This window comes from Spinacia oleracea, chromosome 5, assembly GCF_020520425.1.
Source record: "Spinacia oleracea cultivar Varoflay chromosome 5, BTI_SOV_V1, whole genome shotgun sequence".
Classification (NCBI taxonomy): domain Eukaryota; kingdom Viridiplantae; phylum Streptophyta; class Magnoliopsida; order Caryophyllales; family Amaranthaceae; genus Spinacia; species Spinacia oleracea.
In genome coordinates this window covers 59167514-59239602 of record NC_079491.1, presented here as the reverse complement: position 1 = coordinate 59239602, position 72089 = coordinate 59167514, and the positions used below count along the sequence as shown (strand labels likewise).

General features: G+C 39.4%; 2 protein-coding genes, 1 long non-coding RNA gene and 1 pseudogene across 4 annotated transcripts; 2 read left to right on the top strand and 2 right to left on the bottom strand.

The window, feature by feature from the left end:
- Positions 1-12704: 12704 nt before the first annotated feature.
- Positions 12705-13691, top strand: LOC110805752 (uncharacterized). Its single transcript, XR_002538101.2, has 3 exons — positions 12705-13239; positions 13334-13370; positions 13455-13691. It is a non-coding gene; the product is annotated as an uncharacterized lncRNA (long non-coding RNA).
- Positions 13692-16090: 2399 nt separating this feature from the next.
- On the bottom strand, positions 16091-18723 carry LOC110805753 (zeatin O-glucosyltransferase-like; annotated as a pseudogene).
- A 7593-nt stretch (positions 18724-26316) lies between these two features.
- LOC110789765 (major pollen allergen Ole e 10-like) lies at positions 26317-27375 on the top strand. 2 transcript variants are annotated; one of them, XM_056828766.1, is made up of 4 exons: positions 26317-26481; positions 26614-26651; positions 26766-27003; positions 27122-27375. In XM_056828766.1, exons 1-4 carry the CDS (start codon positions 26415-26417, stop codon positions 27151-27153), a joined length of 375 nt encoding a protein of 124 aa, XP_056684744.1. In that variant the 5' UTR covers positions 26317-26414; the 3' UTR covers positions 27154-27375. The 2 variants fall into 2 exon arrangements, with proteins under 2 accessions (XP_056684744.1, XP_056684743.1); XM_056828765.1 differs by having other exon boundaries at positions 26328-26481; positions 26763-27003.
- Positions 27376-28469: 1094 nt separating this feature from the next.
- LOC110789771 (uncharacterized) lies at positions 28470-55925 on the bottom strand. Its single transcript, XM_021994475.2, has 2 exons — positions 55466-55925; positions 28470-29141 (listed from the first exon to the last, which is right to left on the bottom strand). The coding sequence occupies exons 1-2, from the start codon at positions 55892-55894 to the stop codon at positions 28998-29000; spliced, it is 573 nt and encodes a 190-aa protein (XP_021850167.2). The 5' UTR covers positions 55895-55925; the 3' UTR covers positions 28470-28997.
- Between the last annotated feature and the right edge of the window lie 16164 nt (positions 55926-72089).

Genomic DNA, 72089 nt, shown 5'->3' with positions numbered 1-72089 from the left:
CGGAAATGGAAATATTGCCAGAATCGGAAATATTGCCGGAAACGGAAATATTGTCAGAATCGGAAATATTATCGGAATCGGAAAATAATTCCGGAAACGGAAATATTAAATATTTGTTCGAAACGGAAATTGATTCCGGAATCGGAAATATTAATTATTGTTCGTATCGGAAATGAATTCCGGAATCGGGAATTTAATCGGAAGCGTATCGTACGAATTAGCATCGAACGAGGCCCGCTAGACGAAGGCCCAGCACGAAGCCAGGCCGTCGCCCAGCGAGCCAACGCACACCAGCGCACGCCAAGCCTCGACCAGGCCCAGCGCAAGGCCAGGCCCAGCCAAGGCCTTGGGCGCGCGCGCGCGGAGCGCAGCAATGGGCCGAGCGCTGTGCGCCTAGCGTGGGCCGCAAGGCTTGCGCGGGTGTACGGTGCTCGTGCATTGCTTGTGCGGGAATCCTGAAGCAATCAGGATTCGAAGTGTGATTAAATCCTAAAACTATTAGATAATGATTATTTAATTAGAGTCCTAGTAGGGTTATAATTAAATAAATTAGTATCCTAATAGGATTCCAAAACCCTTTCCATAACTCTATAAATACGTGCCTAGGGTCACATATTTTAAGAGATTATTCAAGTATTCAAAGTGAGTTTTTGAGAGAAAATTCAGACACATTTCTTATCTAAGAGTGCCGAAAATCTTTAGTACCTTAAGGGCGATTCTAGTTGGTCAATCTTAAGGCGGATCCGGACGTGCTGTGGACTATCTACGGAGGGACGACACTTGGAGTCCTAAAGACTTGTTCTTGTTCGGTTCGAGCGCAGCTAGGGAAGGCACGCAACAAAGAGTATGCATCTAAATTATGCTATATGATTATGTGTAAATAATATGTATTCCTGGCTAAATGGTTTTTCCGCATGATTTATGAATTGTCATATGTATCATAACCTCACAGTGGTATCACGAGCCCCTTATTATTTTCATAATCTAAACTGCATGAACATGGTTAAATATTACAAATTTGCATGAATTAAAAGGGGTGATTAATTTTCGTAATTGTTAATTAATTGCAAATTGCGTTTATTTAATTATACGTACGCAGTTTTTCGGCAGTTTCTTCGTTACTCATCCAAATCGAGTGATTTTTGTGTCAATTCCGCATGTAAAAGGCATTCTAAAATTTTGACAAAAATAGTAATTTTCTGCCGAACCCAGAATTCTCAAATTCGAAGCCTAACTATGACTTTTCGAAGGTTTTAGTTTTTCGAATGCAAAATTTCGTAAATTTAAGATGTTAAATTAAATATTTGCGATTCTTGTTGATAAATCTTGAATTTTTGATTGACCTACTGTATATGTTTAACAAGTTTGAATGCCTAGCCTTGTTAATTATGCAATCTAATTTGTAATTATGATTAATTTGTTGAAAATTAGAATAATTTAGAATTAATTTGATTTTCATAATTAATTATAATTTAATTAGAAACCTATGATTAAAAACCACCATAAAAATTGTAAATTTATGATAAATTTTAAATTTTTATGACCTAGGCTTGAATCCATAATAATCGGAAATCAATTGAATAATAAATTTTCGATTTTTCGCCCTAAAATTATGAAATTAATATTATTTATTAATTTGTCATTAATTTTAAATATAAATTTTAAATTTTTTATGCGATTCGTTCATATAACTTGCACGCACAAAGCAATGGACGCTTCGTGTTACCCTTAAGGGGTGTTGTATAGTGCGGGCATGCGACGACGAGCAAGGGAGCTCGTCGCCCGTGCGGCACGAATGCAATGAGCAGGGACATGGTGCACGAGCACAAGGCAGTAGCCCTGCCTTGTGTCGTGAGCCACGAGCTATGGACGAATGGGCATGGGCGAAGGCAAGGCACGGCAGTCGCGTGTGGGCAGCAAGCGAGCTGCGCCACAACGCGCACTGCCTCGCGCGCAGCGAGCGCAAGCTCGCGTTCCACGAGCGCTGCGCCCAGCGTCGATCGCGCGCAGCGAGCGATGGCTCGCGCACAGCGAGCGATGGCTCGCGTGCATCGAGCGCTGGAGCGCGCGCAGCGAGCGCTGGCGAGCGCGCACAGCGAGCGATGGCTCGCGTGCATCGAGCGCTGGCGCGCGCGCAGCGAGCACCACTTGTGCGATGGCTTGCGATGGAAGATGCAGCAGCTATGCGACGAGCGCATGGGCTGCGCGCACATGGCCAGCGATGGCTGTGTGCGTGTGGCCCATGGGCGTGCGATGCGTAGGGTGTTTGCGTTGCGATTAGATCGTTTTGAATGTTTAATTTGAAATTTTTCAGTTTACGTAATTTTAATTAATTTTAAAATTAATAATTTAAATTATTTTCTTGGATTTTAATTTTGAATATTGTAATTATAATAAATTTTATTTATTCTAATTATTTTACTAAAATTAAAATCATGAATTATTTTAAATACGACTGAAATTAAATTAAACTTTTTGGATTCAATTATATATTCATATGAGCTTTAAATTTTAATTAAATTTGTATGTTTCCGGTTAGACTAGAAATACATTTTTATGTTTAAAATTAGTAAAGCATATAAATTTATTGGTTTAAGTGGGAGCGCTTTTTAGTCATAAACTCTTGATTAGGTCTACGAATCCTTAAGGTTAAAACAACTTGATTAGAATTAATAAGGACTGAATAATTGGTAGATTATTGGTGCCCTTGATTAATTGCTGCAAATGTTTACGTGATGCATAACGTGTTTTAACTAACCAGCTATGTGGGCCATTCATGATAATGAATGGGTGAATGGTATATATTGTATATGTACTGTTTTGCAGGTTATGAAGTGACTAGTATGGCCCAAATAGGATAGAAAATATGGTCTGCGAACCATTAATTTGAATGTAATTGGTCTAAAGTACCAAAGTTGTTTTTCAATTCAAATATGGTCTGCGTACCATCAAATAGTTGTAATTAGTTTTAATTATAGCTTATCCTATTTGAAGAAAATGGTGCCTCCCACGGAGATTTTCAAGACGGACTTTGAAGTCAAAGCTTCAAGATGAAGTCGGGCCATACTAGATCACATTTATCTTATGCATGCTTTAAGTTATTTATTGCTTTAAATATGTCTTAATTATGCATAAGATTGTGGCCTGATTATGTTGCAAGATTAAGGATTTTAGTTCACTTAAAATCTAACCAACATAGTAAGAGCCTTAAGTTCCAAACTTAAAAATTGAGTTAAAAGGTGCCATGCCAAAATATACACTTGCTTGGATATCCTTTACATCAATCTAGTAATAGTTTTCGCTCAGCGAGGTGTTACTTATTGGTCCTAAAGGGGCAAGGTACACAAATAATTGTGAGTACATGTTAGTTTTGGTGAAACTCAACGATATAAGTAAGGAGTCCTTTTATGTCGTGGCAAAATCGATAGGTTTACCTAATAAGTTCTTAGACGTACCTATCAACCAAGAGTAGTTTCTAGACTATTAGCAAAAGGCTTTTGCTTACCTAAAATGTTTTAGAATTGAGTCGACAAACTGTGCTTAATTCTTCAATGGTTTTAGGGTCTTGGAATCATTTTATTCACACCTGCCGGAACAATAAAATCGAATAAAATGCTAATAACTTGTTTGAATTGCATGGTTGCTTTAATTTCAAGTTATTATTCATGATAAATGTTTAGACTTTGCATGCTTCAATGTATGTTTTAATTATTGTTTATAATTAAATATCTTGCACTGCAATAAATCCTTTTAGAAAGGTAACAGTAAATTTCCTCGATTGGTAGTGAATCCAAGAACGATTCACGGAAAAGAGAGAAAGTTAGCAATTTAAAATGTACGTTTCTTATATCGACTTTTATGGTTGTTTTCGAATATCAAAATCGAATGGCAAACCAATTGGTGCTTGTGAATTCAAAATACACTGTAGTTTTGAGATCATAAAGCATTGAGCTTAAACGCTCAGCTTTACCAATGGTTAACAACCTAATATCTTTGTCCATTTAATTCTCGAATGAGTCTAGTCCCTAGACATTCGAATAGATCGATGCTTAGAGAAATTTAGAAGCTTCTGGTAAGATCATCTAGTTGAAACTTAATATTCAACATAAATTAAATGTTAAGAACCTTGTTGGGGTGACATTGGACATGTCTAACAAAGTATAAAAGTCAACACTAAAGAATTCAATTCTTAAGACTATAAGAAAGGGTACAAGAAATAGGAAAACGAGAACAAATGAAAGGAATTTACGATTCCGTTTCTACCTATAAGTTTATGTTTAAAGAGAAATGACCTAGCAATCAAACTTCCTTGGTATCATATACCGCTTGAGGTTCTTACTTCGGTAATAACTCAAACAATGGAAGCTAGGATACACTAATGACCTACAAGTGGGAAATGAAGCATGGCAATGCTACATTAGTTGTAGGGTCATCTAGTTTGTTTTAAGTCCTTTCAAAGGCTGGAACTTAATGGCTATTTTGTTCCATAATCAACATACCTAAATTTCTGTTTTCAAACACAGAAAGACTCACATTCAAGAAAAACAAAAACAATGTTTGTTTGTTTATTTGAATGAAATGGTCAATTACAGGTTGACTCAATATGCTTGATTAAAACAAACAACTCTTTAAAGAACTTTACTAGGTTCAAATCAACCCCTTGATTTGAGTTCCACTAATCTTTGGCATTGTTGCTTAGACCATATCAACAAGTTAACATTCAAAAGCTCTATTTTGATGGACTTTTGAAAGTTGATTGATTTCTAGATCATTTTAAGACAACTAGTCTTACTTGTTGAAAGTAACAAAAGATATGAACTATTGTTAGAACGCCTAGACAATAGAGTTCAAAGCTAAAGAAAGATTTTATGACTTTATTATTTCACACAGATTTGAGTGAATATAGGTTTATTTACTCAATGTGATATAAGTTTGAATCTTTTTGGCTAGTTCAAAGATTCAGAAGTATAAATCCACTTGGCAAGAAATCATAAAGATCTAGGTTAGATCATGTTGATGATTACTTGAGACCAAATATGATCATCAATGATTGTGTGGTGTAATTTCACAATCTAGGTCCATAAGATATGGCATATCTTAGTTGGAATAATCGAAGTCAATTAGTACTTGATTCGATTAATGATGAATCATAAAGACTTTTCCTATAATTTCTAAAACAAAATTCTCAACTACCACCAAACTAAACCAAATTCGTCAAAGCTATTGAAAAGTAATTTCAGAATAACTTTTCATAAAATATATCTAGAGAGTTGCAAAACTCAGTGGGAGCTTAGTGTTTGTCATTCGACAAACTAAGGCCCAAGTATAGATATATGTTTCATTGTGATTTATTCAAATGAGACACAAGGGTATTGTTTCTACCACGAATTTTTGAGAACATAATGTTTGTTTGCTCGAAATAATGTCCTTTTGGAGATTCGTTTCCAAAATGACAAGTGGGAGAAAATAGACCTCGAAAGTCTTCGAGGCGAACAACAAACATAAACGGACATTCCGGAGGCTTTTCGAAGTGCTTCAGAAAATACGAACTTATTCTTTAAGGACTTTAGAAGTGGCTTTAAAGAATAGACATCTCTTAGAAGACTTTACAAGTGCTTCAAGGAGAACAAAATATTCAAAGGACTTTCAAGTGGCTATTGATATTCCATTGTTTGATGTTCTATACCCTAGTAGGCATAGAGTTCAAGTCACTGGAACTATGAGATTCTTCTATTAGATAGTGAAGAAACATGGAGTTCAGGTCATTGAAGCTATGCGATCCTTCCATTAGATAGTGAAGAAACCTACAACTTGCAGTCAAACTATTATCATGTAGATTAATGAGTTTGTGACTTATAAGAAAGCTATGACGAAACCCAGATTCCCTAAAATGGTTAGAGGCCATATATAGACTCAAATGTTTTAAATGGTTAGAGGCCATAAAACATACTCAATGTTTTGATGACAAAATTGAAATTTTGTTGATTTGCAAGAATAGTTTCACACCTATTGGTTGCAAATTTGTTTTAAGGATAAAAACCATCAAACAAGAATTGTGTTCACACACAAAGCTAGATTAGTTGCTAAAGGTTACAAGCAAATTCATGGCATGGATTGTGTTGAAACCTCATGCATAATCATAATGCTCAAGTCTATAATTCAAGCAATGATTGCATATTGGTACATATGACAATTGGATGACAAAACGTATTCCTCAATCAAATGATGGAAGAAACTATGTACATGGAATTTCATAGGATTTGTGGATCCAAATAAATGCTTGAAAAGAAAGCTAGCTTACGAAATCTAAGTACAGATTTAAGCAAGCAATTGGGAGTTGGAACTGTATTTTAGTGAAGCTAATAAGTATTTTAGTTTCATAAAATGTACATGATTCTTATAGATATATAAGAAGTTTAGTGGGAGTACGTAAAACTTAATTGGTCCTATGTGTATCACACACATATCTCTCTATTGTGAAATAACATTTAAATGCTAAATACTTAGATTTGAGATTATTCATCAATGAAGGACCAAGGCGAAACTTAGTACATACTGGGTATTAAGATCTATTTACAAAGATCTTATGATATTGTTTTGGATTAAGTAAATGGCATTTACTAAATCAAACACGAAAGTCTCCATTGGAGATATTCGACCCATGTGAATAAATCTAAGTAAAGGATGTTTGAACTATGTATAAGCATTTACTAAGTTAAACATCAAAGGATCTAAATAAGATTCTTAACCTATATTATATGTCAAAGAATTTAGCTGGATTTAGTATCTACTGAAACTAGATAAGCTAAAGTTACATGAATAGAATTCAATTGGGAATTATTCTGCAAAAGAATTTATCATGTATGATATAATATGAGGATCTCCAAAAACGTATCGTATGACTTTAGGCATGACGAACATATACCAATCTCTATTGATCTAAGTGAAGATCAACTAGATTGAGATCAAGAATACTTATGGTACTTGAAAAGGTACATAGGAATAGTTCTTGATTCAAGAAAATAAAGATATGCTAAATATTGATGCTACACGCATAAACACTGGCAAAGGATCAAGCAAGACCCTTTGGAGTTAACCATTGATAAGGACGAGCTATAGAGCATCGTGTTTTGAAATGGCAACATGGGTTGGAGACCATGAGTTGTTGCGTGGGAAATTAAAATATTAATTTCTATGTTCTAAGATACAGCTGGAAAGTCTTCCACATGTCTGTGAACTGCTTGGATAAGTAAATCCAAACAAAGCATCACTAGCAACCTAAACAGTTGAAGTAAAAGTACTTATTGCCTAAGAAGCAACAAAACAGAGTTGTTTATACTAATGAGTTCTTCATTAAACTTTGGTGGATCACATGTCTACTAACTTGATGGCTCTTCATTGCAAAATGCGTAGAACCACTATCGAAGTAAGAAAGACTAGATCACATAATAAATAAACTCAAAAGATCTTATCATCCTATCTCGAATATCATTCGATGAAAAAGATATTAAGATTGGCAAAGCATGATAACTAAACCTATGCAACAAGTGAGAAAGCAACACTCACATTGTAGCACTGGAAATCAAGCATAGCTTTGAATTCCATGAAATGTTTTAAAGATGGGTTTGAGGCCCATGGTTGTAAAACATTGGGGTTGAACATTTATCATATATGAAATGAATTTTCATATTCCATTTAATCTTGGTTTAGTATTAAATGATGAGTCCCTTCAATTTGACGATATATTCAAGATAGACTGTCAGGACCAGTCCTGTGACTAAGAAATGTCTATCAAGTGAACTTGAATGTCAAAGGTTGAAAATGGTCCCTAGTCGGAGTTTTCTATAAAATTGGACGCATAGAAAACGTTAGACGATTAGAATGCAAGATGACTAGTAGTTCTGTTTCTTGAACTATGTGGACATGGCAATGTCATAATCATTTGCATAGATACTTACTTTGGGAAGACTAGTATCGGACAAGACCTATGAAACTTTACTGTAAGAGATGAAAATCTGTCATAAGTAAATTTCATTAAAATTATTAGACACTAAATCCTCAATACCTGAGTGATTTGAGATTACTTGTTTGAGAACTGGTTGCTTTGACGTTGACCAACCGTCGCACCGTAAAAGGAGGCTATAAAGGCAACGCTCAGGTAATCACCTATCAAACGAAGTCTAATCTCAAGATCGCAAGATTGGGATTGTCCTCCCATAAATCGGGATGAGATGCTTAAAAGTTGTACAAGGCCACTCGGAGAGCTAGAAACTGTGAAATGCATGGCCGTGCTCGGATGAATCATAGGCTATGATTATCTGTCTATTTGATCAGTTGAACTCTGAAACCGAGAAACACCTCTGGACATAATAAGGATGACAACTCTTACCTTATGTTCAAGAGCAAGCATCGAGCGACAAAGGAATTAGGAAATGCACACTTGTCCCTAAGGACAAGTGGGAGACTGAAGGAAATAATGCCCTTGGTCCAAGTATGCATTCTATGTTTAAGTCTAATAAATGCGGTTCAGTATTAATTAACAAGTTAATAATTCAGTGAGATCAAGTGAGCTGAATGCCTAGCTAGAGGCCGCTTCAGTTCAAGTGGAATTAATGATATTAATCCACAGCTTACTCTTGACTGAACCCGTAGGGTCACACAAATAGTACGTAAACGGATCAAGTATTTAATGGCATTAGATACTCCATCTATGGATATTCGGAATCGACGGATCTTGGTTTCAGTGGGAGCTGAGATCGTCACAGGCAAGAAATGAATACTCCGGAAACGATGATATTGTCGGAAACGGAAATATGGATCGTATCGGAAATATAAATATTATCCAAGTCGTAGATGTTGCCGGAAACGGAAACATGGTACGTATCGGAAAATATTATCGGAAATGGAAATATTGCCAGAATCGGAAATATTGCCGGAAACGGAAATATTGTCAGAATCGGAAATATTATCGGAATCGGAAAATAATTCCGGAAACGGAAATATTAAATATTTGTTCGAAACGGAAATTGATTCCGGAATCGGAAATATTAATTATTGTTCGTATCGGAAATGAATTCCGGAATCGGGAATTTAATCGGAAGCGTATCGTACGAATTAGCATCGGACGAGGCCCGCTAGACGAAGGCCCAGCACGAAGCCAGGCCGTCGCCCAGCGAGCCAACGCACACCAGCGCACGCCAAGCCTCGACCAGGCCCAGCGCAAGGCCAGGCCCAGCCAAGGCCTTGGGCGCGCGCGCGCGGAGCGCAGCAATGGTCCGAGCGTTGTGCGCCTAGCGTGGGCCGCAAGGCTTGCGCGGGTGTACGGTGCTCGTGCATTGCTTGTGCGGGAATCCTGAAGCAATCAGGATTCGAAGTGTGATTAAATCCTAAAACTATTAGATAATGATTATTTAATTAGAGTCCTAGTAGGGTTATAATTAAATAAATTAGTATCCTAATAGGATTCCAAAACCCTTTCCATAACTCTATAAATACGTGCCTAGGGTCACATATTTTAAGAGATTATTCAAGTATTCAAAGTGAGTTTTTGGGAGAAAATTCAGACACATTTCTTATCTAAGAGTGCCGAAAATCTTTAGTACCTTAAGGGCGATTCTAGTTGGTCAATCTTAAGGCGGATCCGGACGTGCTGTGGACTATCTACGGAGGGACGACACTTGGAGTCCTAAAGACTTGTTCTTGTTCGGTTCGGGCGCAGCTAGGGAAGGCACGCAACAAAGAGTATGCATCTAAACTATGGTATATGATTATGTGTAAATAATATGTATTCCTGGCTAAATGGTTTTTCCGCATGATTTATGAATTGTCATATGTATCATAACCTCACAGAATTTCCTTAGGGCCGATAGGTGACCTTGCCGGTCCTTGGATTTGACTATCATGTCGTCTACGTAGACTTCTATTTCTTTATGCATCATGTCGTGGAGTAACGTGCGTGGTGGATGTCCGTTGATAGGTGGCCCCTGCATTTTTAGTCTGAACGGCATAACGGTGTAACAGTATGTGCCCCAAGGGGTGATGAAGGTGGTTTTTTCCATGTCCTCTTCGGCTATGAGGATTTGATTGTAGCCAGCGTACCCGTCCATAAAGGAGAGAAGCGCATGTTCTGCTGTATTATCTACCAGTATATCGATGTGTGGTAGCGGGAAGTCGTCCTTAGGACTGGCCTTGTTAAGATCGCGGAAGTCTACACACATTTGCAATCTTCCGTATTTTTTGGACACTGGGACTACATTAGCCACCCACTCTGGATAGTTGGATATACTTTAATGAATCCTGCGTCTAACTGTTTTGTGACTTATTCCTTGATTTTTAGAGATATTTCGGGTTTGAGCTTTCGTAGTTTTTGCTTTACCGATGTCATTTTAGGATCCAGTGGTATTTTGTGTTCGGCAATTTCTCGATCTATCCCGAGCATATCTTTGTAGGACCATGCAAAGACGCCTATAAGTTCTTTAAGGGTGGAGATTAGGTTGGCCTTTTCAGTGGGAGTTAAAGTCAAACCAATCTTTATTATCTTAGGATCTTCCACAGTTCCAATGTTTATTGATCAGTGTCCTAACTTATTGGAGTCTCATATTCTTGCTCATTTGCGTAGCTGATTATTTCATTATATTCGTTTTCAGTTTCATTACTTAGTTTGTTCAGACTTTCAGGGGGCGTACACTCGCGAGTTGTACTCATTTTTGTTAAAATCGTTAACCATTACATTGAAGAGATCTTCCGGGGTGGACGTTTTAGGATCTATGCTAGATTTAAGGGCATTCATGGATTCATCGTTGTCGGACTCAGATTCAGACTCGTCGAACATTTGGCCTTCTCCGGCGGACACTTTATATTTTATTCCTTTGGCGTTGGTCCATTTGAAGGTCTTGCGCCAGCCCCAGTTAAGTTGCGCGGTCAGATTTGGAGAGGGTGTAATCAGCTTGGTGGGATCAAATTCCTCATCTTGCAGTGCCAGAGTCATTATTTCGGCTTTTCCCTTAGTGGGGCTTCTTTCGAGTCCGAATAGTTGCCCGAAGGCGTGCTGAGACATTCATCATTTTGAGTGTCACAGGCAGGTATATTGGATCCTAGTCCTGAGTTTGGGTGCATTTTCGGAGGCGATTGGCCTTGTGAAGTTGTGGCTTGGGGCCATCATTAGGAATCGATCCTCCGTCGGGGTGGTTAGTGATCATGGGGGCGACGGAGTATTTCTGCAAGGGATGTGTTGTTTTAGCGCCAAGTAGCAGAATTAGCCCTGTGTTACAAGACAACTATTTAGGAAGATCCGGATCGTGGCGTGTGTTTAGATCGTAAGATCCAGATTGAGAGTTTAACAACCATGAATATTGTTCATCGCAGTAAAAATTAACCCAAAATGCTTATAAATTACCCTGATATAATATAAAAGTTATATACTTTTAGTGATAAAAAATTTCACAAATATTATAATACAAAAACTAAATGTAACAATTCACCCTTTTAAATGTTTATCCATCAATTTTTTTTTTAATATTATAAAAGTTAAAAGTTACAAAAAAACAGGATAAAACTTAGTCTAATTTACAATAAATTTATTATACATCTTATATGTGTAACATATTAAATTGAATACAAAAGACATTGCACACACGAGGTGTACAATAAATTTATTTACAATACGATAACTTTTACCCAACTTTTTATAACTTTTAATATGTTTTAATTAACTTTATATTTATTAAAAAAAATTGATAGATAAACATTTTAAAAAGTTAAGTGATAAATTTTATACATCCCGAGACCAATTTAACAAGATCTTACATGTAAAATTTTGATGTATGTAATAGTGAGAATTTACGGTCAAAGTTTTATACATTGGACACATTTTCCAAAGCGTAAAGAACTTTCTTAAACGGAGGTACTCCCTCCATTTCTTTTTGATGTATCCATTTGGAATCTGGTGTGGTTTTTAAGAAAATTGGAATATTGGTTTGTATGGGTATAAGTGTAATGATTGGGTGTAAGAGAAATTATTCACTAGTAGAAAAAACCCCTGTTGCAACCCCCTTGTTGCAGCGTACATGTAATAATACGCTTCAACAACCAGTAGGTCAACGCGGGTCAAACTTTATAAAGGGTTGTTGCAGCGTACAAATTAATTGCCCGCAGCAAGAGAGTTTTTTGCAGCGTACAAAGTAAAAGCCCCCTGCAATAGCCCATTTATTTTGCAGCGTACAGATAAAAGCCCCCTGCAATAAAAAATTTTAACATTTCATCTCAAACCTAAGGACCATTTCCACGCTCAGTACTCCCTCTTCTTCCCTCAGCTTTCCCTGCGTACTCTCTCACCTCCTCATTCTTCTTCTTCTTCATCTGCTCTCTTTCTCTCTCTAATTCGTGGTTTTTTTGGGTTTTTTGCAAGTAATTGTTGAAATTGGGTGACAATTCGTCTTGGTTTTTGTGAAAATTTGCTCGACTCCTTCTCTCCAAGCATCTGGCCTTCGACCTCAGCCTTCGAACTCAGCCGCCGTCGAACTCAGCCGTCGAACTCAGCAACTCAGGCGTTGCTCGGCCCTGCGTCGCTGTCTTCGCCGATGGGTCTGTGTTCTCGCCTCATCTCCCCCTAATTTCGTATTTTTAGGGTTTTCTTTTAGTCAATTCTTGATTTTTCCCCTAATTTCGTATTTTTAGGGTTTGATTATATAAATTATTCTTATTTTTTGTGTTAATTGATACATTTTTTCCGATTTTGATTGTTAGGGTTTTATTTTTTTCCGATTTTTTTTCCGATTTTGAATGTCAACCCTAAAGTGGATAATATTTGGTACCCTATGAATTACTATATCACTTTGATGATTTTCTATTTAGTATATGCTTTTACTATGGTTCTGCTTTATTTGTGTTTTGTTTATGTATCTGTTTCTATTCTTACTGGCACGATATATAGCTGGTTAGTTTCCTGTTAGTGTGTAAGAATTAATTGAGTTATTAGACCGTCTTGAGTTCGAACTGTTTGGATAGGAACTGAGACACCGGCCAATAGTGTGCTCTAAGTAGTGAAATATCTGTTAGATGTTGGTGTGTATTTTTCTAGTGAATTTTGTTGACTTTGATTTTCTTGATTTGGTAAATACTATCAGTCAAGTGCTAGGACGGTGAGGAAAGATAAGCCACGTGGGCGTCATCATGGTCTCACTCAACAGAAGAGGCAAGAGATAAAGGAAGCTTTTGAACTGTTTGACACTGATGGCTCAGGTTTTGAATCTGTTTAGTGTTTCGAATTTTATATGTCAAACCATTTAGTTTGTTCTCGCAATCTCTCCTGTTTGATTCAAATTGTTATTTTCAGGAACTATTGATGCTAAGGAGTTGAATGTTGCTATGAGGTATTATTCTTTGTAAATCCTAAGGTTTTGATATACCACTACACACTTAACACAGTTACCTGACCTAAAACTGCATCGTTGCAGGGCTCTGGGTTTTGAGATGACCGAAGAGGTATAAAATCTGTCATTTTGTTGGTTTTTTGTTGATTACGATTGAAATATTTCTTCTCTGAATACTTGCAAAAAGATAACCTATGTTCCTTCCACTATTCTTTTTCTTCTCTGGGTTCTAAGACACTCAGACAAGGGTGTGGCCTCCTTAACTGACACTTCAATATTTACCCAGAGTCTCATAATACCTCAACGGCTCAACCATCTCGAACCACATATTCATAGAGAAAATTAGAAAAATAAAACAGATGCAGAATGCAGAGTCAATTAGATTTTAGTGGAATAGCCATTGTTGAACGTAGACTGGTGGCGATGTGGAATCACTAGTAGAATTTAGAAGTCAATTACTCAGTAGTTGTTTAGCCTTGAATCTAGTAACTTAGCCATAGTTGAATTTGGTCTAGGAATAAGTTAAAGCACCTACTAGTGATTTAGCTATATATATATATATATTGAATACATATGTTTGTTTAACATAAGTTCCCTAAGGTATTGCTACTCTTGGGACGAGGATGATGATAACTGAGTGTCCAGAGCTCAGGCAAGTGAAATGGTGTGTCTAAAATTTTGGGATTAGGATATGATTACTGAGTATTCTCGGAGAAACATCTGGATGATGAATCTGTCTCTGCTCCCTCGCTTACGCCTTTTCTCCCATTTCCAGTCTGGAATACACTCCCCCAACATTCTCAAGTACCATCTTGCCACGTTACTGCTTCAAAACCAATATATATGAGCTTTTAATTTCATATTTTGAATATTTGGTGATTTGGAAAACTGGGATGAAGAGACGATTGGAATAAGATGACAGCTAATAATATGATTAAGGATCTCGTTTCTGGCTCAATCCTTAGTACTTGGTGATCTGAATTCATTTTCCTAGTAACTGCGCTAGATAAATTGATCAGCAATGTGATATTTCCAGCTTCGCTTATTGTCCAATCATTGTCCGTTGCCTTATCTGAGGTGATTTTACAATTCAGCTGCATCTTTGCTTTTGTATTCTCTCAGTTTAATTGAGATAGTCTTTCTTTTTTCCTCGTCACATTCATTTAAAATTCGATGCGGCCCTCTGTGTGCATACAAACTTTGGGATTGTGCAAGGTTCCTTCTGGCGTGGCTTTGACTTGATTATTACTCCCTCCATCAGGAAATAGTAGTCATATCACTGATATGTATTGCAAGGGGTCTTTGATTAAAAGAGTTTAGAGCAATGTGACAACATTTCTGGACAGAAGAAGTTCTAGTACGGAGTACAAAATATGATTCTGCAACACTCTAGCATTTATTTTGGTGACGCCTGTCCTCTGCTTCTTTTTACTTGTTCACTACAGTAGCACCAGTGCAAGAATTTGACTGCTTTACCTTTCCTTTGATTCTGATGGCGGAATCGCATGAAATCTTTATCTGTTTAGTAACATAAAACATTAAGAAACTAAATCCTCCTTGTTGAAAAACATGTGTCCAGAAGAAGAAACAAAGGGTTTTCTGGAAAAATCTTGATCCTTCTGTTAATATTCTTTGTATAACAGGGCGAATTATTGACCTGAACTTATATGGTGTGATTACTATCTTTTCTTTCCCCTCCCGACGGGATTGTAAAGTTAGATGGCTTGATCTCTATCTTGTGTATGACATTTGGTCAACAATGTAGTGAACTTTCTAGGACGTGGCAATCACTTACCATTATTTCCTTTCAAAATTGGCAGGGTGGAAATAATTCTGATTCTGATGATGATGAGAAACGCCGTCAGAGGAACCACCACCACCAATGCAGGCACCATGATGAGGAATAAGATGATTACTTTTCAGTTTTTAAGTTGAGCTCCCCCATCTTTATCCTTGGCTGTTAAAATAAGGGGTTGAGAATGTTTGGCGTATAACCATACCTGCTGCTTTATGTTTTCTTGTATGATGGCTCAATGAGTTGATGGGCCTATGTTATTCTATTATGTACTACTAAACAAAACTCCTGTGTGTTTTCCTATTGAATGGAGTTTTTGTTGTTGTTTTGTTTCTATTTTCTTTATCTCTTTCTCAAGTAACAAAACGGTGATCTACTTTGCTCGTGTTTGAAAAAATATCTTTTAGTAAACCAGGCATTTAGTTGCTTGTGTATCTTTGGTTTCTGTTGATAGAAGTGGAGCATAGAACAAATCTCGCGTTCTGTTTATGGGAGTACTTCTTAGCTGGGCTGTAAGTAACTCTGCAAGAGTTTTCTGTTTTGATATCAGGAGGATAGCTGCAATCTAGAGTTTTGTGATGACACGGCAAAATTCTTGTGTTTGGACTTTGGATGACAGAGAGATAGGCTCCTTGGTTTGGTGCACTGGTCCGTACAGGTGACATGAATATGACATCGGCACTGGATTTGGTAGGTTTCTGGGATTTTAGACTACGGAATGGCACAACCGCACAGGTACATCTATTGAATACTTGGTATGTTTTATGCTAAAAAGTATCTGTATCTGCATTGATTTCAGATCTTAGAAATATGGCATTGTAGTAATTTTTGCTTGCAAAAGAAAATGTAAGAAAAGAAGCACACATAATTAATCATAGTATTAAAAACATATTGCAACATATGAAGTAAGTTTCCAGATGAATAATTAGAAAAACAAAATTGAAATCCTGACTATCCACGGTTTCTTTTGCTGAAGCATGTCTAATTCAGAATGGATTTCAGAGTGAGCATTACCACCTTTAGCAAGGGATCCTTGATTAGCATCACCAAGTTCAGTAGCTCTTCTCCTCATAATCTGTAGTCATCAATGTGTTGACTGCATGCTCTATAAGTCTATAGTGGTTGATGTTACCCAACTGATCACGGTGTGCCCAATCTCTCATCAGTGTACCGATTTTTAGAACATCCGTTACCAATAGGGTGTTACGTTGCTTGGCTGCTCAGAATGCATAGGCCATGCTTATACTCTCAAGTCTCAACGCAACAATGACTCATAAACCCACCTGTCAGAGGGATGAGCTAGAATTTCTACTTGTTTTGCCCAGTCTGTTACCACAATTCCTCTGTTTTTCACTCTCTCTTCATACCCTTGTGGTAGTTGATGACTTCTCTCTTCACCTTGTTCAAAAACATCAACTGTATCGGAGTTTCTAAGCACCCATACAAACTTTTGTCTGCTTCTTTCCAATCCTATTGCCAATTCCTTGATCCGCTCGTAACTCAGCGATGTTGGTGATACATATATCACAGATCCTTCCTCTTGTTTATCTACCCATTTCTAGGCATTCATGTCTCTGTCTTCCACTTCCGCTTTTCAATTCCACAAGATTAAAAGGTCCAAGTACTTTTAAGTGTTTTGTCTCAGCATTTGTTGACCGCTTCTGCAACATTTCGACATATCTGCCTTCTACCAGTGTGGATGTGTTGTAGAGCCTTCCAGACTCCGGCACCCATCATTTGGAGGAAAGACATTTTAACATAATAAATGTTCATCTTCAAACATACTCCGTATAATAAAACACAAAGTAAAGAAATCGATTAACCCAGAAAGTGTAAAGGCTATTTTAAAACGGAGGTGGTAGTAATAAGTATTAGCAAGGTGACTTGGACGGATTACGTAATTAAATATTTATTTTACCGATCAATATTCTTCTCCCCCCTCACAACGTTACCGACTAAATATTTAAGGACTGAGATAGTGATAAGATAGTAAGGTTCCATAGAGATTCCGTGTGAATTCTTCCTAGACAACATCTAGACCAGGTCCACAAGTAATTTTAATTTTAATATTGAAGTGTCAGTTAAGGAGGCCAACTATGAACTAAAGAACCTAAGGACTCATTTTAAACCTACTAAATGTTTTATATTCTAGTTTTAACTTTCTAGGACTCATTCCAATCCATTTATGCCCATTTAAGGCTCATTGTGTCGTTTTAGGTCATATTTAGGCTAAAATAACATTTTCGCTCCCAACTTTGAACTTAAGAACCTAAGGACTCATTTTAAAATTATTATATGATTAATAAGCTTAGTTTTGAGTTTCTAGGACTTATTCTAATCTACTTATACCCATTTAATGCTTGTTTGATCGTTATAGGTCATATCTAGGCTAAAATAAGGCATTTTCGCTCCCAACTTTAAAATAAAGAACCTAAGGACTCATTTAAAACTTATTACATGTTTAATATGCATAATTTTAACGATCTAAGACTCGTTCCAATCTATTTATGCACCTATAGGCTCATTGGGTCATTATAGGTCATATTTAGGCTAAAATGACATTTTCGCTCCTAACTTTGAACTAAAGAACCTAAGGACTCATTTTAGACTATTAGGACATTGTCATTAGTTTCTTGAATGTTAAAATGTGATATTTAATTTGTATTTAATCTAATGTTTAATTTAAATTTCTGTTTTTGTAAAGGTCTACACTCCGAGGATTGCGCCTTATGCGAGGAATTTGATGTGGTTCGTGAGAAATGGGCCAAGTTTTTTACAAGCAAGTATTTATTATTGGCTTTAGCGCGCTTGATCGAGTTGGTTTAGTTGTTATAGAATAAATTTTATATTAAAATGTATGTTTATGTTGAAATTGGAACATATATTTAAATGTAATATGCGCACTTAATTTGGTTTTGGGATATATAGTATACAAAACTCCAGTTGTTGTTTTTATATTTGTTATACAGGTTGCGTTATTCTATTATTGTTTTGACAGGTTTCTATATTTGGTGCAAGGCACTCTAGGTATCCCTAAACAAAATTAGAATTTTCCCGCCAAAAGTGCTTTGTTGCAGCGTACATATATATTGTACGCTGCAACAAGGGAAAAAAATTTCGCAAAAATTCAGACTTGTTGCAGCGTACAAATAAATGTACGCTGCAAAAAGTTGAGTCTTTTGTAGCGTACATATATATGTACGCTGCAACAAGTCCAAATTTTTGCCAATTTTTTGGCACTTGTTGCAGCGTACATCTAAAAGCCCGCTGCAACAAATCACTTTTTGCAGCGAACTTGTACGCTGCAACAAGTTCAGACTTGTTGCAGGCCCCCCAGTTGCAGCATACGATGTACGCTGCAACAGGGGTCTAAAAGCCCGCTGCAATAAGGGTTTTTTCTACTAGTGATTGGTTGTAAGAGATTATAATAAATAAAGGAGTGAGAAAACAATAATCTCTATTATATAAGCCAGCTCCTAAGGTTATTTTAGTAACTTAACTTTTCGTGTCCACCATAAAAAAGACTAAAATACCCCCTCTTATTGCTCCCAACCCCATCGCGTAAAACTTATTATCACCCTCTTCGTTGTTTCCTTCTTCGCTGCGACATTCGAAACCTCTTCGTTGCCTCTCTCAACTTCATCATCCTCTCGCTCTCTCAACTTCTGCTCTCCTCCCTCCCGTCTTCACCTCTCTCTTCCCTCCCGTTTTCTCTCTCCTCCCTCACATCCTCTTCTTTGATTTGCTTCCTGTTCGAAAAATTCCATAAAATCGAAAAAAAAATCGAGATCTAATTGAAAAATTCGAGACCTAATTTTTGTTCATCCCAAATCTCTAGGGCACCAATAATTTTTTAAAATATAAATTTCTTGGGCACCAATAATGGATGCGAAGATCGGAAATTTCTTTGAATCCACCGGAGATTTCTTCGGCTCCGGCTACAGTAGTGTACCTGCGAAGATCGGTAAGTTTCTTTGGAACCGGAAATTCTTTGATTAATCCCAATATCTGGGTTTTCTTCGTATTATTAACACTTTTATTGATAATCTTTTCTATGTAGTTGATTAATCTGGGTTTTCTTCGTATTATCAATTGCTTAATTCTCTATCCGACTTATATGATTTATTGTTAAAATTAGGTTAATTTTTACTGAAATTTTGTGTTTTTGTGATGATTTGAATGAAAAACTATTTGATTTGGATAAATATATTCCCAATAGATCAGCTATGAATTTTGATTTTGGTTTATTTCGTGAGTTTAGTTTGATTCAAAATCAGAAGGTAGCAGCCAGTAGCTATGGATTGAGGATTCTTCCAAGGTTGAAAAAAAGGTCAGTTTTTTTTTTCATTTTGGAATTTCTGAAATCTGAAAAAGGTTAAAAATATTGCACATTTGAATTTTTTGAATCTTCAATTTGTTCAACAACGAAATATGTTATGAATTCGACATTTCCCTGTTGTTGATTTGATCTGTTTGCATTCTTGAATCGTATAGATGCATTTTGATTTGATAATTTTGTGTTTGCTATTATTCTTTTGTTAGGGTTAATTTCTAAAATCTGCAATTACTCTTGAGCAAGTGGCCTAAATTAGGTGTTGGATGTTTTAGCTAAAATCTACAATTATTCTTTAAGGTTTTTTATTCTTCGATTTGTTCAAGAACGAAATTTGTTATGAATTCAACAATTCGCTTTTGTTGCTTTGATATTTTTGTATGCTTGAAAAGAATAGATGCATTTATTTGATAATTTTGTGTTTGCTATTATTCTTTTGTTATGGTTAATTTCTAAAAAACTGCAATTACTCTTGAGCAAGTGGCCTAAATTAGGTTTTAGGATGTTTTAACTAATATTTGCAGATAAAGAAAGAGACAGTATTGTTAGTTGTACGGATTTACTCGGACTAGATTGTTTAGCATAAATAACCTATGGTTAAACTATGATTTGGTATACCTTGATTGAAATCAGAAGTAGATGGTAGTGATTGGATTTTGTTTGGATTTTTGCAAGGAACTGTTGGGTTGATCTTTACCAAGGGTGATTTGAAGGAAGTTGGGGAGGAGATTGCCAAATACAAGGTATCAATTGATCCCTTTTAAAATTTAGATCTAAGAATTCTTCAGTTTCACAGCCACCGACAATGTTCTTTCCATAGGGTCCACCAGAATGTTGCAAGACGTAATCACTGATTCGTTGGTTGGCATATTGTTGAGCATAAGCCGCAACTTGATCATCCCACTGAATGTTTCCAACACCCATTGCATCCCTAGCAAAAAAAAACTTGATCATCCCACTGAAAGTTAATTTTCTAAAGCAGACCAAAAAAACTTTCTTTTTGTTGTTTAAATGCATTGTGTTTTAATTTTGATTACATTTTTGTGTTAATTCTTTGAATTTGGTTGTTTAATGCCATAGTGTTTGATTTTTTATTGCATTTTTAATTCTTTTGAATTTGGTTGTTTAATGCCATTGTATTTGAATTTTGATTGCATTTGTGTGTTGATGCTTTGAATTTGGTTGTTTGAATTGACAGGTTGCTGCCACTGGAGTTATGATGATTGGTGATATCCATTTATGGTTTTGTGCCGCTCAGCTCTTATCATTTGCAATTTGCAATTTTGCATTATTACAATTCCTTTGTTGCTGAGTTTATCGGATTGGTGTTGATTCAGTAGTTAATGGACTCTTCTGGATTGGGCTGTCAATCTGATGGCTATAGTTGCACAAGTTTGAACATATGAACAAGATGAATGCGCGCAATGTTTCTATGGTGTTTGCTCGAAACATGACTCATGTGAGTTAAAAAAAAAAGGTGTAATATCCATTGCAGATACATATGATTATAATTCTTGGTGTGATAAATCTGATAATGTAATACACATGATATACTCTCTTGATTTTAATCGGTTCATATTGTGTTTAATAGTAAAAAGAAATTTGATTACGTTTATGTAGCTTAATGAACGTAATTGTGTCATGGAAATGTATTTTCAGCATTCGGAAACAAAGGTGTGATAACACATTTTTTTAAGTTTTTATGTAATCTCGCACGCATCGCGTGCATATAAGACTAGTAAAGAAATAAGGTAAGAGAGAGGAGTGATAATGATGGGTGATAAAGGAGGTGAGAGAGTGGGTATATGGGGAATGTAAAAGAATTAAATATTACGGATTTTTCATGAAATACCCCTCAATTTTCACGAAATTCACCAAATGCCCCTCAACTTTCAGAAATTCACCAAATGCCCCTCACCTTTAATATAATACCCAAACTACCCTTACTAATGACACGACGTTAGTCCGCCGTTAGCCTACTTTTCTAATTCACCAAATGCCCCTACAATGTAACTTATTTCACCAAATACCCCTATTTTAAAATATAATTCACCAAATGCCCAAATGTAAAAATTACATTTTTAAAGCCCAACGGCTAGTCTTTGGGCATGTGTATGTCGGCCGAAAAGAAGGAACAGTCCTTGTCGGCTGGTGTTATGGGGGAGGAAATTGATGAAGCAGGTTCTCCGTGCTAATTTATTGGTGGCGTTTCTGTGATTTCTCCGGCTAACAATTGTCCATTGGTTGGGGTTGGGGTTTGGTTGGGGTTGGGTTCTCTCTCTCCATTTTTTTAAAGACAAGTGAGAGTCTTTTTATTATTAGATGCGAATACAACATTAGTTTGCACCATAACTGAGCTTAATCATAGTTTGGGGAAGTTGATGTCAAAAATCCGTAGCTCTAGCGACAACCACATGTCCATAATAGGACTAGACATCGAAAGACACTACTGTCAAGATGACACCAAACACCAACTTGCTGAAAAAGTTGCCATAGTGAAGCTGTTTTTCTTCGACAATTGCTTGATTATCCAGTTGTTGCGGATTAATAAACCTATTTGTTCACTGGCTTAGTTCTTCCAAAGACAAGAGCTTACCTTTGTTGCTGTTAAAATGAACAACTGTCTTAAAGCGTTGAACAGAGATTATGGGATTCAATGCAGGAATGCTTTTAATTTGCGTGAATTGGTTGTAACTGTTAAACAGGATAAAAAACAGACCAATGAAAAGTTCAAAATATTTGGATTGCAATATTTGACGAATCTATTTACACCGGGTAAAGAATTGTTTTTGTACGTGCTTAAAGGTCCTGCAGCACCTCTAGGAAGTTGGGGTGCTACTATGTTGTCTTTACAACTAATTGAAGCAGCTACTCGTGATGCTTACTTGTGTTGCCTTGTTGCGTATTTCTCTTGTTAATTACTCCATATTTGGGAACTAAACTACTTCCTCATGAAATTGTAATCAATCTAGCATTTCTATTGCTAATATTTTTAGATGTGTCAGAAATAAAGTGTACTAAAAATATCAGCAACAGATTAAGCATATTCAACACACAAAAAAACATCATTTATCAAACTAGATTAAGCATATTCACCATTCAAAAACATCATAATGATCATATTCACCATTCAAAAATAACTTCATATAGTGACAGATATACTGAAACAATATGTAGTATTGATAAAAAAACATCATATTTAAGCATATTCGCCATTGTTGCTTGGATCACACTTGTAGTATACCCTTTGTGGAATGAGTGTTGTATCGGAGCTACGAATGACAAATTTCCTCCCACGATAACAGATTTTATTTGGGACTCTAACATATGTGGACTCATTATGTGTGGATGATGATTTTGAATGATAACTCATGACACAAAATGAGATGAAACTACAACAAAACAATTTGGTGACTAAATAAACACTCAGAACAGGGTTATTTATACTAAAACAATAAGCTACGGCTATTTTTCAATCCCATAAAACTAGCCGATGGGCTTTAAAAAGGTAATTTTTACATTTGGGCATTTGGTGAATTATATTTTAAAATAGGGGTATTTGGTGAAATAAGTTACAGTGTAGGGGCATTTGGTGAATTAGAAAAGTAGGCTAACGGCAGACTAACGGCGGACTAACGGCGCGTCATTAGTAAGGGTAGTTTGGGTATTATATTAAATGTGAGGGGCATTTGGTGAATTTCTGAAAGTTGAGGGGCATTTGGTGAATTTCGTGAAAATTGAGGGGTATTTCATGAAAAATCCGTAAATATTATGGTGGGGAAAATTAGGTGGAAATATGGGTAGAATCTTTAGGTATTTTGGTAATTAGATAGAAATGTAAGGGTATTTTTTTTTTTGAGAGAAAATGTAAGGGTATTTTAGGATAAAATGTATGTCCAAAAATAGAATAGATTCTAAATGGATACAACAATATGAAACGCTTAAAATGGAAACGGATACAACAAAAAGAAACGGAGGGAGTAGTATATAACTTATATATATATAAGGATAATTTTTAATCTCTTAAACTTAACTTTTAATCCGTTGTACAATATTTATTCTACAACACATGTAAATAAGAATTTGTGTTACATGTTTTTAAATATTAATTAATTAAGGGAAAAATTCTCAATGGTGACCCTATATAATTGCACTTTTTCAATGGTAGCCAAAAAATATTCTTATTATCATTAGTAGCCTTGTATTTGTTTGTATTATGATTAGTAGCCTTGTATTTGTATTTATTATCAACAATGACACTAAATCTAACCATGGTTAACTAAAAAATGATTAAATTACAATAAGACCAATAAATTTTTACTTGATCCCATCCAAAGATAAAAATAAAAACAAAAAAGCCCAAAATTTGGGTCCTTCTTCGTCCCTCTTAGGGCCTCTCCTTCTCTTCCTCCCTCTTCTTCTCTAAATCTACCATCTTTGTTGAACCTTTTAGACTAATTACACCATGAAGTTACCTACAAAGATCAACATTATTCCTTTATCAAACCTCGTATATTACAGCTATGGAGTATATAAAAAGATAGTTAATCACCCAACAATTATACTCCGCATAAAACACGAGATGTGACTCTGTGAGTCATAATGGGGCTTCACTCCATAAAGTTGATGTGTCGTTTTGGTTAACATAAGCCAAAAGCCTAATAGCTATAGGTTGGTATCTAATTATCTATAAGCAACTCATGGATGAAATAGAAAGAGGGTAACTGCAGATAATATAGCATACTGAAAGGTAAACTACTGCCCACTATGGAGGGTTCATGATAGTTCAGTAGGAACACTTGACAAGAGGGGGGGTGAATTGTTTCTTGGGAACTTGAGTAAGTTTCTTGCGGAATTTAAACAATAAAGAGACTGAGAACAATGAGCGAAGAAAGATATAAAACGGAGGAACCTTCTTGACCCTAATCAAGAAAAACCTCACTACTCTTTTGTATTAATGCAATAACTCTATTACAAATACACTCTTTAACTCGAGTTCCTCTCGAACACGAGTTCCCCACAGCAATCCCCTTCGATTACTGTGCTACTCTTTCTCTCTCTGACTTAACTCTAAGTCGCTCCTTTTCTCTTTGACTTAACTCTAAGTCACTGTTTCTCTCTTTGACTAAACTCTTAGTCGCTCTTTCTCTCTTTGACTTAACTCTAAGTCACTCAAGGATCACTCAATCCTTAAACCCAAAATACAATATGATAGATAGATTCTAGTACGTAATAAAGCTTATAATAATAAGGAACTCAAGGAACACTCTATTTTGCCAACTGATTCTTTTAAAACGTTTAAGCTCTTTAAGATAGATTTTGTAGAAATCAGTTGTGTTTTGAAAAGCTAAAACTCTTCTCCTTTTATAGGAGAGTTTTACTTAGGGTTGGGTACCCATGTTCTCCTCAACTACCCACTAACAGTTACTGCTCAGTAACATGGGCATAGTTGGAGAGAAACAGGGAGACCAAATCAAAACACTAAATGCACGTTTAAACAGAAATACGTGGGAGAGTTTTAAGGATCATGGAAAATCTTTTGCTTGAGAAACAAGGAGAATGAAAACAGAATCCTATGTTTACATTTATTAATTAAATTCATTTTATTTATTAACAAAGATTTTCCAACTTAAAACTCTTTTATAATTACAGTTAATATATTTCAATTTAAAACATACCAAAATACTTAGGTTCCTTTCGTTCCAAATTACGTGTAAACAATATTAAATACTTACATAAATCCTAAACATAAACTCATATGTTGTAGTCTTCATGTTGCACCTTTAGAAGCTTCACTCGAAGTCTTCCCAATTTGTTCCTTCTCTGGAACATCGAGGATCCACATAATATATGAGGATCTCGCCTTAGGAACTCGCCTAAGGATCTCGCCTTTGTAAACTTGCTTAATGATTATATCTTCAATGTAGTATTTGACATGGATCAATTACTTGCTTATATTCCACGTTGCTTAGTTTATCCAACTCAGGATCTCCTTAACTTAGCATTATCCCTCTAAGGATCTCGGAACCTATTATGCAACATAACTTAACCAATTGTCAGGAGTTTGCTTTGTCATCATCAAAACTTTAGGGTCAACAGTTCAGCTTTGTCTTCCCCATTGACCCAATAATATTATAGCATCGGGTGTTTGCTGAACCACAAGATCGACATTAGAGCACCTCACCACAACTGTTTCCGATAGAATTTGAAGAAAATATGGGAAAAAAATACGAGGAATGTTAAAGATCGGTAATAATGATAAAAATATTGCCCTTTAATTGACGATAATTATTTTTTAATGCAGTACTAAGTACATATATGGCTTAAATGGGCAGCAATAAGAAAAAAGTTACCCATTAGTTAACCATGGTTAGATTTAATGTCGTTATTGATAATAAATATAAACTCAAGGCTACCAATGATAATAAGATATTTTTTTGGCTACCATTAAGAAAGTGCAATTGTATAAGGCTACCATTGAGAATTTCCCATTAATTAATTAATGTTGATTTCAACTTCATCTTACGAAACGGTTCAGAAAGAATATGAAATGGTTGACCGAAAAGGAAATTGATTTTCCAAAAAAATTAAAATTACCAAAAATAAAAAAAAGGGGCTGGTACAATTAATTCCTTTATTTGTGTTTCGTTCAAGGCTTTTAGTCTTTTACCCTTTCAACTTACCTTTCTGAATTCTGATTCACTTTGTATGCCTCTTTGCTTTCTCATATTATTTGAAGTATAGTTATTTATAATTAATTAATAAATAATAAAAATATACTTGGTATTAAAAAAAAAGTAATCATCTCCCTCTATATAAAGCCCTAGTCTTTTAGTCTTTTGTTGTACTCTTATCAGTTATCACAAGAAGCACATCCTATTACACTAATCAGTAAAAATAGTTGATTTTCAAAGCAATGGCAAATTTCACCTTGTTGCTTTCACTTCTCTGCTTCATTTCCCTAATCTCTTCCTTTAACCTTGGTAAATATCCCTAATTCAACACGGAAATGATGTGTTTTGTTATTTACTCTTTATATTTAAAATTAATAGTGACGTTTGTTTTAATAATTTAATTGAAGCTAATACTAGTATTCCTTTATTCGAGTTATATAGGTGGAATTATGGGTCAGGATGTACCAACCTTTTCACAGGTTTTGATCTATCTTCCCCAAACATAAAACATAAAACATAAAACATTTACATGTAATTGTGTTTGTGTTTGTGTTTGTTTAATAAATTTACTTGGTAAATTGTGATTGTAGAAGACATGGTGTGTTGCGAAGGCTTCGGCGAATGAGGTTGAATTAGGAAACAACATTGAATATGCATGTAACCAAATAGGAGTTGATTGCAGCATAATTCAAGAGGGTGGTCCGTGTTACTATCCCACCAATCTAATCAACCATGCTTCTGTTGTCATGAACCTTTACTATCAGAAAGCCGGCCGCGCCGCCTTCAACTGTGATTTCTCCAACTCTGCTGTCGTTGTTGTAACTGATCCAAGTAAGGTTACTCCAACATATATTGAATTGATTGGATGTAAAACATTTTTTTTTACGATTTTTAGGCGTTCTTTTATGCTTACATTGTGTACGTACTTATATTGAATTGATTTTTGCAGGCTATGGATCATGCCTCTATGCCTTTATATAGCGGCTAGCTGGACGTAACATTAATTAATATTACTACAGACTTGTAGTACTATAATTCTATACTGTTGATTTGGAGAATAAATTTGTGTTATACCTTGCTATATTATTACACACAACATTGTAATAGTTGCTAGCAATATATATATTGTTTCAAATCAATGTAATTATTGTTACATTGGAGGAATTAAAGGCTGGGGTAATTAAGTGCTTTTTATTCTCATAATTTCACTCTCCTTTTGATAAACAAGTCTTTACTTGTGCATATTTTATCTTTTTGTACGCCATATTATCTTTACGAGGGCATACTTAATTTTAAATACGAAAGTAGTAAGGATTTCTTCCTACAAAGTAACTAGTGTGGTTCGTTGTTGTTTATGTGACTTGCCAAATTTAACAACATTTCTTAATAATGTTCTCATGAGATCAGATGATGCTGGAGAAATGTGTAAACCTTTTATGGAAATGGAAAGTGACCCTTTGCCATTTAAACCATCATAAATGAGAAAAATAATTCAAAAATAAAAACTCACCTGCTATAGTAGGAAGTACTTCCATGGTAGTTAACTTTAGCCTTAATGGACAAGTAAGGACATATATATAATATTATAATTTATAATGGGGCTAAAAGCCTAAAACCAAATAAATATTACTAGCCTGCTACATTGCAGGAAGACATTTGATACATGGACAAGGTACATCACGGCCTGTATACAGTATACCATCGCAAGTCGTGAGTCGTAATCCAACACGATCTTGTGATGGGTTCAACACCGCCCAGCACGGCCGCACCAGTGGGTGCTTAGTGTTGCTATTCTATATTGTCATCACCAAACTGTTCAAGGATCACTCGATGTTGCTCGATCATTTGCAAAATGTCTCGTTCGTTATGTATCATGCCCTTAATTAAAAAAAACACTGATTATTGTTATCCCATTTTTTTACTAATGACGTAACTCTTTTGTCGTATGATCATGTCGTGTTGCCAGGTATTGTCGTGTTTACAACTCAGGATGTGTCGCCTGAAATGGTCGTGAGTAGAAGCAAGCGACCGGCGACAACGAGTAAACGACCAGGAACTAGGTCAAGATTGTGGGCCAAGATCCAAGCCTCGGTGCCGCCTGTAGGGTTGTTCAAGTCAAGGAAGCAACCAACGACTAAATAAACCGTTATGGACGGGCGAAAGACGTAGAGAGGTTGGCCACCCAACCAACTCCTATTTTCGGGATTCTCCTAACTAACGTAGCCGTTCCTCTTTTACTATAAAGAGATGAAGCAAAGCACAACAAAGGACACGCTCACTCAAGCATTCTAGCAATTATGAAGTAATAACTGTATTTCAATTACCGCAAGTATTATTTCTTTACTTAGATTATTCTTAGGTATTATAGTGGATTGGTACGTGCCTCATATATTGTTACCTGCGGGTTTTTTCCCTATTCCGATCGAGATGCAGGCCACCTATGTCAAGGCCCAAGCGGAGTTGGCTTGTCAAAAGGCAGAAAACTACCAGGACACCAGCACCACTACCAGAAGGGGGCAACAACGACAGAAGATCATACACCCCAAGGAACAACAGTTGGCGACACCAGCCATACAATCGCCAAAAACAACGTACAAAATGTAAATAAAAACAAAATCCTAAAACAAACTATTTTAGGGCCAAACAAACTAGTTTCAGGTACTTAAGACATTAAAGAGCTAAGCGAAATAACCATCTTATACATCAGTTTCAGCACTTTACCAGTTTCAAGTGCTACCTTATCAGGTTCAGCTAACTTTTCAGTTTCAGTTAAATTTTAGCTAGTGTTGTCAAACAGAGCTCAAGTCACGTTCATAAATTGAGACTTATAGCTTGGAAGTGTGCTTAAGTGCGATGTTAGAAGTATAAGATTTGCCTTTGTGCTCTTCTTTATTTTCTCCATTTATTTCTCTGTTGCCTTCGTCTCCGCTTTCTTTAGCTCTTGCCTCTTTCTCGGCATCATCTACCATCTGTCAACTCATTCCAACTTTGTTAATGACATAATTGAGATCATTGTAATTCTCATGCATGGTTTCACCATACAACATATGTACATGCAAACCCAATATAGCAAGTATAACACCCACAATGGACAGATAGTTAGTACTTCGTTATTTCCTAACTTGGAAAGAAAACAGAATGTTTGTCATTCATCAAAGTGGGAAAATAATAAAGTGCTCATTCTCAATTATTCTTGTAAATAGAATTTTGCTTGTCGAGAGATAATTTTTTTTTTTTTTTTTGAGGGAAAACGGCCTCGGCCACTAACTTTCATTAACGTTTAAGCAAAAATCTGAAGCTATTACATCTTCAACTATGCTTGGGAAACTCCCTACCCACACTCTCGTAGAATACTCAAGTGGGCTAAGGTGAGCCATAGCATGAGCCGCTAAATTAGCCTCCCTATAAACATGACAAAATGAAATAACATCAAATGAACTAGAGATAGCGTTAATTTCTCGGCTAAGCATGCCAAGATAAGAGCCATCAAACTTCCTACTGTTAATTAACTCAACTACTTGTAGACAATCATATTCAACTACTACCTTGCTAGCATTGCATTAAAGCGCAATTTTCAACCCAAGAATGATTGACTTTGCCTCTTGCATCCCAACTTTGTCTTACATGTTGGCAAGCCGCACGAACTATGTTGCCTCCATTGTCCCTTATTATAACTCCCATCCCCACTCCACCCTCTTTATAAGTTGCACCATCAACATTGATTTTTAGTACATTATCATCAGGTGGTCTCCACTTTGCCTCCTCCCTTACTCTACATATTTCACCCCTCCTTACCTTACACTCCTATCTAGCTTGTGTGAATTCTACCAACAACGAGCTCGCTGCTGCTACAACTTCAGCAGGTAGACGAGCGTCACTGCCATGGATCACTCCGTTCCTCTCATCCCATACACTCCAAGCCACCATTGCTACTCGCGCTCTATCCTCTTCTTGTAAATGATGCAGCCACCAATCCACCCAGTCAACTACAAAACTTACTCGCGGACACTCCATCATCTTCTCCACCCCACACTCCTCCCATACACTTTTAACAACATTGCATTCCCACATTGCGTGCAAGGATGACTCAACACCATTAGAACATCTTTCACAGATAGGAGACACACTCTCCACCCTCCTATGCAAAACCCTTCGTTCGTAGGAAGAGCACCACTACGGATTCTCCATATAAAAACACATACCTTTGGTGGGACAGCCAATCTCCATATTTTCTTCCAAATTACCGGCTCACTGGACGACCCAATTGCACCTTCAAGATTATTTCTGTAAAAATTAATGAACTGGTAACCGGATTTTACCGTGTAATTTCCGTATTTCTCATAATTCCACACAAATTCATCCTCAAATAAGCCTGAAGAAATGGGCATATTGAGTATATATGTCCTCTGCTTCGAACATAAGAAAGTTTTCTCGTACTAAGCTTTCTTTCCAACCACCTACTACCAAATCTATCAAATCAGCCACAAGTTCACATGTACTGTCACTTTTTTTTTTATGATATGACTCGAAAAGTTGGGGCCTTACACAACCAAGGATCCCTCCAAATATTTATGGACCTTCCATCACCAACAATCCACTTGCAACCTTGCTGCAAAACCCATCTACTACTTTGTATACTCCTCCATACATAGCTTGGTCTACTACCCATAGGAGCACTCTAGAAGTCAGTATTAGGAAAATACTTTGCCTTTAAAATCCTTGAAGAAAGTAGGTACGGGAACTGCATAATACGCCAACCCTGCTTCGCTAGTAATGCCTCATTAAAGTCATTCAAGCGTCGGAAACCCAAGCCTCCATCCAACTTCTTCCTACTAACCTTGTCCCATGCGACCCAAAAAAATTTCCTTTCGTCTTCCTTGCATCCCCACCAAAATCTAGCCATCATTTTCTAAATATCATGACACAAACCAATAGGTAGTTTAAACAAACTCATTATATAGGTAGGTACCACTTGGACGACCGCCTTTAAGAGGACTTCCCTACCTGTGAACGATAAGAGTTGTTGTTTCCACCCTTTAAGTTTCTTCCACACCCTCTCTTTTAGAAAATTAAATGCTTGTGATTTTTCCCTACCTATAAAAGTAGGCATGCCAAGATATCTCCCATGAGACTCCACCAACTTTACTTCTAGTCCTGCCGCTAATTCCACCCTTCTGTCATAATGATCATTTGAGCTAAAAATCGCCTCAGATTTATTAAAGTTGATTTCTTGCCCCGATGCATCACTATAATATTGTAAGATTCTCAATATTGCTTGAACATTTCTGTCGTCCGCCCTACAAAAAATGATACTATCATCCGCAAATAATAAATGTGAGACTTCTGGAGCACCTCTACAAACACTAATGCCTTTCAATGAGTACCTACCCACTTCCATTTGAATAAGGTGAGAAAATATTTTGGCGCACAAAATAAATAAATACGGAGAAATTGGGTCCCCTTGCCTAAGACCTCTTCCGGGCTTGAAAACATCCGACGGTTCTCCATTAATTATTACAGAGTGTGACACAGTCGACACACACTTCATTATCAACCTCACCCATCTATCATCGAATCCCAATCTCTCCATAACCTTTTTCAGAAAAACCCACTCCACTCGATCATATTCTTTGCTCATATCAAGCTTTACTGCCATATACCCTTTCTTTCCAGAACATACACTATTCATGTAATGAAATGTTTCATATGCAACAAGAGTATTATCAGTTATAAGCCTTCTTGGGGTAAAAGCGCTCTGGTTTTTTTTTTTTTTTGACAGAAGGACTACAAATGAACAAGCAAAGAAGAAAGAAAACAATAAAAAGAAAACTAAAACCGATGCATAAGGAGCTGACGCCTCCGAGCTGAACCTGCCAGGGCATGAGCAGGCTGGATCATGGAACGAGGCACTTTGAACACAAAGAACCGAATGAACTTAGAAATGAGCAATCGAAGATCACAAACCAACCACATAACATCCACTGGAGCTATAACTTTAGACGAAAGAAGGCGGACAAGAAAATCGGAATCTGAATAGACAAGAACCCGCAAATAACCCCGCCTACAAGCCATACGAACCACATAATAACAAGCAACCAACTCGGCTTGAAGCGTAGAACCAAGCACGCAAGCCTGTGCACCTCCACCAATTGTGGATAAAGAACCAGGATCCCGAAGAATCCAACCTACCCCAGCCTGGTTTGAATCAGGCATCCATGCCCCATCTGAAATAACGCAAATATCAATTCGCCCAGAATCAAATCCACCTAAGGATTGCGGGAGAGAACTGAGCGGTCGGTCCTGAAAATCACACGAGAGACGAAGGCGGAGTTCGTGAACATCAGAGCAACGAAGCATCCAGTCTTGAGCAATGAACTGAAGGGCACCTGGATCCCAAGGAGCAGACCGGAAACGCATATTATTCCTAACAATCCAAATTTCCCAGAGGGAAGAAATAAACACGTCAAGCAGGTGCAGAGAAGAAGACGACCTTGACAAATTCCTCACAAAACAGGCACACCAATTGGCAAAAAACCAGAATCAGACGCAGGCCAAAACGATGCGACCAAGCTAGAATCCCATAAGCTAGAAACCATGGGAAAATCCCTAAACAAATGAGAAGGCACCTCCTCCTCCATATGACACAAAGAACACAACGGATCGACATCCATACCTCGCATTCTAAGCTTAGCACCCAACGGAAGGCCATCATGCAACATTTTCCATAATAAAATTTTAAACCTAGGATGAATTGAAAGACTCCAAAAATGCTTCCACCATATATCAGGAGGATCAGACTGAGTAGGGGCGGTAGTGATAACAGAACGGAGAATAATTGCATATGCCGACTTAACCGAGAATAAACCATCCGGGGATAACTTCCAGAATAGCAAATCCCCCTCCTCAGCAGCCAAAGGCCGCTCTAGAGCCATGATGCTATTGGCAGTGGGCTCCGAAAACAAATGACGGACCACCGCGGCATCCCACGCATAAGAACGCGGATTAATAAGTAAAGAAACATGAGTTAGACAATCCAACCCAACCAGAGAATCCTTGAAAGAAATCAACTTATCTGAGACCCAGACGTCTTGAGTAATACGAATTGACGAAGTAGCACCTGGTTTCCAAGTAACCCCATCATTAAGCACTTGGAAACCCTGAGATATGCTCCTGAAACCCCACGAAGGCCACAAAACCTGAGGATAAACATTGCGAATAGACAACGAGGAATATCGTGCCTTGAACAGGCGGGAAACCAGGAGTTGAGGATGTTGAATCATACGCCAAGCAGCTTTGGCGAGCAGGGCCTGATTAAACGGATCGATACTTCGGATACCCAAACCACACATACCCTTCGGAAGATGAAGAACCGAAGACTGAACTAAAGCCATACCCCGCGTGTCAGCAGAAGACCTCCACCAGAAACCAAGACACAATCTATCAATCCTGTCACAAATAGACTAAGGGATCTTGAAAACAGAAAGGACATGCGTAATAGAGGCAACCAAGACAGAATTAATGATTACTAGTTTTGCTGCTGCCGAAAGACAGGAAGAAGATAAATTGGCAAGGTGACGTGCAATGTTGTCCACAAGACCATAGAAGGCCGAACACTTTGATCTGCGCAAATCAACTGGCACCCCAAGATAAGGCCCCAAGGACTGACGTTGACCTAGGCGCAACGAAGAGGCAAGGTAGTCCCGATAATCCTCCGGAGTATTAGGGCTGAACTTGACAAAGGACTTTTGATCATTTATGATCTGTCCCGAAATACTACTGAACTTGGAAAGGATCTCTAGCATTTGATCACAGACCGCAGGAGAAACTTTGAAGAACAGAAGGGAATCATCAGCGAAAAACAAATGAGAGATAGACGGGGCACCCCTTGAAATAGAAATCCCTTCAATCCGATGACTTTCTTCAGCCTGACGAAGGAGGGCTGAAAGAATCTCCATACATAGGACAAACAGATACGGCGATAACGAATCCCCTTGCCGAAGACCGCAACTAGGACTAAACGAGGCAGTGGGCTCCCCATTAACCAGAACCTGATAAGAAAATGTGGTAACACATTGTCGAATAATGTGAATCCAGTAGGGGGAAACCCAAAAGCTTCAAGGGCAGCAAACAAAAAGTCCCACCTGACTCTATCATAGGCTTTGTTCATATCCAACTTCACAGCTGCGTAAAATTTCCTCCGAGCCTTAGCAGCATTGATAAAACACATAATCTCATGAGCAATAAGACATTCATAGGACATAAGTCTGCCAGGTACAAAGGCATTTTGAGAATCAGAGATCAAGGATGGCAAGATAGACCTCAAACGATGAGTAATACATTTAGCTATGCATTTATAGATGACATTACAAAGACCAATAGGATGAAATTGGGACACCAAGTCAGGGTGTTCCACCTTTGGCAGAAGGATAATGAATGTCCTATTACAAACCTTGAGCATAAAGCCATGCGCAAAGAAATACCGCACAGCAGAGACCACACCGTCCCCCACCGTATTACAATGTTGCTTAAAGAAAGCAGCAGAGAACCCATCTAGGCCCGGAGATTTGGAATCACAAATGTTGAACATAGCACTACGTATATCAAAATGCGAGAAAGGAATCATAAGAAATTCCTTGTATGACGAAGAAAGAACCGGGAGCTGAAGCATTTCCCAATCAAAGGAAATGAGATCTAGCTTTGGGAAATTGACCTGATACAGATCCCAATAGAACTCAGAGATGAGCTTCCGGAGATCATGAGGAGAAGACACAAGTCCTCCCTCTGAATTCTAAGCCAAGAATTCTATTCCGACGCTTTTGCGCCTGGACAGAAGCAAAAAGCAACTTAGAATGACAATCCTCTAAAACATCCCATTTAACTTTAGAACGTTGCTTCCAATACATAAACGTGGCATGGGATTTGGCCACAGACTCATCCCGAGAATTAATGAACAAGGCTGCTGCAGGACCTGGAGAAATGACATTAGCTAACACAACAACCTCTGACGTCAAATCCCTCCAGTTAATACCCCATAAACGACAATTCTGCACGCACCAAGCTAACAAAAAGCGCCGAATCACTGAGAGTTTAGACGAAAGGACAAACATAGGGGATCCAAGAAACGATTGTCCCCAATTAGAAGCCAGAAACTCCACTACAGGCTTTGCTTGTAAACACCAGTTCTCAATCCGATAAGGCCGTTTACACGGCATTTCAGCCTCCGAGCATAAAATAATTGCTGCATGGTTAGAAAGAAGAATGGGCTAATTTTGAATAACTGCTTCCGGATTGTTTTTGTACCACATATCTGTAGCATATCCCTAATCAAGATGTTCAAAAACTACAGAGTTATCATGATGACCATTAGTCAGTGTGTATGGTGACCCTGAAAAATGAATATCGATAAGGCCATTCCCAAGACGCCAATTCATAAATTCATGCCTACCCTGAATACAAGTTGAACCCCCAAGTTTATCATCCATAAACTCAACTTGATTAAAATCCCCAATAAGAACCGTATTAGGATAGCTAGCAAGTATACTAGATATTTCCAACCAAACCAAATGGCAATCTGAAACATGCGGAGCACTGTACACAAACAGCATATGGCTTATTTCATTACTTACATTCAGAAATTTACAAAGTACAAGGTGGCTTGAAACAGACAACGGAACCAAATTAACATTAGAAGACCACAAAAGAGCTAAACCACCACTCAAACCTTCCGCGTCAACCCCGCAAAAACCTGAAAAAAGGAGGGAAGACAACTTTTGACACGCACTATCTACAGGAAGCATAGTTTCCATAACAAACACTATATCTACACCAAAAGAACGGACTAAAGATAACAAGTACGGAATTTTAGGGGAGTCCGACGATCCTAAACCCCTACAATTCCAGGAGCATATTTTCACTTATCAGCTGGTGACCCATTCTGGGCGGCCACATTACCATCATCAGGGCCGACTGAAGGTGAACCATTCATAGAACCAGACTCATGAGACTTGCGACGCTTCTTCACAGGAAGCAAAAACGAACAACATGGCACATTTCCTTGAAAAGCAGCCTTGTTGGGCGAACCAACCCGGGCTTTCCTCTTCATGGGGCAAGCATTCTTCACCCATTTCCAGACTCTATCCCCTTTGCGAGTCAACTGCAGTTTCAAAGGCTTTTGGACGTTCATCCGAAGGGGACGAGACAGGGGAAAGCGGCCCATACCTGTGTATGTCACTGGAAACAGGCTGAGGATGTGGAGAACGATGTCGGGCCGACCCATCACACAAACCCTTCCCTTTATAATCAGCAGCTTGGTTTGGAATAGTCAACGAAGGGGGCTCATGCAACGTGTCTCCTTCAAAGTGCAAACCCTCATCAGGTAAAGATTGACCCAAAATTTCCTTTATCACTGAAACACGCCGCTTAACAATTTTACAGCTTTTGGACGTGTCATCCGAAGGGGACGAGACAGGGGCTGCACGTGTCGTCGATTGACGGAGTTGAGATTGTTGACCAAGGAGCACGAATTCCTGCCTGACCGTGATGACGCCACCCATATTATGTCGGTGTACCTGATTTGATGATCCCCGGAAACCAGTTGGAGATGTTGCCGAAAAATAACCCGGAGCTGGATGATCAGGCGGTGAAGGAGGAGATGGTGGTTGGCCGAAATCCGAATCCTTGATACCATTATCATCATTATTACCCTCAAGGTACAACGATGTCGTCCATATTGATGGAGTTGGAAATATACCACGCACAGCATTCGAATAAAGAGGAAAATAAGTTGGGCCATAAAGAACACGAAAACCACGTTCTTCAAATTTACGAAAGCGGCGTTTCAACAACGCCCTTCCCGCGCGTGGAGGCATACGGCACGTGGCTGGACCATGTCCGACAAAACCACACTCTTTACAAAATCTGAATATTCCCTCGTACTTGAATTGTATCCATGTGACACCATTATCAAAAGTAGGGAAAAAACACCCTGGGACAAGAGGCAGCAGGAGATTAACAAAAAAAATTTCCCTAGGGCAAGGAACAAATACCATACCAGGAGGAGCCTCGTCCACCAGAGTGACATCACCGGCGAGGCTAAGAACAGATGCAGCTGCTTCGTGTGTCAAAGATTGCAAGGGCAGTCCATCCACCCTAACCCACACCTCCACCAGATGCAAGTTGAGATCCTTCAACACCGCATAACCTTTTGCTCTTTGAAGAACCATTAAAGCTCATTTGAAATGGACCCATCCACGAACGTCCAAGAACACAACGTCATCAATATTACGACACTGAAAGATGAAATCTCTAGAGAGAGAAAATTTTAGTGCGAGATTATTGATGACGATGTGTTCTTGGACGTTCGTGGATGGGTCCATTTCAAAGAAGCTTTAATGGTTCTTCAAAGAGCAAAAGGTTCTGCGGTGTTGAAGGATCTCAACTTGCATCTGGTGGAGGTGTGGGTTAGGGTGGATGGACTGCCCTTCCAATCTTCGACACACGAAGCAACTGCATCTGTTCTTAGCCTCGCCGGTGATGTCACTCTGGTGGACGAGGCTCCTCCTGGTATGGTATTTGTTCCATGCCCTAGGGCAAAAATTTTAGTTAATCTCCTGCTGCCTCTTGTCCCAGGGTGTTTTTTTCCTTACTTTTGATAATGGTTTCACATGGATACAATTCAAGTACGAGGGAATATTCAGATTTTGTAAAGAGTGTGGTTTTGTCGGACATGGTCCAGCCACGTGCCGTATGCCTCCACGCGCGGGAAGGGCGTTGTTGGAACGCCGCTTTCGTAAATTTGAAGAACGTGGTTTTCGTGCTCTTTATGGCCCAACTGATTTTCCTCTTTATTCGAATGTTGTGCGTGGTATATTTCTAACTCCATCAATATGGACGACATCGTTGTACCTTGAGGGTAATAATGATGATAATGGTATCGAGGATTCGGATTTCAGCCAACCACCATCTCCTCCTTCACCGCCTGATCATCCAGCTCTGGGTTATTTTCCGGCAACATCTCCAACTGGTTTCTGGGGATCATCAAATCAGGTACACCGGCGTAATATGGGTGGTATCAGCACGGTCAGGCAGGAATTCGTGCTTCTTGGTCAACAATCTCAACTCCGTCAATTGACGACACGTGCAGCCCCTGTCTCGTCCCCTTCGGATGACACGTCCAAAAGCTGTAAAATTGTCAAGCGGCGTGTTTCAGTGATAAAGGAAATTTTGGGTCAATCTTTACCTGATGAGGGTATGCACTTTGAAGGAGACACGTTGCATGAGCCCCCTTCGTTGAATATTCCAAACCAAGCTGCTGATTATAAAAGTAAGGGTTTGTGTGATGGGCCGGCCCAACATCGTTCTCCACATCCTCAGCCTGTTTCCAGTGACATACACAGGTATGGGCCGCTTTTCCCTTCTTTGGTTCCTCCCATTCTGTTGGCTTTGCCAGTTTAGTCTTTGGGCCGGCCCACTTTTCATGATTCATTTTCAAGCCAGAATGGCCCTTCATCTTATTTGGATCCGGGTTATGTGTTTGGTCCATCTGGAGTACTATCTCACGGTCCGACTTTCCCGGATCCGTATGATCCTTTCTGACCTGGGCCAAGTCACTGGCAGGAGGAGGAGGGCGGGCTGACACCTTGGAACTCGCCGGTAATTAATCAGCACCCTCGCTCGTCGTCTCCTTCTTTCAGGTTCTCGTTTCCGGCAGGCAATGTTGATTCTCATGGTTATCTTGCGGATTCGTCAGCCGACTTTCAGTTCTATCACTCGGATTCAATCGGCGACAGTAAATCAGAGTCGGAGGTGGTGCAGAGCCGCCGGGAAGGGTTGGAAGAAAATGAGGGGCCGTCGTCTATGGATTATTCGCCGGTAACATCTCCAGAATAAAAAAATCAAGAGTCGGTCTTCTCTTATGAATCTCCGGGCTCAGTTGTTGTTGGGTCACCGGTGCCAAGTTCAGTAAAGGGGAAGGAGCCTTTGAAACTGCAGTTGACTCGCAAAGGGGATAGAGTCTGGAAATGGGTGAAGTATGCTTGCCCCATGATGAGAAAAGCCCAGGTTGGTTGCCCAACAAAGCTGCTTCGCAAGGAAATGTGCCATGTTGTTCGTTTTGCTTCCTGTGAAGAAGCGTCGCAAGTCTCCTGAGTCTGGTTCTATGAATGGTTCACCTTCAGTGGGCCCTGATGATGGTAATGTGGCCGCCCAGAATGGGTCACCAGTTGATAAGTGAAAATATGCTCCTGGAATTGTAGGGGTTTAGGATCGTCGGACTCCCCTAAAATTCCGTACTTGTTATCTTTAGTCTATTCTTTTGGTGTAGATATAGTGTTTGTTATGGAAACTATGCTTCCTGTAGATAGTGCGTGTCAAAAGTTGTCTTCCCTCCTTTTTTCAGGTTTTTGCGGGGTTGACGCGGAAGGCTTGAGTGGTGGTTTAGCTCTTTTGTGGTTTTCTAATGTTAATTTGGTTCCGTTGTCTGTTTCAAGCCACCTTGTACTTTGTAAATTTCTGAATGTAAGTAATGAAATAAGCTATATGTTGTTTGTGTACGGTGCTCTGCATGTTTCAGATCGCCATTTGGTTTGGTTGAAAATATCTAGTATACTTGCTAGCTATCCTAATACGGTTCTTATTGGGGATTTTAATCAAGTTGAGTTTATGGATGATAAACTTGGGGGTTCAACTTGTGTTCAGGGTAGGCATGAATTTATGAATTGGCGTCTTGGGAATGGCTTTATCAATATTCCTTTTTCAGGGTCACCATACACATGGACTAATGGTCATCATGATAACTCTGTAGTTTTTGAACATCTTGATAAGGGATATGCTACAGATATGTGGTACAAAAATAATCCGGAAGCAATTATTCAAAATCAGCCCATTCTTCTTTCTGACCATGTAACAATTATTTTATGCTCGGAGGCTGAAATGTCGTGTAAACGACCTTATCGGATTGAGAACTGGTGTTTACAAGCAAAGCCTGTAGTGGAGTTTCTGGCTTCAAATTGGGGACGATCGTTTCTTGGATCCCCTATGTTTGTCCTTTCGTCTAAACTCTAAGTGATCCGACGCTTTTTGTTAGCTTGGTGCGTGCAGAATCGTCGTTTATGGGGTATTAACTGGAGAGATTTGACGGTAGAGGATGCTGTGTTAGCTAATGTCATTTCTCCAGGTCCTGCAGCAGCCTTTTTCATTAATTCTCGGGATGAGTGTGTGGCCATATCCCAGTCCACATTTAGGTATTGGAAGCAACGTTCTAAAGTTAAATGGGATGTTTTAGAGGATTGTCATTCTAAGTTGCTTTTTGCTTCTGTCCAGGCGCAAAAGCGTCAGAATAGAATTCTTGGCTTAGAATTCAGAGGGAGGACTTGTGTCTTCTCCTCATGATCTCCGGAAGCTCATCTCTGAGTTCTATTGGGATCTGTATCAGGTCAATTTCCCAAAGCTAGATCTCATTTCCTTTGATTGGGAAATGCTTCAGCTCCCGGTTCTTTCTTCGTCAGACAAGGAATTTCTTATGATTCCTTTCTCGCACTTTGATATACGTAGTGCTATGTTCAACATTTGTGATTCCAAATCTCCGGGCCCAGATGGGTTCTCTGCTGCTTTCTTTAAGCAACATTGGAATACGGTGGGGGACGATGTGGTCTCTGCTGTGCGGCATTTCTTTGCGCATGGGTTTATGCTCAAGGATTGGAATAGGACGTTCATTATCCTTCTGCCAAAGGTGGAACACCCTGACTTGGTGTCCCAATTTCGTCTTATTGGTCTCTGTAATGTCATCTATAAATGCATAGCTAAATGTATTACTCATCGTTTGAGGTCTATCTTGCCATCCTTGATCTCTGATTCTCAAAATGCCTTTGTACCTGGCAGACCTATGTCCGATGAATGTCTTATTGCTCATGAGATTATGTGTTTTATCAATGCTGCTAAGGCTCGGAGGAAATTTTACGCAGCTGTGAAATTGGATATGAACAAAGCCTATGATAGAGTCAGGTAGGACTTTTTGTTTGCTTCCCTCGAAGCTTTTGGGTTTCCCCCCTACTGGATTCACATTATTCGACAATGTGTTACCAAATTTTCTTATCAGGTTCTGGTTAATGGGGAGCCCACTGCCTCGTTTCGTCCTAGTTGCGGTCTTCGGCAAGGGGATCTGTTATCGTCGTATCTGTTTTTCCTATGTATGGAGATTTTGTTAGCCCTCCTTCGTCAAGCTGAAGAAAGTCATCGGATTGAAGGGATTTCTATTTCAAGGGGTGCCCCGTCTATCTCTCATTTGTTTTTCGCTGATGATTCCCTTCTGTTCTTCAAAGTTTCGCCTGCGGTCTGTGATCAGACGCTAGAGATCCTTTCCAAGTTCAATAGTATTTCGGGACAGATCATTATCAAAAGTCCTTTGTCAAGTTCAGCCCTAATACTCCGGAGGATTATCGGGACTACCTTGCCTCTTCGTTGCGCCTAGGTCAACGCCAGTCCTTGGGGCCTTTTCTTGGGGTGCCAGTTGATTTGGCCAGATCAAAGTGTTCGGCCTTCTATGGTCTTGTGGACAACATTGCACGTCGCCTTACCAATTTATCTTCTTCTTGTCTTTCGGCAGCAGCAAAACTGGTGGTCATTAATTCTGTCTTGGTTGCCTCTATTACGCATGTCTTTTTTGTTTTCAAGATCCCTTAGTTTATTTGTGACAGGATTGATAGATTGTGTCTTGGTTTCTGGTGGAGGTCTTCTGCTGACACGCGGGGTATGGCTTTAGTTCAGTCTTCGGTTCTCCATCTTCCGAAGGGTATGAGGGGTTTGGGTATCCGAAGTATCGCTCCGTTTAATCAGGCCCTACTTGCCAAAGCTGCTTGGCGTATGATTCAGCATCCTCAACTCCTGGTTTCCCGCCTGTTCAAGGCACGGTATTCCTCGTTGTCTATTCGCAATGGTTCTCCTCGGGTTTTGCGGCCTTCATGGGGTTTCAAGAGCATATCTCAGGGTTTCCAAGTGCTTAATGATGGGGTTGCTTGGAAACCGGGTGCTACTTCGTCAATTCGTATTACTCAAGACGTCTGGGTCTCAGATAAGTTTATTTCTTTCAAAGATTCTCTGGTTCGGTTGGATTGTCCAACTCATGTTTCTTCACTTATTAATCCGCGTTCTTACGCGTGGGATGTTGCGGTGGTCCGTCATTTGTTTTCGGAGCCCACTGCCAATAGCATCATGGCTCTAGAGCGGCCTTTGGCTGCTGAGGAGGGGGATTTGCTATTTTGGAAGTTATCCCCGGATGGTTTATTCCCGGTTAGGTCGGCATATGCAATGATTCTCCGCTCTGGTATCACTACCGCCCCTACTCAGTCTGATCCTCCTAATATATGGTGGAAGCATTTTTGGGGTCTTTCCATTCTTCCTAGGTTTAAAATTTTATTATGGAAAATGTTGCATGATGGCCTTCCATTGGGTGCTAAGCTTAGAATGCGAGGTATGGATGTCGATCCGTTGTGTTCTTTGTCTCATATGGAGTTGGAGGTGCCTTCTCATTTGTTTAGGGATTGTCCCATGGTTGCTAGCTTTTGGGATTCTAGCTTGGTCGCACCGTTTTGGCCTGCGTCTGATTCTGGTTCTTTTGCCAATTGGTGTGCCTGTTTTGTGAGGAATTTGTCAAGGTCGTCTTCTTCTCTGCACTTGCTTGACGTGTTTGTTTCTTCCCTCTGGACAATTTGGATTGTTAGGAATAATATGCGTTTCCGGTCTGCTCCTTGGGATCCAGGTGCCCTTCAGGTCATTGCTCAAGACTGGATGCTTTGTTACTCTGTTGTTCACGAACTCCGTCTTCGTCTCTCGTGTGGTTTTCAGGACCGCCAGCCCAGTTCTCTCCCGCAATCCTTAGGTGGATTTGATTCTGGGCCAATTGATATTTGTGTTATTTCAGATGGGGCATGGATGCCTGATTCAAACCAGGCTGGGGTAGGTTGGATTCTTCGGGATCCTGGTTCTTTATCCACAAATGGTGGAGGTGCACAGGCTTGCGTGCTTGGTTCTGCGCTTCAGGCCGAGTTGGTTGCTTGTTATTATGCGGTTCGTATGGCTTCTAGGCGGGGTTATTTGCGGGTTCTTGTCTATTCAGATTCCGCTATTCTTGTCCGCCTTCTTTCGTCTAAAGTTATAGCTCCAGTGGTTGTTATGTGGTTGGTTCGTGATCTTCGATTGCTCCTTTCTAAGTTCATTCGGTTCTCTGTGTTGAAAGTGCATCGTTCCATGATCTAGCCTACTCATGCCCTGGCAGGTTCAGCTCGGAGGCGTCAGCTCCTTATGCATCGGTTTTAGATTTCTTTTTGTTGTTTTCTTTCTTCTTTGCTTGTTCATTTGTAGTCCTTTTGTCAAAATAAAATAAAATTAAGAGAACTAACCAAAACAATTTCATCCTATTAGCAAGCATTTTTGAGATAATCTTATAGATCACATTGCATAAACTTGTCGAGAGATAAATTTGTAGTTAGCTAATATGATGATAGACGCAAAAAGGTTGATAGGCCGAACCCATTATGATGAAGGAAATAATGCCCTTGGTCCAAGTATGCATTCTATGTTAAGTCTAATAAATGCGGTTCAGTATTAATTAACAAGTTAATAATTCAGTGAGATCAAGTGAGCTGAATGCCTAGCTAGAGGCCGCTTCAGTTCAAGTGGAATTAATGATATTAATCCACAGCTTACTCTTGACTGAACCCGTAGGGTCACACAAATAGTACGTAAACGGATCAAGTATTTAATAGCATTAAATACTCCATCTATGAATATTCGGAACCGACGGATCTTGGTTTCAGTGGGAGCTAAGATCGTCACAGGCAAGGAATGAATACTCCGGAAACGATGATATTGCCGGAAACGGAAATATGGATCGTATCGGAAATATAAATATTATCCAAGTCGTAGATGTTGCCGGAAACGGAAACATGGTACGTGTCGGAAAATATTATCGGAAATGGAAATATTGCCAGAATCGGAAATATTGCCGGAAACGGAAATATTGTCAGAATCGGAAATATTACCGGAATCGGAAAATAATTCCGGAAACGGAAATATTAAATATTTGTTCGAAACGGAAATTAATTCCGGAATCGGAAATATTAAATATTGTTCGTATCGGAAATGAATTCCGGAATCGGAAAATTTAATCGGAAGCGCATCGTACGAATAAGCATCGGACGAGGCCTGCCGGACGAGGCCCAGCACGAAGCCAGGCCATCGCCCAGCAAGCCAAGCGCGCCGCACAAACAGCCACGCCAGGCCCAGCGCAAGGCCAGGCCCAGCAGGCTGCGCGCAGCGCGCAGCGCGCACAGCGCGCACAGCACGCGCAGCGCACAGCGCGCACAGCACGCGCAGCGCGCAGCGCACGCGGGCGCTGAGTGGGCTGCTGCTCGCGCGCACGCATGGGGCCCATCATGGCTGCCGTGCGTGTGTGTGCAAGTGTTTGTGTTCGTGCACGTTTCCTAAAACATGCAGAGTTCGGTTAATGATTAAATTCCTAATTCTATTTGATAAATTAATTAAATTAGAGTTCTTGTAGGATTCTAGGTTTAATTAATTTGTATCTGAATAGGATTTCGATTCCCTTTCCATACCGCTATAAATATGAGGCTAGGGCTCACAATTTATAACACAAGTTTCAAAGTATTCAAAGTGAGTTTTTGAGAGAAAAATTCAGTCACACATTTGTCTATAAAGTGCCGAAAATAATAGTACCTTAAGGGCGATTCTAGTTGGTCAATCTTAAGGCGGATCCGGACGTGCTGTGGACTATCTACGGAGGGACGACACTTGGAGTCCTAAAGACTTGTTCTTGTTCGGTTCGGGCGCAGCTAGGGAAGGCACGCAACAAAGAGTATGCATCTAATCTATGCTAAATGATTATGTGTAAATAATATGTTTTCCTGGGTTTATGGTTTTTCCGCATGATTTATGAATTGTCATATGTATCATAACCTAACAGTGGTATCACGAGCCCCTTATTATTTTCATAATCTAAATTGCATGAACATGGTTAAATATTACAAATTTGCAAGAATTAAAAGGGGTGATTAATTTTCGTAATTGTTAATTAATTGCAAATTGCGTTTATTTAATTATACGTACGCAGTTTTTCGGCAGTTTTTCGGCAGTTTCTTCGTTACTCATCCGAATTGAATGATTTTTGTGTCAATTCCGCATGTAAAAGGCATTCTAAAATTTTGACAAAAACAGTATTTTTCTGCCGAACCCAGAATTCTCAAATTCGAAGCCTAACTATGACTTTTCGAAGGTTTTAGTTTTTCGAATGCAAAATTTCGTAAATTTAAGATGTTAAATTAAATATTTGCGATTCTTGTTGATAAATCTTGAATTTTTGATTGACCTACTGCATATGTTTAACAAGTTTGAATGCCTAGTCTTGTTAATTATGCAATCTAATTTGTAATTATGATTAATTTGTTGAAAATTAGAATAATTTAGAATTAATTTGATTTTCATAATTAATTGTAATTTAATTAGAAACCTATGATTAAAAACCACCATAAAAATTGTAAATTTACGATAAATTTTAAATTTTTATGACCTAGACTTGAATCCATAACAATCGGAAATCAATTGGATAATAAATTTTCGATTTTTTCGCCCTAAAATTATGAAATTAATATTATTTATTAATTTGTCATTAATTGTAAATATAAATTTTAAATTTTTATGCGATTCGTTCATATAACTTGCACGCACGAAGCAATGGACGCTTCGTGTTACCCTTAAGGGGTGTTGTATAATGCGGGCATGCGACGACGAGCAAGGGAGCTCGTCGCCCGTGCGGCACGAATGCAATGAGCAAGGGCGTAGTGCACGAGCACAAGGCAGCAGCCCTGCCTTGTGTCGTGTGCCACGACCAATGGACGAATGGGCATGGGCGTAGGGCGAGCCAAGGCAGTCGCGTGTGGGCAGCAAGCGAGCTGCGCCACAACGCGCGCTGCCTCGCACAAGAGCGCGCAGCCTCGCGCGCAGCGTGCGCAAGCTCGCGTGCCACGAGCGCTGCGCCTAGCATTGCTCGCGCGCACAGCGATCGATGGCTCGCGCGACCAGCGAGCGATGTCGCGCGCCCAGCGAGCGATGGCTCGCGCGCCCAGCGAGCGATGTCACGCGCCCAGCGAGCGATGGCTCGCGCGCCCAGCGAGCGATGTCGCGCGCCCAGCGAGCGATGTCGCGCGCCCAGCGAGCGATGTCGCGCGCCCAGCGAGCGATGGCTCGCGCGCCCAGCGAGCGATGTCGCGCGCCCAGCGAGCGATGTCGCGCGCCCAGCGAGCGATGTCGCGCGCGCACTGCGAGCGATAACCCGCGTGCGATGAGCGCTGGCGCGCGCAGCGAGCACCAATGCGTGCGGAGGCTTGCGATAGGGATGCAGCAGCTATGCGACGAGCGCATGGGCTGCGCGCGCATGGCCAGCGATGGCTGTGTGCGTGCGGCCCATGGGCGTGCTACGCGTAGGGTGTTTGCGTTACGATTAGATCGTTTTGAATGTTTAATTTGAAAATTTCAGTTCACGTAATTTTAATTAATTTTAAAATTAATAATTTAAATTATTTTCTTGGATTTTAATTTTGAATATTATAATTATAATAAATGTTATTTATTCTAATTATTTTACTAAAATTAAAATCATGAATTAATTTAAATGCGACTGAAATTAAATTAAACTTTTTGGATTCAATTATAAATTTATATGAGCTTTAAATTTTAATTAAATTTGTATGTTTCCGGTTAGACTAGAAATACATTTTTATGTTTAAAATTGGTAAAGCATATGAATTTATTGGTTTAAGTGGGAGCGCTTTTTAGTCATAAACTCTTGATTAGGTCTACAAATCCTTAAGGTTAAAACAACTTGATTAGAATTAATAAGGACTGAATAATTGGTAGATTATTGGTGCCCTTGATTAATTGCTGCAAATGTTTACGTGATGCATAATGTGTTTTACTAACCAGCTATGTGGGCCATTCATGATAATGAATGGGTGAATGGTATATATTGTATATGTACTGTTTTGCAGGTTATGAAGTGACTAGTATGGCCAAATAGGATAGAAAATATGGTCTGCGTACCATTAATTTGAATGTAATTGGTCTAAAGTACCAAAGTTATTTTTTTCAAATATGGTCTGCGAACCATCAAATAGTTGTAATTAGTTATAGCTTATCCTATTTGAAGAAAATGGTGCCTCCCACGGAGATTTTCAAGACGGACTTTGAAGTCAAAGCTTCAAGATGAAGTCGGGCCATACTAGATCACAAATATCTTATGCATGTTTTAAGTTATTTATTGTTTTAAATATGTCTTAAAATGCATGAGATCAAAAGCTTGATTATGTTGCATGATTAAGGATTTTAGTTCACTTAAAATCTAACCAACATAGTAAGAGCCTTAAGTTCCAAACTTAAAAATTGAGTTAAAAGGTGCCATGCCAAAATATACACTTGCTTGGATATCCTTTACATCAATCTAGTAATAGTTTTCGCTCAGCGAGGTGTTACTTATTGGTCCTAAAGGGGCAAGGTACACAAATAATTGTGAGTACATGTTAGTTTTGGTGAAACTCAACGATATAAGTAAGGAGTCCTTTTATGTCGTGGCAAATTCGATAGGTTTACCTAATAAGTTCTTAGACGTACCTATCAACCAAGAATAGTTTCTAGACTATTAGCAAAAGGCTTTTGCTTACCTAAGATGTTCTAGGATTAAGTCGACAAACTGTGCTTAGTTCTTCAATGATTTTAGGATCTTGGAATCATTTTATTCACACCTGCCGGAACACATAATTTGAATAAAATGCTTAATAAACATTGAATTATGCATGTATGCTAGAATTTAAAGTTTATTAAGAGAAACTGTGAATGGTTATTTATTTGTTTATTCTTTTCAATTGTAGTTTTTAATATGGCAAACAACAATTCATTCAACATTCGATCAATTCTCGAAAAGGAGAAGTTGAACGGGAAAAACTTCCTTGACTGGCAAAGGAACTTGCAAATAGTTCTTATGCAGGAAGAAAAGGAGTATGTCCTAGATGAGGCGATGCCCGAAGCTGCAGGCGACGGGGTCACTCAGGCAGCCCTCAATCGTTGGATTGATGCCAACAAGGATGTGAAATGTCTAATGCTCGCCACCATGAGTGCGGATCTGCAGAAAACGTTCATCAACTCAGATGCTTTCACAATCATTAGTGAGTTGAAGAACATGTTCCAAGATCTGGCTCGAGTCGAAAGATTCGAGACTCATAGGCAAATTCTTGAGACCAAGCTTAAGAAAGGCGAGCCCGTAAGTCCACATGTTCTCAAAATGATTGGACTCATTGAGAATATGAGTCGGCTGGATCAGCAATTTTCTCAGGAAATGGCTATAGACACCATCCTCCATTCTCTTCATAGCGGGTATGATCAGTTCAAACTGAACTACAGTATGAATAGTCTGGACAAAACGCTCACTGAGCTTCACGGTATGCTGAAGACCGCTGAAAAGACGCTCAAAAGTGATAAGCAGGATGTGCTTATGATGCGTGGGGGCAAGTTCAAGAAATCTGGAAAGAAGAGGAATGCTAAGAAAGGTGGCAACAAGGCCAGCCCAACTAAGCAAACTGGCGCCAAATCTGCAAAGAGAAAGGTCAGTCAACCCACTTCTGAATCCGAATGCTTCTACTGCAAGAAGAAGGGGCATTGGAAGAGAGATTGCTTGAAGCTAAAGGAAGATCAGAAGAACGGAACAGTCGTTCCATCTTCAGGTATTTTCGTTATAGACTGTATACTTGCTAATTCAACTTCTTGGGTATTAGATACAGGTTGTGGCTCACACTTATGTTCCAATCCACAGGGACTAAGAAGAAGTAGAAAGTTAAGCAAGGGTGAAGTCGACCTACGAGTGGGAAATGGAGCACGGATTGCTGCATTAGCTGTAGGAACTTACTATTTGTCGTTGCCCTCCGGGCTAGTTTTGGAACTGGAAGAATGTTTCCATGTTCCAAGTCTTACTAAAAACATCATTTCAGTTTCTTGCTTAGATGCTAAGGGATTTTCCTTTATAATAAAAGACAATAGTTGTTCGTTTTATTTTAAAGAGATATTTTATGGATCTGCTAGATTAGTCAATGGACTTTATTTATTAGATCACGACAAACAAGTATATAACATAAATACCAAAAAGGCCAAAAAGGATGATTCAGATCTCACCTATCTGTGGCATTGTCGATTAGGCCATATAAACTTGAAACGCTTAGAAAGACTTCAAAGGGAAGGAATTCTAGAACCATTTGACTTAGAGGATTATGGTAAATGCGAATCATGTTTACTTGGCAAAATGACAAAGCAACCTTTCTCTAAAGTTGGAGAAAGAGCAAATGAACTATTGGGTTTAATCCATACAGATGTATGTGGACCAATGAGTACAAATGCTAGAGGTGGTTTCAGCTACTTTATCACTTTCACTGATGACTTCAGTAGGTATGGTTATGTCTACCTAATGAAGCATAAGTCTGAATCATTTGACAAATTCAAGGAATTTCAGAGTGAAGTAGAGAATCAATTAGGCAAGAAGATTAAGGCACTGCGGTCTGATAGAGGCGGTGAATATCTGAGCTATGAATTTGATGACCATCTGAAAGAATGTGGAATTCTATCAGAATTGACTCCTCCTGGAACACCACAATGGAACGGTGTGTCAGAACGGAGGAACAGAACCTTGCTAGACATGGTCAGGTCAATGATGGGTCAGGCCGAACTTCCATTAGAATTTTGGGGACATGCACTAAATACAGCTGCACTCACTATAAATAGAGCTCCGTCTAAAGCTGTCGAAAAGACTCCATACGAATTATGGTTTGGAAAGCCTCCAAATGTGTCTTTTCTTAAGATTTGGGGATGTGAAGTATACGTCAAACGATTAATTTCAGACAAACTTCATCCAAAATCTGACAAATGTATCCTTGTGGGCTATCCAAAGGAAACAAAGGGGTATTACTTCTACAATACATCTGAGAACAAAGTGTTTGTTGCTCGAGATGGTGTCTTTTTGGAGAAGGATCACATTTCCAAAATGACAAGTGGGAGAAAAGTAGACCTCGAAGAAATTCGAGTCGAACAACAAACTCTAGAGAATGCTCAAGATGACATTCAGGATGAAACTCATAGATCTTTAGAAGAATCTGGTGAGAATCATGGTCAATCTAGAAATGTTACCCCGCGTAGATCGCAAAGATATAGATCTCAACCGGAAAGGTACTTAGGTATTTTGACGAACGAGAGCTATGACGTTCTATTACTTGAAAGTGATGAACCTGCGACTTACAAGCAAGCTATGACGAGCCCTAGCTCCAAGCAATGGCAAGAAGCCATGCAATCTGAATTAGACTCCATGTCTGAAAACCAAGTATGGGATTTGGTCGATTTGCCAGATGGCTACCAAGCCATTGGAAGCAAATGGGTTTTCAAACTGAAAAGGACAAGGATGGGAAACTTGAAGTTTTCAAAGCTAGATTGGTTGCAAAAGGTTACAGGCAAGTCCACGGTGTGGATTACGATGAAACCTTTTCACCAGTTGCAATGCTAAAGTCTATTCGAATAATGTTAGCAATCGCTGCATATTACGATTACGAAATATGGCAGATGGATGTCAAAACTGCTTTCTTAAACGGCGTTTTAACAGAAACTGTGTTTATGACACAGCCTGAAGGTTTTGAGGATCCAAAGAATGCTAAAAAGGTATGCAAGCTAAAGAAGTCAATCTACGGATTGAAGCAGGCATCCATGAGCTGGAATATACGTTTTGATGAAGCAGTCAGTGACTTTGGTTTCATCAAGAACACGGACGAATCTTGTGTATACAAGAAGGTCAGTGGGAGCAAAATTGCTTTCCTAGTATTATATGTCGACGACATATTGCTTATCGGAAATGACATTCCTATGTTGAACTCTGTCAAGATTTGGCTTGGGAAATGTTTTTCGATGAAGGATCTAGGAGAAGCACAGTACATATTGGGCATCAAGATTTACAGAGATAGATCTAAAAAGATGATTGGACTTAGTCAAAGCACTTATATCAATAAGGTTCTTGATAGGTTCAAGATGGCGGACTCCAAGCGAGGCTACCTACCCATGTCTCATGGAATGACTCTAAGCAAGACTCAGTGCCCAAAAACACTTGATGAGCGTAGACGAATGAATGGGATTCCATATGCATCATTGATTGGTTCAATAATGTATGCTATGATATGTACACGCCCGGATGTTGCGTACGCACTCAGTGCTACGAGCAGATACCAGTCAGACCCAGGAGAGGCGCATTGTACTGCTGCCAAGAATATTCTGAAGTACCTGAAAAGGCGCAAAGATGACTTCCTGGTCTATGGTGGAGATGATGAATTAATTGTTAAAGGCTATACGGACGCAAGTTTCCAAACCGACAAAGATGATTTCAGATCACAGTCTGGGTTTGTCTTCTGCCTCAACGGAGGAGCAGTAAGCTGGAAAAGTGCTAAGCAAAGCACCATTGCGGATTCTACAACTGAAGCGGAGTACATTGCTGCACATGAAGCAGCAAAGGAAGCTATATGGCTAAGGAAGTTCATAGGAGAACTTGGTGTAGTCCCCTCCATTAAAGGACCAATAGCCCTGTATTGTGATAATAACGGAGCTATTGCACAGGCAAAAGAGCCTAGACACCACCAGAGAGTCAAGCATGTACTTCGTAGATTTCACCTTCTACGAGAGTTCGTTGAAAGAAAAGAAGTCGAGATAAGCAAAATTGGAACTGATGACAACATATCAGATCCATTAACTAAACCTCTGCCGCAGGCGAAGCACAACTCGCACACTGCAGCTATGGGAATCAAGCATATTGGAGAATGGCTTTGATGTCTCTGTTTAATGTTTTAAAGTTTTAGAGTTTAAATCTTTGTAAAACATTATTGGTTAATCATTCACAATAAATGAAAAGAATTCATTTTTCCATTTAATTTGTGGTTTATTAAATGATGAGTCCCTTCAATTTGACGATATATTCAAGATAGACTGTCAGGACCAGTCCTGTGACTAAGAAATGTCTATCAAGTGAACTTGAATGTCAAAGGTTGAAAATGATCCCTAATCGGAGTTTTCTATAAAATTGGACGCATAGAAAACGTTAGACGATTAGAATGCAAGATGACTAGTAGTTCTGTTTCTTGAACTATGTGGACATGGCAATGTCATAATCATTTGCATAGATACTTACTTTGGGAAGACTAGTATCGGACGAGACCTATGAAACTTTAATGTAAGAGATGAAAGTCTGTCATAAGTAAATTTCATTAAATTATTAGACACTAAATCCTCAATACCTGAGTGATTTGAAGATTACTTGTTTGAGAACTGGTTGCTTTGACGTTGACCAACCGTCGCACCGTAAAAGGAGGCTATAAAGGCAACGCTCAGGTAATCACCTATCAAACGAAGTCTAATCTCAAGATCGCAAGATTGGGATTGTCCTCCCATAAATCGGGATGAGATGCTTAAAAGTTGTACAAGGCCACTCGGAGAGCTAGAAACTGTGAAATGCATGGCCGTGCTCGGATGAATCATAGGCTATGATTATCTGTTTATTTGATCAGTTGAACTCTGAAACCGAGGAACACCTCTGGACATAATAAGGATGACAACTCTTACCTTATGTTCAAGAGCAAGCATCGAGCGACAAAGGAATTAGGAAATGCACACTTGTCCCTAAGGACAAGTGGGAGACTGAAGGAAATAATGCCCTTGGTCCAAGTATGCATTCTATGTTAAGTCTAATAAATGCGGTTCAGTATTAATTAACAAGTTAATAATTCAGTGAGATCAAGTGAGCTGAATGCCTAGCTAGAGGCCGCTTCAGTTCAAGTGGAATTAATGATATTAATCCACAGCTTACTCTTGACTGAACCCGTAGGGTCACACAAATAGTACGTAAACGGATCAAGTATTTAATAGCATTAAATACTCCATCTATGAATATTCGGAACCGACGGATCTTGGTTTCAGTGGGAGCTAAGATCGTCACAGGCAAGGAATGAATACTCCGGAAACGATGATATTGCCGGAAACGGAAATATGGATCGTATCGGAAATATAAATATTATCCAAGTCGTAGATGTTGCCGGAAACGGAAACATGGTACGTGTCGAAAAATATTATCGGAAATGGAAATATTGCCAGAATCGGAAATATTGCCGGAAACGGAAATATTGTCAGAATCGGAAATATTACCGGAATCGGAAAATAATTCCGGAAACGGAAATATTAAATATTTGTTCGAAACGGAAATTAATTCCGGAATCGGAAATATTAAATATTGTTCGTATCGGGAATGAATTCCGGAATCGGAAAATTTAATCGGAAGCGCATCGTACGAATAAGCATCGGACGAGGCCTGCCGGACGAGGCCCAGCACGAAGCCAGGCCATCGCCCAGCAAGCCAAGCGCGCCGCACAAACAGCCACGCCAGGCCCAGCGCAAGGCCAGGCCCAGCAGGCTGCGCGCAGCGCGCAGCGCGCACAGCGCGCACAGCACGCGCAGCGCACAGCGCGCACAGCACGCGCAGCGCGCAGCGCACGCGGGCGCTGAGTGGGCTGCTGCTCGCGCGCACGCATGGGGCCCATCATGGCTGCCGTGCGTGTGTGTGCAAGTGTTTGTGTTCGTGCACGTTTCCTAAAACATGCAGAGTTCGGTTAATGATTAAATTCCTAATTCTATTTGATAAATTAATTAAATTAGAGTTCTTGTAGGATTCTAGGTTTAATTAATTTGTATCTGAATAGGATTTCGATTCCCTTTCCATACCGCTATAAATATGAGGCTAGGGCTCACAATTTATAACACAAGTTTCAAAGTATTCAAAGTGAGTTTTTGAGAGAAAAATTCAGTCACACATTTGCCTATAAAGTGCCGAAAATAATAGTACCTTAAGGGCGATTCTAGTTGGTCAATCTTAAGGCGGATCCGGACGTGCTGTGGACTATCTACGGAGGGACGACACTTGGAGTCCTAAAGACTTGTTCTTGTTCGGTTCGGGCGCAGCTAGGGAAGGCACGCAACAAAGAGTATGCATCTAATCTATGCTAAATGATTATGTGTAAATAATATGTTTTCCTGGGTTTATGGTTTTTCCGCATGATTTATGAATTGTCATATGTATCATAACCTAACATATGAAACTCAGAAAACTAACTGACCAGTTAAGGCCCATCCCGTTGTCAAATTGACCCGTTAAAGCCCGACTCACATACAAAATATAAATTAATGAACCTGACCCATGTTAAACCAAACAGGTCATTGGTTTTAATGGGGGCTCATCCCATTGAACATGTCTAGTGATGTTAATGTGACATAAGAAGGGGGTTTGAAAAGATGTATTTACCCTGGCCTTAATGAGAAAATTATTAAGAGTTTACTGATATTGCAATATATCAGTCATAGTCACAACTCAATACTTGACTTCAAAAGGAAAAACATCTTTATTCGATGAATTATCACACTCATTAATTCTTTATCATTGTCTTTCGTTAGCATCTCTATTTTTCCTATCTCTAGTACCAAACTTCCTAATTAAGTTGTCATCTTGTTATATTGGTTAATATTAGCAATACAACTAGATGAGGTTGGATACTTTTTTAATAGATTTTTTACTGAAATATTTATCCCCATAAAACCAACGTATAATTAATAAATCTATTATATACTAGCTCATGTAATTCTCGAATAGACAACTTCCGTCTTATTATACGTACTCCGTATTATATATTTATTTATATGATTAATATGATAATTTGATCAAAATATTCTATATATTTATTATGTTAATTAGACCAAAATATTGAGTAAATATAATTCCAATTAATGATATGACAATTTGATTAAAATATTACAAAAATAATCTAATATTATCATATTCTATAATCTAATATTTTCTTTCGTGCATAAACATCTTATATAAAAAGAGGGAAAAAAAAAGGAGAAAAATAATAGAGTATTTTAATTGTTTAGGAGAGAGGTTTTTGAAAGGAAAATTTTGTATCATGAAATTAAATGTGTCAATCCTATGTATATTCTAGTATAGAATTAATTATAAAGGAGTTTAACATTAAAACGACGAAATTATTGGTATCAAATCACTAAGCTTAAGCATAACACACATCAAGATCACCACTTACGAGAGCCACGACCAAAAAATTATATCATGTTATTATAAAAACAAATAGCTTAGATAATGGAGTAATTAGCAAATTACCTTAGAAGTGAGAGAAGGAGACAAAGATGGGATAATATCAGCAAGATGAGACTTAATCTTCTGAATCGCCTCCTTAGTAAGACCTTGCGCCGCCACCGTAACATCTTTAATCACCGATTCAAACAAGTGTCTAGTGTTTTCTAAAGCATCAGACGGCACAGAAGCAGCCGCTAGCTTTTCCATCAACCGTTCCTTTACTATACTCATCTTATTCTTTATATCATTTGCTACACCTCTCCCTATCATATTATTCCCCTCCAACTCTTCTCGGTGATAATAATTATTTTGTTGATTATTTTTATTTGTCTTAATGTTGATTGCATGATTAGGAGAGTATAATTCTCCTTGCCCTATTTCTTCTTTCGTATTATCCACAGTTTTTGATGATTTCATGTCTTTTTTCTTCTTGTTTGATGTTGAGCCACTCATTTTTTTTTCAACTTCTTGTTGTTATGATCGATTTCTTGTTCATTTTCTGGCTATGATTTTTTCTTAAATAAATACGGGCGGAAAAAATAAGTATCTCAAATAAATACAGAGGTATTATTGTACACTAAGTTCACACAACAATAATAAAGACAAGGAAAATTTATATTTATTAATCCAACCTTTATCCGGTTTTCTTTAATTAAGCCTACTTATGCGATATTTTTAAATAATCCAACCTTTATGACCCAGCTACTATTATTAAGGACCGGTTACCTGCTACAAAGTCAAGGAAAATTTGTAATTATTAATCCAATCTTTGCCCGATTTTCTTTAATTAAGCCTAGCTATGCGATATTTCTAAATAATCCAACCTTTATGACCCAACTACTATTATTAAGCCTGGATGACCGGTTACCTGCTACAAAGTCAACGTTAAAAACGTTGACAATCTAAAGTTGGTTTCCCTCCTAAAATATTGGACACGTCATCATCACTTGCCACCTAAACAAGGATTTCATTTTTTTTCAAAAAACCCTTAACTCTTCTCTTCTCTGTACCGTGTTTCAATTCCTCTCTCCTTCGTTACTGCTGCTTCAACCACAATTGTACTGGTTCATGACATCATCAGCAATTTTTTTGTGGAAATAGGTGACTTCATCCACGTGCATTCAAATTTCGTCTTCAAAATCGTACAATTGAAGGTGAACTTACGAACTTTAGCGTTTTTGTTCCTTTTTTGGTAGATTTTGAATTTTGGGCTTCCTTGATGGTCAGTTCGTAAAAACCCGAGCTGTTGCAATAATATAGTTTTTTTTTTTATGTTGTGATGTTGGTTATTTTGGTCTTGTTGGAAAATTAGAAAGAAAAAAAACCCTTGAATTTGAAGAAGATCCAGATCCAACAGGCAATTGTTTACCCCAGCCATAGCAATTGCCGATTATTTTTGATGAACTTCGAATGGAGAGGTATGAGGGATCGACAATGGTGGAGAAGAGGTAGAAGAGAAATAATGGAGAGGAGTGCAGAGATGAAGCAGAAAATCGCAGAGGAGAGAGGAACGAAAATTAAAATAGCAATTAAAGAAAATAAGGGGGAAAATAAAATACAAAAAAATTTATAATTGTTATATGCCACGTAAGGGTGAATACCGCCTATAGCAGGTTAGTAACTTGTTAGGCTTAATAATAGTAGTTGGATCATAAAAGTTGGATTATTTAGAAATATCGCATAGTTAGGCTTAATTAAAGAAAATCGGGCCAAAATTGAATTAATAATTACAAATTTTCCTAAAAAAAAGGGTGAAACTTAAAGATCATTGATTTGACTATTTATAATTTTTTATTGCCCTTGTAAATATTTGCAAAAAAGAAAAAAAAAAAAAAACTGACGCAACAAATGTAGATATGATTCAAAACCGCTTGAGTCATACGAAGTATTGTAATGTGCCAGACCTCAAAAAAAACATGGTAATGTGCCACAGAGGTTTGGGTGGGACATGTGTTATTGGCTTTGTTTGACGCATGTGGCAATGCATGCTCTAGTACTCCGTATTAACTACGGAGGAAGAAGTAGAAATACGAAGATAGCACATGATCCAGAAATTTTCTCTTTCGTACCGGTCTGTTTCTGATTGTTTGGAGGGGCTATGCGAAAAAAGAGATTAGGAACCCTTTCGAAATAATATATCTGATAGTGTACTGTTTTATTGTTGAGAAAAAACATACTTCCTCCGTTTCGGAAATATCGCATCATGGTTGACGTTTACTCTTCTAACCATTACTTTGACTCTTTATATCTTTAATTGTGTGCAAGTAAAAGTTATAAAAAAAATAGATATTTTGGGCACCGGATCGTGCGGCACGCTCCTACCTAGTGGGCGGTAGGGGCGCAAGCCTTGTGCGGAACGAATTCAAAGGGGCTCGTGAAGCACGAGCAAGCAAGGTTTCTGAGAATGAGCGCTCTTGTCTTTTGGCGACAAGAAAGGGACGCGGGCGTCGATCGGGCACCTGTGTGCGCACAGCAGTCACAAGTGGGGCCGACGACGCGAGTGTATCTATATGTGGGACTTTGTTGAGGCAAGAAAGCTTAAAAACGAGCAACATCACAATATCTATAAAGGCATACAACAACGCTAGTGATTAAGCAAAGGCAACTTCTGGTGAGAGGTATTGGGTCATACCCCTCATAGAGGTTTATTTTGAATTAGCTAAAATCTGCCAGTGAACACTGGAATGACAGTAACATAATAATCTTATCTAAAGCCTAGAAACTTCAAAGAAAAGTCCTAGAAAGTTTAGATAAGATCAATACAAGGGAAAATAAGAAAAGTACAATGCAAGGAAGGTTGGTTTCTAACATCCTCCCCCACTAAAGATGTCGACGTCCTCGACGACTTACAAAATTACAAAAGAAACTAAAGAAAGCAATAAAATAGTGAAGCTGCTTCAGTCTTCAGTTGAGGTGGTTGCGCGCTGGCGGAGCCTGATGTTAGCGCGGGTGCTGATGTTGCGGTTAGAATCATCTTCATTTGGCTGGTAGGGTTTGAGCCTGCTAACATGGAACACCGGATGTATCTTCATCCATGTAGGAGGGTCAACCTTATACGCACTCTTCCCAATCCGTTTAGTGATGCGGATGGGGCCTTCATATTTTCTGATGAGCCTGCGATCTCTGCCTCGAAGGAACCTTAGTTGTTGCGGCAACACCTTCACCATTACCATATCTCCCACATCAAACTCGACTGGCCTTCTTTTTTGATCGGCCCATTTCTTCATGCGCTTCGATGCTCGTTCTAGATATGCACGAGCAATCTCAGTATTCTGTTCCCATTCTTTTGTGAACTCTCGAGCTTGACGGCTTCTTCTATCTACAATTTCCGCTACCGTGTATGGTAGAAGGGGTTGTTGGCCTGTCACCAGCTCAAAAGGGCTTGTGTGAAGCAGAACTTTTCTGAGCATTGAAGTAGAGTTGTGCCACATCCAGGAGCGCCTGACCCAATCTTTCTAGTTGGCACTCACAAAGTGACGTAGATATTCCTCCAATAGTCTGTTGAATCTCTCCGTTTGCCCGTCCGACTAGGGATGGTGACTTGATGACATATTCAGCGCCGACCCCATCATTTGGAACAACTCTGACCAAAAGATACTTGTGAATCTAGGATCTCTGTCGCTGACAATGTTTTTCGACAAACCCCAATACTTCACTATGTGCTTGAAGAATAGAGCAACAGTTTCTTCAGCACCATATGTCTTATGTATCGGCACAAAGGTGGCATACTTGGAAAACCGATCAACTACTACCATTGCAGACCAAAACTGGTCCACTTTCGGTAATCCACTGATGAAGTCCATCGAGACACTCTCCCATGGCCGAGTGGGGACGGGGAGTGGCTCTAGTAGGCCTCTAGGTTTTTGTTTATCAATCTTGTCTTGTTGGCACACGAAACAAGTCTTCGTGTAGCCCATCACATCTTCTTTCATTCCAGGCCCGTAATAGCCCAAGGAGAGAAAGCTGAGGGTTCTCTGCCAACCATGGTGACCTGCCCACAAGGTATCGTGACATTCTTTCAAGAGCATTCGGCGAAGACCTCCAGATTTCGGGATGAACAGTTTGTAGCCTTTGGTGTATATGAGATCATCTTCTATCCAAAAGCGTCTGGTCTTCCCCTCTTCTATCATATTCTTTATGGTGTCCGTCATAGGATCCTCCGCAAGATGCTGCTTGACTTGATCTTTGACAGATGTGGCCACGTTGCTTGCGGACAACGGGGCAAGTCTGCGCAAAGGAGCTAAGTCGGCACGCCGACTTAGGGCATCTGCAACTTTGTTGCTCACCCCAGTTCGATATGTAAACTCTACATCGAACTCTGCAAGTAACTCCTACCATCGAGCCTGCCTACCTATCAGTTTGGGCTGGGTGAGGAAGTGGCTGGCTGCTGTGTTGTCCGTGCGGACGATGAACTTCGAGCCCAACAAGTAATGTCTCCATCCTCTCAAACAATGAACAATGGCAAGAAGTTCCTTCTCTTGTGCAGCATACTTTCTCTCAGCCCCATTCAACTTTTGACTCTCGAAGGCAACTGGATGCCCTTCTTGCAAGAGCACTCCCCCTAGAGCAAAATCTGATGCATCTGTTTCTACCACAAAGGGTTTGTTGATGTCGGGGAGAGCCAATACTGGTTCCTTCATCACTTCTTCTTTTAACTTGCGAAATGCCACTTGATGGGTCTCCGCCCATTGCCAGGAGTTATCTTTTCGCAACAAGTATGTGAGAGAGCTAGCTATCTCTGAGTACCCCTTTATGAATATTCGATAATAATTAGCTAGTCCCAAGAACGACCGTAGTTCAGAGGAATTCTTTGGGGCTTGCCAATCACGTATAGCTTGAATTTTCTCCGGATCCATTCTGATACGACCAGCTCCTACAAAGTGACCAAGGAAGCCAATCTCTGCCTGCGCGAACGCGCACTTTTCCCCCTTCACAAACAAGAGATGTTCTCTTAGTTTCTCGAACACCTTTCTCAGATGCTCAATGTGTTCTTCAAGTGTCTTGCTGTAGATCACAATGTCGTCCAAGTATACCACTACAAACTTGTCGAGGTATTCATGGAAGACTTGATTCATGAGTGTGCATAACGTGGCTGGGGCGTTAGTTAGCCCGAAGGGCATGACGAGCCATTCAAACGCTCTGTATCTCGTAACACATGTTGTCTTTGGTTCGTCGCCTTGAGCGATCCGAACTTGATGGTACCCCGACCTCAAGTCTAACTTAGTGAAGTAGACTGCATCCCCCAACTGGTCGAACAATCTGCCACTAGTGGAATTGGATAGTGGTTTCTCACAGTCACCTTGTTTAGAACCCTATAATCGATGCACAAGCGGAGACTACCGTCTTGTTTCTTCTGGAACAATACCGGAGCACCATAGGGAGCCTTAGAAGGGCGGACAAATCCACCTCTCAGCAAATCATCTAACTGTCTTCGCAGTTCAGCAAGCTCTGGAGGAGCCATTCGATACGGACCTTGTGCCGGAGGCTTAGATCCTTGCACTAGCTCAATCTCGTGATCAATGACCCTCCTCGGCGGGAGGACTTTCGGAAGTTCTTCTGGAAGGAGATCAGCAAACTCTCTAAGTAGGTCCATGAGATCCGGTGGGGTATCTCCTTGTGTTTCATCGTCTTTCATCGACAGAGTGGCGAGGAATGTAGGCTCATTCCTCTTAATCCCTTTCTTCAACTGCATAGCTGATAAAAGAGGCCCCTTTTGTTTCTTCATTTCTTTGCCAGGGGCACAAGTCTTGAGAAGGCAGGGTTGTTGCCCTTCCACCAGTAAGGAACCCAGGTGTGGCATCGGGACGGCTTTGCTGGCACGGATGAAGTCCATTCCCAACACCAGATTGAAGTCGTCCATGGTCGCCGCTGTAAAGTTGAGATGTCCACTCCAGTCTCCCAGCTTGGTGGAAACATTCTTTGCAATGCCGTGAATGGGCCTCGCTGCTGAGTTGACAGTTTTCATTTTTCCCCCTTCACGCATCAACTTTAACCCGAGCCTTTTTGCTTCGCTTTCAGTAACGAAGTTGTGAGTGGCACCTGTATCTACCATAGCTCGGGCTCCCTTCCCATTCACCTGGACTTCTACATACATCAAGTCAGTACTGTGGGTTTTTCTCCTTGAGGTTCTTTTCCCATGGAATACATCATGTGGACAGCGCCCAATTTTGAGGTTTCCTCTTCACCGTACTCCGACTCTTCTCTATCATCCTCTTGAGTCGGCTCCGGAGTGGTCATGGCGGACAACTTCTTCTGCAAACTATCAATTTCTCCTTTGTGCTTACATTCAAACCATTTGTGTGCTCCACGACACAATATGCAAGTGAGGGTTTTGTTCCACGACGAAGATCCGGACTGAGCTCCCCCTTTGTTGGAAGAGGAGGGACCAACACTCCTCCGCTAGTCTTCTCCCCAACTTCGGTACTTGTTCCCCACACTGTTGGAACTAGCTTGGGAGCCATTCCCTGAATTCTTAAGAGTGCTCGCCGTAGAGTTGTTGTTCCCTGGCCTTCTTCTAAGCGAGTGCTCTATCGGACGAGTAATCCATTAGCCTTTCTGCTGCCGCAATGGCCCCTGATAATGTGTCGACTTTTGAGCGCCAGATCTCACGCTGGGCCCACTCCTTCAATCCCTTGACGAAGTTGAACAATCGATACTTCTCGGTCATGTCTTTAATGTCGAGTGTAATACCTCGTGTTTTTATAATATTTATAAATATATTTATTATATTTATAAAGCATTTTACGATTTATTATCATTTAAATAATATTTAAATGCATTGCATTTAATGTACTTTAATTAATTAGAATATTTATTATTTTAATTAATTACGAAACGAATTTAATTCTTGAGTCGGGAAATTAAATGAGTTGCAAATGATTTTTAAAGCTTCGGGTTTTAAATAAAAAGTCCAATTCGTTTTATTAATCGAGCCCAATCCAAAGAGTTTAATTTAAATCCTAAGCTAGCCCAATTCATTTAATTCCTAAGCCCAACTCAAATATCCTAAGCCTAGCCCATCAAGGGATTAGGGAGCCTATGAATAGGACTCCCCCATCATTAAATGAGCCCCTAAAATTCATAAACCCTATTTTTGCTTTGCTTGCCCAACACTCCTCTTTTCTCTCTCTCTTTCTTTCGGCCCTCTTGTGCCGTCCCCCTTGCCCCGCACTCAACCGAGCACCATTGCTCGTTGGTGCCTCGTGCCACTCGCACAGCCCTCATCCCTCGCCCCTCTCTTCGTGCTCGCTTGTGCTCTCGTGCACGCGGCACCGCCCACACCCCTTCCTCTCTTTGCTGCGTCGTTGTTGTTGTGTTGTGTGGCTGTCGCTGCTGCTCTCCCTCACTCGCCCGGCCTCACACCCACACTCCCTCATGTTTGGTTATGATACATATGACATTACATAGATCATGCGGAAACAACCATTAACCCAGGACAACATATTATTTACACATAATCATATAGCATAATTTAGATGCATACTCTTTGTTGCGTGCCCTCCCTAGCTGCGCCCGAACCGAACAAGAACAAGTCTTTAGGACTCCAAGTGTCGTCCCTCCGTAGATAGTCCACAGCACGTCCGGATCCGCCTTAAGATTGACCAACTAGAATCGCCCTTAAGGTACTAGAAAATTTCGGCACTTTTATGAGCAAGATGTGTGTTTTAATTTTCTCTCAAAAAACTCACTTTTGAATACTTTGAAACTTCTTATAAATTGTGAGCCCTAGCCTCATATTTATAGGGGTATGGAAAGGGAATCGAAATCCTATTCAGATACAAATTAATTAAACCTAGAATCCTACAAGAACTCTAATTTAATTAATTTATCAAATAGAATTAGGAATTTAATCATTAACCGAACTCTGCATGTTTTAGGAAACGTGCACGAACACAAACACTTGCACACACACGCACGGCAGCCACCATGGGCCCCCATGCGTGCGCGCGAGCAGCAGCCCACGCAGCGCCCGCGCGCGCTGCGCGCTGCGCGTGCTGTGCGCGCTTTGCGCGCTGCGCAGCCTGCTGGGCCTGGCCTTGCGCTGGGCCTGGCGTGGCTGTTTGTGCGGCGCGCTTGGCTTGCTGGGCGATGGCCTGGCTTCGTGCTGGGCCTCGTCCGGCAGGCCTCGTCCGATGCTTATTCGTACGATGCGCTTCCGATTAAATTTTCCGATTCCGGAATTCATTTCCGATACGAACAATATTTAATATTTCCGATTCCGGAATTAATTTCCGTTTCGAACAAATATTTAATATTTCCGTTTCCGGAATTATTTTCTGATTCCGGTAATATTTCCGATTCTGACAATATTTCCGTTTCCGGCAATATTTCCGATTCTGGCAATATTTCCATTTCCGATAATATTTTCCGATACGTACCATGTTTCCGTTTCCGGCAACATCTACGACTTGGATAATATTTATATTTCCGATACGATCCATATTTCCGTTTCCGGCAATATCATCGTTTCCGGAGTATTCATTTCTTGCCTGTGACGATCTTAGCTCCCACTGAAACCAAGATCCGTCGGTTCCGAATATTCATAGATGGAGTATTTAATGCCATTAAATACTTGATCCGTTTACGTACTATTTGTGTGACCCTACGGGTTCAGTCAAGAGTAAGCTGTGGATTAATATCATTAATTCCACTTGAACTGAAGCGGCCTCTAGCTAGGCATTCAGCTCACTTGATCTCACTGAATTATTAACTTGTTAATTAATACTGAACCGCATTTATTAGACTTATCATAGAATGCATACTTGGACCAAGGGCATTATTTCCTTCAGTCTCCCACTTGTCCTTAGGGACAAGTGTGCATTTCCTAATTCCTTTGTCTCTCGATGCTTGCTCTTGAACATAAGGTAAGAGTTGTCATCCTTATTACGTCCAGAGGTGTTCCTCGGTTTCAGAGTTCAACTGATCAAATAAACAGATAATCATAGCCTATGATTCATCCGAGCACGGCCATGCATTTCACAGTTTCTAGCTCTCCGAGTGGCCTTGTACAACTTTTAAGCATCTCATCCCGATTTATGGGAGGACAATCCCAATCTTGCGATCTTGAGATTAGACTTCGTTTGATAGGTGATTACCTGAGCGTTGCCTTTATAGCCTCCTTTTACGGTGCGACGGTTGGTCAACGTCAAAGCAACCAGTTCTCAAACAAGTAATCTCAAATCACTCAGGTATTGAGGATTTAGTGTCTAATAATTTAATGAAATTTACTTATGACAGACTTTCATCTCTTACAGTAAAGTTTCATAGGTCTTGTCCGATACTAGTCTTCCCAAAGTAAGTATCTATGCAAATGATTATGACATTGCCATGTCCACACAGTTCAAGAAACAGAACTACTAGTCATCTTGCATTCTAATCGTCTAACGTTTTCTATGCGTCCAATTTTATAGAAAACTCCGATTAGGGACCATTTTCAACCTTTGACATTCAAGTTCACTTGATAGACATTTCTTAGTCACAGGACTGGTCCTGACAGTCTATCTTGAATATATCGTCAAATTGAAGGGACTCATCATTTAATAAACCACAAATTAAATGGAAAAATGAATTCATTTCATTTATTGTGAATGATTAACCAATAATGTTTTACAAAGATTTAAACTCTAAAACTTTAAAACATTAAACAGAGACATCAAAGCCATTCTCCAATATGCTTGATTCCCATAGCTGCAGTGTGCGAGTTGTGCTTCGCCTGCGGCAGAGGTTTAGTTAATGGATCTGATATGTTGTCATCAGTTCCAATTTTGCTTATCTCGACTTCTTTTCTTTCAACGAACTCTCGTAGAAGGTGAAATCTACGAAGTACATGCTTGACTCTCTGGTGGTGTCTAGGCTCTTTTGCCTGTGCAATAGCTCCGTTATTATCACAATACAGGGCTATTGGTCCTTTAATGGAGGGGACTACACCAAGTTCTCCTATGAACTTCCTTAGCCATATAGCTTCCTTTGCTGCTTCATGTGCAGCAATGTACTCCGCTTCAGTTGTAGAATCCGCAATGGTGCTTTGCTTAGCACTTTTCCAGCTTACTGCTCCTCCGTTGAGGCAGAAGACAAACCCAGACTGTGATCTAAAATCATCTTTGTCGGTTTGGAAACTTGCGTCCGTATAGCCTTTAACAATTAATTCATCATCTCCACCATAGACCAGGAAGTCATCTTTGTGCCTTTTCAGGTACTTCAGAATGTTCTTGGCAGCAGTCCAATACGCCTCTCCTGGGTCTGACTGGTATCTGCTCGTAGCACTGAGTGCATACGCAACATCCGGGCGTGTACATATCATAGCATACATTATTGAACCAATCAATGATGCATATGGAATCCCATTCATTCGTCTACGCTCATCAAGTGTTTTTGGGCACTGAGTCTTGCTTAGAGTCATTCCATGAGACATGGGTAGGTAGCCTCGCTTGGAGTCCGCCATCTTGAACCTATCAAGCACCTTATTGATATAAGTGCTTTGACTAAGTCCAATCATCTTTTTAGATCTATCTCTGTAAATCTTGATGCCCAATATGTACTGTGCTTCTCCTAGATCCTTCATTGAAAAACATTTCCCAAGCCAAATCTTGACAGAGTTCAACATAGGAATGTCATTTCCGATAAGTAATATGTCGTCGACATATAATACTAGGAAAGCAATTTTGCTCCCACTGACCTTCTTGTATACACAAGATTCGTCTGCGTTCTTGATGAAACTAAAGTCACTGACTGCTTCATCAAAACGTATATTCCAGCTCCTGGATGCCTGCTTCAATCCGTAGATTGACTTCTTTAGCTTGCATACCTTTTTAGCATTCTTTGGATCCTCAAAACCTTCAGGCTGTGTCATAAACACAGTTTCTGTTAAAACGCCGTTTAAGAAAGCAGTTTTGACATCCATCTGCCATATTTCGTAATCGTAATATGCAGCGATTGCTAACATTATTCGAATAGACTTTAGCATTGCAACTGGTGAAAAGGTTTCATCGTAATCCACACCGTGGACTTGCCTGTAACCTTTTGCGACCAATCTAGCTTTGAAAACTTCAAGTTTCCCATCCTTGTCCTTTTTCAGTTTGAAAACCCATTTGCTTCCAATGGCTTGGTAGCCATCTGGCAAATCGACCAAATCCCATACTTGGTTTTCAGACATGGAGTCTAATTCAGATTGCATGGCTTCTTGCCACTGCTTGGAGCTAGGGCTCGTCATAGCTTGCTTGTAAGTCGCAGGTTCATCACTTTCAAGTAATAGAACGTCATAGCTCTCGTTCGTCAAAATACCTAAGTACCTTTCCGGTTGAGATCTATATCTTTGCGATCTACGCGGGGTAACATTTCTAGATTGACCATGATTCTCACCAGATTCTTCTAAAGATCTCTGAGTTTCATCCTGAATGTCATCTTGAGCATTCTCTAGAGTTTGTTGTTCGACTCGAATTTCTTCGAGGTCTACTTTTCTCCCACTTGTCATTTTGGAAATGTGATCCTTCTCCAAAAAGACACCATCTCGAGCAACAAACACTTTGTTCTCAGATGTATTGTAGAAGTAATACCCCTTTGTTTCCTTTGGATAGCCCACAAGGATACATTTGTCAGATTTTGGATGAAGTTTGTCTGAAATTAATCGTTTGACGTATACTTCACATCCCCAAATCTTAAGAAAAGACACATTTGGAGGCTTTCCAAACCATAATTCGTATGGAGTCTTTTCGACAGCTTTAGACGGAGCTCTATTTATAGTGAGTGCAGCTGTATTTAGTGCATGTCCCCATAATTCTAATGGAAGTTCGGCCTGACCCATCATTGACCCGACCATGTCTAGCAAGGTTCTGTTCCTCCGTTCTGACACACCGTTCCATTGTGGTGTTCCAGGAGGAGTCAATTCTGATAGAATTCCACATTCTTTCAGATGGTCATCAAATTCATAGCTCAGATATTCACCGCCTCTATCAGACCGCAGTGCCTTAATCTTCTTGCCTAATTGATTCTCTACTTCACTCTGAAATTCCTTGAATTTGTCAAAGGATTCAGACTTATGCTTCATTAGGTAGACATAACCATACCTACTGAAGTCATCAGTGAAAGTGATAAAGTAGCTGAAACCACCTCTAGCATTTGTACTCATTGGTCCACATACATCTGTATGGATTAAACCCAATAGTTCATTTGCTCTTTCTCCAACTTTAGAGAAAGGTTGCTTTGTCATTTTGCCAAGTAAACATGATTCGCATTTACCATAATCCTCTAAGTCAAATGGTTCTAGAATTCCTTCCTTTTGAAGTCTTTCTAAGCGTTTCAAGTTTATATGACCTAATCGACAATGCCACAGATAGGTGAGATCTGAATCATCCTTTTTGGCCTTTTTGGTATTTATGTTATATACTTGTTTGTCGTGATCTAATAAATAAAGTCCATTGACTAATCCAGCAGATCCATAAAACATCTCTTTAAAATAAAACGAACAACTATTGTCTTTTATTAAAAAGGAAAATCCCTTAGCATCTAAGCAAGAAACTGAAATGATGTTTTTAGTAAGACTTGGAACATGGAAACATTCTTCCAGTTCCAAAACTAGCCCGGAGGGCAACGACAAATAGTAAGTTCCTACAGCTAATGCAGCAATCCGTGCTCCATTTCCCACTCGTAGGTCGACTTCACCCTTGCTTAACTTTCTACTTCTTCTTAGTCCCTGTGGATTGGAACATAAGTGTGAGCCACAACCTGTATCTAATACCCAAGAAGTTGAATTAGCAAGTATACAGTCTATAACGAAAATACCTGAAGATGGAACGACTGTTCCGTTCTTCTGATCTTCCTTTAGCTTTGGACATTCTCTTTTGTAATGGCCTATTCCATCACAATAAAGACAGCCTGATGTGGACTTGTCCTGCTTTGATTTAGCATTGCCCTTGGACTTTCCAGCTTTCTTGAATGGTCTCTTTCTAGCCTTGAGTAAATCTTTGGCTTCACAGTCCAGTACTATTTCAGCCTTTCTGACAAGGTGAATAAATTCTGCAACTGTTTCTTCTCTTGGTTCACTTAGGTATAGTTGCTTGAAGCGACCAAACCCACTGTGTAGTGAATTGAGCAAGACAGAGACTGCCATCCTTTCGCTTATTGGTGTTCCTAGTAGACTTAGGCGATCAAAATATGAACACATAAGATCCACATGGAACCTCAGTGGGACGCCTACCCTCTGTTTAGTGCGAAGGAGCTGAACATGTGTTTCTTGGACCTCCATCCTATAACACCTGTTGGGAGAACTAACCTTTAGACCAGACATTGATTCAATCAACTCATGGACGTTCAGGTCCCTGTCCTCCGTACTTCCACGACAGATATCCCTCAGATTCTTGATGAGCGTAAAAGGTTCATAGGCTACAAACCTTTTAGCCCAATCATCAGGGATATTGTTCAGCATGAGACTCATAACCTTTTTGAGATCCGCATCCCAGGCGTAAAATCTCTCAGAAGTCATGTCTCTGGCATAGTAGCTTGGCATGGGATGTGACAGTACATACTCAAGTCCATTGAGTTTGACTATTTCAACTAGCTTAGCTTCCCATTCAAGAAAATTTGTCAGGTTCAGCTTGACCATAAGCTAAGAACCCATGATGATGTTTTGATTGTTGTTTGCCATATTAATACTACAATTGAAAAGAATAAACAAATAAATAACCATTCACAGTTTCTCTTAATAAACTTAAATTCTAGCATACATGCATAATTCAATGTTTATTAAGCATTTTATTCAAATTATGTGTTCCGGCAGGTGTGAATAAAATGATTCCAAGATCCTAAAATCATTGAAGAACTAAGCACAGTTTGTCGACTTAATCCTAGAACATCTTAGGTAAGCAAAAGCCTTTTTCTAACAGTCTAGAAACTATTCTTGGTTGATAGGTACGTCTAAGAACTTATTAGGTAAACCTATCGATTTTGCCACGACATAAAAGGACTCCTTACTTATATCGTTGAGTTTCACCAAAACTAACAAGTACTCACAATTATTTGTGTACCTTGCCCCTTTAGGACCAATAAGTAACACCTCGCTGAGCGAAAACTATTACTAGATTGATGTAAAGGATATCCAAGCAAGTGTATATTTTGGCATGGCACCTTTTAACTCAATTTTTAAGTTTGGAACTTAAGGCTCTTACTATGTTGGTTAGATTTTAAGTGAACTAAAATCCTTAATCATGCAACATAATCAAGCTTTTGATCTCATGCATTTTAAGACATATTTAAAAGCAATAAATAACTTAAAACATGCATAAGATTAAATGTGATCTAGTATGGCCCGACTTCATCTTGAAGCTTTGACTTCAAAGTCCGTCTTGAAAATCTCCGTGGGAGGCACCATTTTCTTCAAATAGGATAAGCTATAACTAATTACAACTATTTGATGGTTCGCAGACCATATTTGAATTGAAAAATAACTTTGGTACTTTAGACCAATTACATTCAAATTAATGGTACGCAGACCATATTTTCTATCCTATTTGGGCCATACTAGTCACTTCATAACCTGCAAAACAGTACATATACAATATATACCATTCACCCATTCATTATCATGAATGGCCCACATAGCTGGTTAGTAAAACACATTATGCATCACGTAAACATTTGCAGCAATTAATCAAGGGCACCAATAATCTACCAATTATTCAGTCCTTATTAATTCTAATCAAGTTGTTTTAACCTTAAGGATTTGTAGACCTAATCAAGAGTTTATGACTAAAAAGCGCTCCCACTTAAACCAATAAATTTATATGCTTTACTAATTTTAAACATAAAATGTATTTCTAGTCCAACCGGAAACATACAAATTTAATTAAAATTTAAAGCTCATATCAATTTATAATTGAATCCAAAAGTTTAATTTAATTTCAGTCGTATTTAAATTAATTCATGATTTTAATTTTAGTAAAATAATTAGAATAAATAACATTTATTATAATTATAATATTCAAAATTAAAATCCAAGAAAATAATTTAAATTATTAATTTTAAAATTAATTAAAATTACGTAAACTGAAAAATTTCAAATTAAACATTCAAAACGATCTAATCGTAACGCAAACACCCTACACATTGCACGCCCATGGGCCGCACGCACACAGCCATTGCTGGCCATGTGCGCGCAGCCCATGCGCTCGTCGCATAGCTGCTGCATCCCCATCGCAAGCCTCCGCACGCATTGGTGCTCGCTGCGCGCGCCAGCGCTCATCGCACGCGAGCTATCGCTCGCAGTGCGCGCGCGACATCGCTCGCTGGGCGCGCGACATCGCTCGCTGGGCGCGCGACATCGCTCGCTGGGCGCGCGACATCGCTCGCTGGGCGCGCGAGCCATCGCTCGCTGGGCGCGCAACATCGCTCGCTGGGCGGGCGACATCGCTCGCTGTGCGTGCGAGCAATGCTGGTTGTGCGCGCGAGTCCTCGCTCGTTGTGCGCGCGAGCAATGCTGGGCGCAGCGCTCGTGGCACGCGAGCTTGCGCTCGCTGCGCGCGAGGCTGCGCGCTTTTGTGCGAGGCAGCGCGCGTTGTGGCGCAGCTCGCTTGCTGCCCACACGCGACTGCCTTGGCTCGCCCTTCGCCCATGCCCATTCGTCCATTGCTCGTGGCACACGACACAAGGCAGGGCTGCTGCCTTGTGCTCGTGCACTACGCCCTTGCTCATTGCATTCGTGCCGCACGGGCGACGAGCTCCCTTGCTCGTCGTCGCATGCCCGCATTATACAACACCCCTTAAGGGTAACACGAAGCGTCCATTGCTTCGTGCGTGCAAGTTTTATGAACGAATCGCATAAAATTTAAAATTTATTTTAAAATTAATGACAAATTAATAAATAATATTAATTTCATAATTTTAGGGCGAAAAATCGAAAATTTATTATCCAATTGATTTCCGATTGTTATGGATTCAAGTCTAGGTCATAAAAATTTAAAATTTATCATAAATTTACAATTTTTATGGTGGTTTTTAATCATAGGTTTCTAATTAAATTACAATTAATTATGAAAATCAAATTAATTCTAAATTATTCTAATTTTCAACAAATTAATCATAATTACAAATTAGATTGCATAATTAACAAGACTAGGCATTCAAACTTGTTAAACATATGCAGTAGGTCAATCAAAAATTCAAGATTTATCAACAAGAATCGCTAATATTTAATTTAACATCTTAAATTTACGAAATTTTGCATTCGAAAAACTAAAACCTTCGAAAAGTCATAGTTAGGCTTCGAATTTGAGAATTCTGGGTTCGGCAGAAAAATGCTATTTTTGTCAAAATTTTAGAATGCCTTTTACATGCGGAATTGACACAAAAATCACTCAATTCGGATGAGTAACGAAGAAACTGCCGAAAAACTGCGTACGTATAATTAAATAAACGCAATTTGCAATTAATTAACAATTACGAAAATTAATCACCCCTTTTAATTCTTGCAAATTTGTAATATTTAACCATGTTCATGCAATTTAGATTATGAAAATAATAAGGGGCTCGTGATACCACTGTTTGGTTATGATACATATGACATTACATAGATCATGCGGAAACAACCATTAACCCAGGACAACATATTATTTACACATAATCATATAGCATAATTTAGATGCATACTCTTTGTTGCGTG

Excerpts from the sequence above, each read along its gene's own strand:
- LOC110789771 (XM_021994475.2), bottom strand. The coding sequence starts at position 55,894 with ATGAGTGGCTCAACATCAAACAAGAAGAAAAAAGACATGAAATCATCA. Across the intron at positions 29,142-55,465 it reads CTCCTTCTCTCACTTCTAAG|ATGGTAGATGATGCCGAGAA; the intron begins GTAATTTGCTAA and ends ATGAGTTGACAG.
- LOC110789765 (XM_056828765.1), top strand. The coding sequence starts at position 26,415 with ATGGCAAATTTCACCTTGTTGCTTTCACTTCTCTGCTTCATTTCCCTA. Across the intron at positions 26,482-26,613 it reads AATCTCTTCCTTTAACCTTG|GTGGAATTATGGGTCAGGAT; the intron begins GTAAATATCCCT and ends CGAGTTATATAG. Across the intron at positions 26,652-26,762 it reads ATGTACCAACCTTTTCACAG|AAGACATGGTGTGTTGCGAA; the intron begins GTTTTGATCTAT and ends TTGTGATTGTAG.